The sequence below is a fragment of the Mizuhopecten yessoensis genome, unplaced genomic scaffold, assembly GCF_002113885.1.
Source record: "Mizuhopecten yessoensis strain PY_sf001 unplaced genomic scaffold, ASM211388v2 scaffold6383, whole genome shotgun sequence".
Classification (NCBI taxonomy): Eukaryota; Metazoa; Mollusca; class Bivalvia; order Pectinida; family Pectinidae; genus Mizuhopecten; species Mizuhopecten yessoensis.
In genome coordinates, this window is record NW_018406522.1 from 933852 (window position 1) to 996176 (window position 62325).

Sequence of the window (62325 nt, forward strand, 5' to 3'; positions counted from 1 at the left end):
GGTCGGGTATTAGATAGGTGTTTTTGATTTGACCTTGGGTTTTAAGGGGTATTTAAACTTAAACATTCTCAGTGCGTTATTTACCACAATCGTATTCGAATAAACTGTTTGCTCAGGTGATATCTGAGCTATTTCAAAAGTAAAACATATTTTATAGACGCAAACATGCATGAGTATGGCCTCTTAAATATTGTGTATTAATTCAATAAAAGAAACAATATGGCATTCACGCCTTGAGAAATTAAACAAAAGGTAAAAAGCGGACAACATCAGAAAAATGAGTTTTTATAATTCTACTGGATCCTGATGACATTTGAAACTTGCCTGGAGAATGAAAAACATCTTTGAGGATTAAGCTCAAGTGTGACCCTTTTAGCCTGTTCGTACCGATAGTCACGACTTTCTGATCAAGCGTGATTTCATGAAAGTGAAATTTGCTATCAAGGGGATAGATACCATTAACATCAGCTACATCCTACATCAAGAGTCCTTTTTCGCTAACATACCATCACTTTTCAGATAGAGACGTACACCATTAATTTCCTACAGTTATTCCAAAGCCAATGATTCCAAACTTTATCAGTACAAGCAAACACCTCAGCAGCTGAATTTAGAATATCTTCAGCATGTTCCTGGTCCATGTCTCTATACTGCTATGGTCCAGCTGGACATGTAGTCAGATGTGGTATAAATATGATCGACAATGCAAAGCTACTAGAGTTTTCATGAAGGGTCCTGAGTATCTGCAGACAAATCATCTATCAACTTAATCTTTGTTTGCAAATACTATATCAGTGCCTGCCTGCAGTTATGCAGTTGCTAATGAAAGTATGCGGAGGACGAAGCATCAGACTAGTCACAAAACTGTCATTCTACAACGCAGGCGTCATTTCGTTCCTGCTCTACGGCTGTGAGATATGGACCCTAAACCAAACACAGATCAGGGCACTGGATCAGTACCACCTCCGCTGCCTTCGTAAGTTCATGGACATAACATGGGAGGACAGCATCTGCAAAGATGCCTTGGCTCGTAACCCACATGATAAAGGCTCAGTTCCATTGGATCTGACACACGCATGCCGAATATGGTCTTCTTTTTGGAGCTAGCTTCTCGTAAAACAAAAGTCAGAAGACTGTTGAAACGGTATGAAGAGTGTATGAAAGCCTCTTTGGAAGACTGGAATTCCAGTCATTGGGTGAGAAATCATTGCCACTGCCGGCAGTTCTAGACACATGGCTTTCGAAGCGAGGCGGAACGAACCAAAAACGTCCTAAAAAGAGAATTCCCGACCCTTTAACTGATGTAGCCTGTCCAAAGTGTGGCCGCACCTGTGCATCAGCTCTGCGATCACATCTCCGGCATCGCATTCGTCGTCATTGCTAGCGAAGGACTTTCGTGATATAATATATGCTTGATAGATTACCAAGGAAGTTCAACCTTTGCTCTTTCCAATGTTTCGAAAGATAAAATACTAGCCTTTCTAATTTTTGGATTGCAACCTTTACGAATACCAAATAATGATAAAGATACGCGTTTGTATTGCATCCAAAATCTTTACAAGAATCCTTATAAGCAACGTTTTATCGATGTATCTTGCTTAACAAAACCATTATCCAGATTTCTCCGTATCATTTTCAGTAGCATTAAATCGGGATTGCAGTCGTATTGTGATACTTTACACTCAAAAAGTGGAATATACGATATGTAAAATTTGTATCGATCTTAAACATTCCCTCTTATTTCTCTTATCATTTCATCAATATAATGAGTTTTCGACTCGTTATACAACCATTTCTCGTATCAAACTGAAGGAACGTTCAAGAGGAATGTTAATTACATGTGCAAAGCTCAACAAGTGTCGAGGCTTATATGGTCCAACCCTGCGTTGTCAAAAACATCAGAACGCAAAGCAGAATCAGCGAATTATAAATGTCACACATTTGACAAAAACATACTGTCAAGAAACCTCTGACAGAATTCGTTACCTCAGTGTATTTGTACATGTCTGATATCGGCCATCGTTGTATTCTCTTATTGATATTTTTGCTTTTTCTTCGAATATTTTGCTGGATTTACAATGTTTGGACAGTTTTTGTTTTTCAATGTTAACGATGTTATTAAATGTATAAAACGAACCATAGCAACATACGAGTAAATCATACGCGTGTTATATTATATGGATTAATAAATATATGTGCAATGTCTATGTAAAAGTCTGTGTTTTCCATGTGACCAGGAAAATGCGTATTTAGTAATTGTTTATTTTCAATTTTGTTAAATACCTATTTCTTTTTTGTTTAATATAAAAAGGCAAAGCCTTAAAAGAGCTTAGCTTTTGTTGAGCTCTGATATTTACTGATTCAGAATACTGCTTTCAGAATGAGATAAGATAAACTTTTTTTAAAGTCGGCAAGTCGAGGAATAACAATAAAACACAAACTTTATGAGATTAAGACCGGCATAACAATAGGGGAGACCGGGGCAAGTTCGACCTTTTTTTTCATATTTAAGTCCGTGTTGGGAAGTATGACAGCGCGTCCGTTTTTGAACATTATTTAACGAGCCCGCCATGGGGTAAGTTCGGACAGGCATTAGGGTAAGTTCTGCCCCCATTAAGATCAGGTTAATTATGTGGTGATATTGCATGCAACGTCAGCTTTTACCGCTAATTTTACGCCTGTTTATGTGTTACATGGGCCGAATTTGCCACGGTATCATTGGCCGAACCTGTTCGGGCCCAAATTGATATTTCAATAAATTCTTATCGTTCTTCAATATGGTAGAGAGTGAGTGGCTTGACTTTCATGTATATCATTTGAAGCTGTCAGTGTGTAACACGTTTGACCGTAAAAAAGTAGCAAACCTGTTTCAAAAAGTTCGCATCACTAGAAGCGAGATCATGATTTTCTTTCTACCCTCTCAAACGTAATTTTCTTCTGTTTAGTGACCTTACATTATTTGAGTTTTCTTCATCATTTTTTCGTAGAATGCCCAGCCAACTAAACTGCTAAGATCCTTAAAGTTGTAAATATTAGCTCAAAAACAAAAATACAGGGGTGGCCGAACTTGCACCGGTCTCCCGTATGTAGATTTTTTTGTATCATTGATGATTGATAAAAATGTATTCACAATATAATATTTGCATCAATGACCCAATTATTTGTTCTTGTGCGTAACGTATATGATAGTGCGCTCATCTGCACCAAGATGGCCGGATTCAATTCTGGTCACCTGCCCGACCACGCGGGTTTTATCCGGATACTTCAACTTCCTCCGCTTTTAAGAATTAAATCCCCTGTGTGCTTCCGTCAGGGCACAAAAAGAATGATTGAGATTAGCTTGAGAAAAACTGTTTGGTAATTGCTATAGAAAAAGTGCGTATTTGACGATTAGTCCATGAAAATATACAGAGAAACATTGTAATACTTTGATGTAACTGGGATTGTCGTTATATCGATATGTAGTCTCAATTACTGTTCCATCCTAAAACACTGGATTGAACTTCAAATTTTGTAACTGTTACCGAGGTTTGAGAGGTAATACTGCCAAATAGAATTAAACAGTTTCTGTCTGTAACTAGTTAGATATCGGACACGTTGTGAAAAAGTGATACGTCGCTGAAAAAGGGCGTCGCACTTTGGTTGGTTGTCTGCAGAACTATTGTTGATTTCGACATAAATGCATTTTCCATTGTTTCCGTTTTTATGAGTGGTGATGCATAAATAAATAATGTAATGACTATAACCAGACTTTCATTTTCTTTTGATTATTTCGTACATATTCTCAACAAATTGAAATCAAAAGCTGATGAAATTTTAGATGATATGGAAAACAAATTTCCACGTTGATCTATTCGTTTAATGCCGGCTCTTTTTGAAGACATCTCCCAGTAAAAGTAGTAACAAAACCAGGTTGATAACAAAAAGGATCTTCAGAAAAAATCCGCATTTTTACTTTTTGTGCGTGTGGCAAAAACTGCAATAAAAAAGTCTTGAAGCACCGACAAAGAGGTATTTCCCGGTTATTTTTTATCCTTCCGGAAATAACCGATGAAGGCCGATGGGTTTTGACGTGCTTGTGACGTCTAAGTAGGACAATCACTGAACGACGTTTCATGCCTGCTAGTATCAAAATGTATGTGATAGATTTTTTTACTCAGAATGTATATTATTTTTTACCTAAATAAATAGGTAATAAAACATGGGTATTGTTTTCACTATATGAAGATGTTCATGTATGGGTTGAAACACAATTGTCTTTGCTTCAAGGATACACTTCCTGTTTCCCCACTGGACGTCTACTTTCAGACGATTTTTTAAAAGGCAAGGTGAAGAAAGGGGAAGCAACTCTGTTTACATACGCATGTGCTACCATTAAAGAGCTTCGCTCGGGCGCCTTTGGCTACGCTCTTGTTAATAACTGTTTTATTTCCGGAAATCGTAAAGAAATGTAAATATCAAGTAAATTATGGTCGAGATCACAAACCTAGCTTACTCGTTGGGGATTGTTTTATTGTATGCCAGGTATGATGTTGTATGATTGTTTACAACAATCATCCACCAAATTACATATATATATATATATATTTATCATAGGAATACCGTGTTATGCAGTTTCATATAGCCATTACATAAATTATGTTTATGTAACGTGTGATATATCACTCCGGAAATGACGTCCCAATCGAATAGGAACAATCAATGTGACGTCACGTCATTGTGAGGCGGACGCAATTTTCATCGTTTCAGAGGCGGCCAAGTGCAAAATATTCGTTTGAGATCACAAATATACAGTTTACTTTGTAATATATGATAAACAGAATCTGTCATTCGTTTCCTTCAGATAAGGCCATTATGAAGGGAAACGTTTGACAGATCCTCTATATATGAATACAGTATACATATCAGTTAGCGTCATTTGGACAACTAAATACATAGAGCAACACACACGACCATTAATATAAAATAGTGTTCTAGCATGGTCACTTGAATCAGTTATTGAAAAATAGTACACAAGTGTACAGATAGACTAACGGGCTGACACATTAAATGACAAATAGTGCTTTACCGTTTCCTTTCTACCGAAAAAAGGTAATATTTAGGTCATCATACGAGATGCAGTACGTACAATTTGGTATATAAGCAATTAACAAAAAATATGATGCAACAATACTCCTAAACAAAAGCAACAACTGTCGCCCTAAAGATGCAGGTAAAAAAGTGCGTCTTGCAGGATAAATGGTGCCGTGTACCTACTGATGATATCCATAGTGCTTGAGAACTACGAAATCACACAGTAATATTTTCATAGAATGAAATAAAACACGGTTCGACATATGGAAAGCGGCAACTAAATTAAGGAACACTCAGAGAAGGTATATAACGAGTCGGGTTATGATTCAGCACGGCATTAATATCCTTCTCACCAACGCATGGAATATCCTATCAAAAGGTTCTACTGTATAATATCAATGGGTTTATTAATCGACTCGTTTAATATCATTTCTTTTTGCCTTTTAATTATGAATACAATCTCATTAGGGAAATCGTTTTATTGGAGAACACAATCAACATTAACCCCGCTCAAGGAGGTCGGTAAGATGATTGTAGAGTTCTATACCATCGTAAAATGAACATATAAACAGTCAATCCGTTGCACTAGAGGCGCGTAAAAGGTGTATGTAGACAATTATCGCCCATTAGTGAAATAGTCTGCGTTACACGGATCTAGCAAGGGAAATACTTAGGTAATAATGACACACAGCTGGGAGATAGATATTTAATAACAATGTCGGTCAGGTTAACCTCCTTAAATATGCACTTCACAGTTTTTGTTGATTTAAACATCCACCCACTAGTTTATCTGTATGCAGAAAAGAACAAGTAAACAGCGAAATATAAACAAAACCGTCCTTCGATTAAAAAGCTATGAAACAAAAGCAAAATATCACTGTTTTCTTTATACAGAGACACTTCATTTACAATAAGAGTTAGACCAGGTGTTCTGGAGGGGCAAGCGTCTATACAGTAAAAATAATTTCTCATCAAATATGTGGAAAGAATATTCACACGAAAAATAAAGCTAATTGTTATTCTAGTTTTAAAGTTTAAATTCTTATTGATCTAATTTGATTATGACATAGGTCAGATGTAATTATATTTTTCTTTTTAAGACATTGTTGCATTTTGCCGTTCATCTTATTCAACTTCTGATAGTATTTCTTTTCTTGTTTTAAAAAGTGGCTATTGTTTTACAATCTTGAGAAGATACACCTCTTTTTTTATACTGACATTCATTTTAGCAATTTTGGTTCTTCATTATTTTTTTGTATATCACAACAAAATAATTTTAGGATAAAGAAATGTCTGAATATTAATTTTCAAAGATAAATAAAAAACAATTTACTGGCATTTTGACTTCAGGGAATCCTCTTTGCACGTTGATGTTGTTCTTTATGGTTTATTTTTGTAATAAACATTCCGAAAATAATATCTACTGCACTCATTATAAAGGATTACTTCAGCATTGCAGGACAACTTCTTTTAAACGGAAGTTAGGAATACCTGACTATGTACTCGATTCACAAATATAAAATGTCACGCCAACTTTTGGATCTAATTATATTCTTTTGCTACATGTAATCACATAATCATTGTTTATAGTGCTTTGTTTATTAAAATGATTGAAGTAATGATTAATTATGCGTGGGAACAATACAAGAATTAAAATGTATTGAAACAAATATTTGCGTAGGATATTTAATCTAAAACAATAACCAGATTTTTTTACGTGCCGATACCAACAAACAGGATAGTAATACCAGCTTTTACCACCTACATTAACAGAAGATTTATTTGTCATTTAAGACGATTTAACGATATTGATCTAGATTGATTAAGGAAACGGTGTGACTCATCTGTCAAAAAACCCCTACTATATCACTGTACATTTCAGATAAGACGATATTCAGACGGGCATAACACATGTATATATACACATATAATAATAGTATTAGAATAAGTTGTAGTCATATGTATGAATTGTATTCTTTATGTTTTAATTAATTCGTAGATGTGCACGTAGTACTAATCTGCCACTCGTTCCACTGGTCATATTGTAAAAAACTTCAAACGTCACACATCTGTTAATACAAGTCGAGATAGCTATTATATTTGCAATAAGCCTTAGCATTATCTATCTAGAACAACTATATATCTCTACCTATTATTTGATAGGTAGATAATTCGTTACCAGACCGCTTAACTGCAGAAAGGTAAATCTAGTTATGACAGCATTGTTAGATTACAAATTAAAAATATTGTAAATGTTCCCTGTACTTTTTCTACCAATATTACATGTGATACGTCAATCCAGAGGTTTAAACAAACCTGCGTTATATTTTGTATAATACTTAGATTATGAAATATCATTTAGATGCATAAATTTGAGGTAAGATATTCTACATATCGGGCAACAAAACAACCCTGAATAAATTACTTTTTTTCTGGTCGTTGAACATTTAAGTATATGCCCATTTTTGGTGCTGGTGCTCGTTATATGGGCTAGTACACCTGATCCGCTGATACGTAGGGGGCAATTAGCACGCTCCACTTAACACCATTGTACCTGTATTATGAGGAGGTAAACGACGCTTGGTATGGCGTGTTACAGGTGACTACGTCTCCGATAGAATGGTAAATACAGAATTTGAATTACGTATTTTAAGCGCAACAATTCAATAATAAAATAATCACGTTACAATTATCCAGGCGCTATTTTATATCAACATTCACCTTTCTTATTATTAAATTTTAAACATAAGTTCTTAAGATTTTAAAGAACCATCCTTATTTAAAATAAACATAGAAAAAGGTTTCAAACTTCGTGGTAGATATCCAATTATTTTAATGGTTTTAATAAGAATTACACGTTTGCTTTAGGAAACTATAGTTTGTTCGATTTTTTGTATGTTTTTCAAAACATTACTGTTTTTTCACTGCTAACATTAATGTTCAAAAAGCCAACTTATAGAAGATTTAGTCTCCCGAAATTTAAACTCCCTGGTAAGTCACACGCAAAGAACCTTATTAAAAGAAGGAATATCTATTTTGTTAATTTGAATATATTCATAAGCTAATAAAATGGTTCATAGTTAACGGAGTCAATAATAAGGCATTAAGGCTGACATCTTCCGGTGAATTTTCTATGAAGTTATCAGGCTTAATGCCTTATGAGTGAGTATCTTAACCTGGCTATGTTCCTTTTAAAGAGCTAATTTAAAGTTCAAAATATTCAAATTACAAATACATGTTCCGATTTTTAATTAAGGTTTTTGAATATGACTTACCACGGGGATAACATTTAGGGTAGCTACTGCCTCTTTTAGGGGGCTTGTGGAACTTTAATTTTAATATTTAACAATGCTAACAAAAGGACTCAATTGCATAAAGTGCAATAAATTAACTTCATGTTTGTTTAAACTGACTTTGAGGGTTATTATCTAAAATGATCAAAATAAGATATTATATTAAAAATGAATGTTTACTTTAAAGCTCGCTCAGCTTAACTTGTCGTTTATATAAATTTTTGGAAATTGTTTTTTGAGAATGTTCTCAAAATTCACCTATACATATGTATTTGTGTTTGCTCTCATGGTAGAATTATTTTAATTTCTGATACATATATCTTTATATGTAACTTTTTATTTAAGAAAGCATAAAGCTGAACAGGCATTGAATAATTTGACTCATGACGACAAAATCAGGTTGAATAAATGTCTTCTTGTGTTATAACTGTTATAAAGCTCCTTACAAAAGATCCAGTTCAGACGATTTTAATTGACTTCCAGCCTTGGTAGGTCAACACAAAATGACATAGATTACAACGTCTGGTAGATCGTATGTGGTGTATTTATAAACCTGATATAAATTGGAATGCTCATCTCAATAAAAAATGTTTGAACAACATTTCATTAAACATTATACATGCATATTAACATCATCTAAATTTCACAATTTTAAATACAAATTTAGTTAATTATTGTACCAATGCGTATTTTAGAATTTTATAATAGCACTTAATCTCATCGTCCTGGAATAAGGTTAAAAGTTTAATAAATAATACATTTGATAAATCGAGATAATTATTTGCATCATGCACATCTCTTTTCTTTATTTGTAACATTATCGTACTGTATTGATTCAACGCTATGTGATCAAAGGCAATTTGTTTTACCGTCTGTGTAATATGAATTGTGTTTACAACCGATCGTCACAACTCTACAATGCATCTGTATTTGTGTGTATAATTGTAGGTTACATATTTGCAATGTGAAACACTATCATGTGTAAATGCAGCTCCTGTGGTTAGTAGGTCTCCCTGTTTACATACACGTAAACAAAATTAAAGACGTCAGCTCTATTAGTAAATAAAACGCCATTTACCTTGATATTATAAGTGTTATAACAGAGTAGATATACATAAACAAAAAGAACACAAACATCAGAGTAGTAAATGTAGAATTGGTTGCAATTACAGCCGTAAATACCACAATTTACTTATCTTTTTTTTTCTCTTTTACTTTTTCCCCGTTTAAACACCCTCAGATAAACCAAATAACCAAAGACACTGTTTCATATCAATAAAGTGAGAGAAAAAATAATCAAAAATGTTTTCAAATAGGTACATCTATGGGTCGTCAGTCTTACTGTTAGAGTAACCCTGGTCAATTAGGACGTAGTGTTATTTGCCAATTGTGACAACAGTTCGTTAATTGTTTCCGTTAGATGTGTGTAGCCTTACAGAAATGGTGAACATTGCAAAATAAAACGACTTCGTTTCCATAAAAAAATGTCTTCCACCAATTGGTAAAATGTATAAATAAAAACAAAACGTAAAGATTCGACCAGAATGATTGAAAATGCAAATTTTACATTGAACCTTCACGCAAGGATTGAATTGCATCTTTTACTATTAACATTGATGATAAGCGCAACAACAGTTCCGTTTTAACATATTTTGCAAGATGCGCAACTGTGCAGCAAGGGAATTGTGTTTCAGTAACTGTGTTGCATACCATCGTAAATACTTCAATACATTTTACTGTAACTCATTATTTTTTTGTTCTTTCCAATTTTCGTTATGAAACTAATTAAGAGTGTCTAAATATGCATGTCAAGAAAAGAAAAGAAACGCATTCATGTTTTGTTCTAAAATGTTTAATTTCGTATAATGAATACAATGAAGCTGAATACCAACAATGATGTAACTGAGATCGCTGTCGTAATATACATGGGAAACATATGTCAAAATAGATGTGTTATGATTGAAAACAGCCCAAAAAATTAGGCACATGTATTTTTGTTGACAAAAGAAAAGTCTATAATAGTTTTCTAAGGGTGATTCTTACTTCTTGTTTCCGGAGCAGCAATATGTACGATATCTCGTATTCAAAACTTTAAATATACTTCCTAACCTGTATGTCCTCCAGTGTGTTGTTATGTTTTTTTTATGTTATCAACATCAAATTACTTCTTAAAAGTCACTAACTAAATGTAAAGGAAAACGCGTCGTAAAATGTTCATACATAAATGAGATAACATTTGATATGGAATATGGTTGTAATACTGTTTAGATGCACATTAAATTTTTTGTGCAAGCGGAGTGAATAATATTCCTTCGAGTAAAACTCTCCTTAATCTAGACAGTACCAGGCTCTTTTCATTTAGTCGTTCCTGCACTTTTAATGGTGTGACGTCATTGGCAAATCAGTGAGAAATATAAATTCAATATTGCAATCTTCTGCTGCAAACTACCACAGTCCAAATTAGCGAGGTTACATATTAAGATATTAAATATAATCAACTACCAGCGATCACTTTTAAAATATGGTGCCCTTTTCCCTGGATTATTAGAGTATTGGCATATACTTTACATGTTTTGCAGGGAATATTAAAGTCTTGTACATTTAATAGGCAATTTTTTGTTTAAAAGTCTATAAAGAAGATTCTTCCATCAAATGGAAACTGTAATAGAAAATTGAAGTGTTGCTTAACGTCTGAAATTTACTAAACTGATCTCGCACAATGCATTATCCAGTGATGCAATAAATTAACGTTTGTCTCCCCCACTTGTTCGTGGAGTAGATCCTCACGACAAGCATTAAACACACACCCTACTGCGTTAATGCAGTCAAGATGCTGTACCTATTTACATAACGCTAGGATAGAAAGGCACTGAGGAAAAGGCATTCAGCAGACACTCTTTCACAAACGCATTTAATAACGTAGAATTAGTCATACTATTTCCAACTCTACTAAATCATGTAAAAATAGTCTAACGAAATAGGTCGAACTGCGTCGGACGATGAACTGTAATTCTTTGCTTATCATTAGTCATAAAACGGCTTCCATCTTCAGTGAGATTGGGGAAAGCGAACACTATTCTATAGGTTCTGTTTTTGATTAACCAGGTCTATAAAAAGATAGAAACATTGTTCACCGTTGTTATATATAAGTTTTGGATTATCTCGCAGAATTGTGTTTCATGTATATTCACTTTATAAAGTAACTGAAACATGAATGCATTCTGAATAAATGAAATGCGAACATTCACTTGTTTTCAAATCGAACAAACCAGAATGAAAATGTTCTCATTACTATTTATGTATGTTATTAAGAATACAACACATGTATCTACATTATTTTTTACAATAGGGACCACAGAACCATTCAAAATAGATTTCGGCTTACCCTGTAAACAAATACAATAATATACTGCTATTGGGCAATTTTATGACACACCCTAATCTTTAAAACGACCCGGCCTATTAGGTACACTTGTAATTGTGTATGTCACGCCTCTTCAAAAGGGGTGGGACCTGACAAGCCGCTTAAAAGGGAATGGTATATTAAACACCATTATTGGGAAGGGACTAAGACTTTGATATTTTATGTAACAGGTTTAGTTTTTAAATTCTATTTTGTGCACTGAGAAAATATTGGTTATGGACGAATTGGGGTGTGGTAAGGTGATATGGGGCTGAGAAAGGTTGCGATGGGGCGGCGGAAGGGTCGGTGTGGGTAGTATTTGGTTATGTGGTCCCATTTAATATTGTTTTATATATGCACGACCAAACTAGCACTTCGTTTCGCACCAACCTAACCACACACACAAGCACACGTACATATGTACAAAAACCAACGGAGACAATTAGAAAACAAATAAAACTTTCTGAATAATATTACGATATATGTAATTGTATCACAGACAAAATCGTTCATTCATTGAAACAATCTGATATTACATTAATATCGCGGTGTAATAACTCTATAGAGTAAATTTATACTATTTGATATATTCTGAATTTATATGAAATAACTTTAATCAGTAAAATGATACTGAGGGAATGCAAAATAACGCAAATATTTGTATACTTGTTAAAATACAAATGTTAAGAAAATAAATGAAAAGGATATGTGGTTTTACAACAGTTTGATAACGAAATAGTAGGCGAGGGATTAAACGAGCTTTGAAACCGACGCTACAAATGTAGTGAGTTACGGATGGTAATTGATAAAATTCAAACATTCAGACAAATAATGCCAACTTTCCTATCCTTAAAAAAGCTACAAAACCATCCATAGGGTTGGTTAATTAGGAACGGCTATCATTATTTATACTTCCTCCGACAAAGTTACCATGAATAACAGTGACATAGCTTTTTCGTGTCGTTTCTGTAATCAGTCCAGATTCCCACATGCACATGTTCCACGTTTTTGATACCTCGTCCCTTCTTTCTGGTGTTTATCTCTCGTTGACTCACTTTATGTGATAGTGTATCTTGCGCAAGAATAGGTCCTTTACATCAGCGTTCCTTGTCCGCGATGCTCTTAGATTTAGGGGAGAGGACTATTGGTTTTATATAATAGCTATATTTTCAATTATAGTACAATGTATATCAGTTCTATCTTCTTGTAATATGACGTATATGTACATGTAATTGTTCTGTTTCACTGTGTCTTGATAAAGGAGCGGATCGCTCCGAAAATTTGACAACCTAAACTTATCCACACTGTTGGAATTACTTCTTTGCCCCATATTACTTGGTAACAGATACATGTATAACATTAACTTGTTTGAAGCTTTACACATGAAAGTTGTCTTGTCGGAAAAATAACTGCAGTATTAAAAGTAACATTTCACACCAAACAAAAATGGAAAACAAATCCTCTGCATAAACTATCATAGCTAAATTAACGCTAATAACATAAAATATAATATGATATAAATAAAAAATCAACATAATAAATAAAATTTGGCATCAATATATTAAAAACACTATAAACTCTGATAATTTAATCTATTGAATCCACGTTCACATACTGCAAATATAGTATGAACAAGTTAAATATTTGTTCCATTGTAAAGTATATACCCAGGTTTATAGATACCGTTATTATGGAGTTTTGCCATGTGAAAGTTATTTTAGAGCAGCAAGATTTAAAATATTATCATAAAATATGTATTTCTGGTTGGAAAAGATAAGGTATTTTATATTGTATAGGATTTCACTTAACATAAAAAAATGTTAGGCGTGTAACGTGTGAATCTACCCTAGGATTCGTAGAATCACTAAAGTGGCGAATTATTAAACTAAGCGATTGATTTAAATAAAAATGTACAATTTGCAATTTTACATTGAAAAATGAGGAAATTTGTTGAACACAAGTATAACTTTGGATGAATGGCAAGTACAGCCACTCCAAGCTGCTACCTGTGTCAGAAAGCATATAATCACGTGATGGACATACATATGAGGTTAAATATTAACCAATAAACAACCAAAGCTCGTTACCGTATTATACCGTTATCAAATTCATAACAGGACTTTCGACAGGAAAACAACATATTCATATGTTTAATTCTTTTTTTCTCTCTCCATAAATTAGAAACAAAATCATGAACTCAGTTGTATTTGCTAATATTATAAGTCGCGAATTGGCGAAAATGTTTACAGTTGCAAACATATTAAAAAGCAGATATTAGACATAAAAAAAAATCAAATTCAATGATGCACCAGGTTATGTAAGAAAAGTAAAACGATAATTGTTGGTTTGAGCATCTATAGTCGTTTAACGCGTTTTGGTTCGTAAACAAAGAGGAGTTGCTGCCAAGAAAGTGAAAGTTCAGCAGTAGGTAGGAGAGTCCAACCTTCACATATACAATTTCTAAAATATAAGGGGAATTCCGCACTCAACCAATGTAGGTCCTTCAACCCGTTTTCGCTAATTGTATTCTGGATAGGGATTATTAAATATATTTTTTATCAATTCAAGAATGCCACTGATGCTAGCTACTATCATTATTTATATTCTAAGTGTATGGGTTTTATCAGTTGTAATAATCTTCTCGAATGATATATACAGTGCTGGTTCAATTACGATATATACAATGAGGTCATAAAAATCAAAGATCACGTGTATTATTAAACGCCTGTCATACATTGCTATGCTCCTCTACTGAATTTCTCTGTTTTGCTATTTTTTCTTTGAAATTTATGTAAAGCAGTTTGATGAGTTCTGAAGCGATCACATCATTCGCATTGTTACTAACTGCGCGTAACACAAACACTCCGTCTTGTTGTAGATAGGATTCTACAAACTTCCTCACAACTTTCTTGTCCAGTTCTGATTTCTTGTACATGTCATTTAATCGGAGATATTTCCGTAGATAAGACCTTCGATGTTGAGGGAAGATGACAGCGTAAATGTTAATGACAAATGAAAATGCCGATAATGCGGCAACTAACACGATCCAAAACCACATGAAGATGAAGATTTTCTCGTTGAAGAGATTTATCGGCAGTACACACTGAACTGTCCAGCGTTGCAGATTGGTCATCTGTCGAATCTCAAAGTCACACAAGGTCACACGTGGAAAACGTGGAGAATAAGTCCAGTCATCCCCACTTACAAGATTGGTTAACACCTCAAACCCGTAAACGTTATAGCTCGTGCCCAAAAACGCGTTCAGCAGGAAAAGCTGTCCTACCGCATTACCGAGGTACAGCAGTTTTACCGCCATCACTGCGGTCACCAGGTAGTTACCATAGTGACGTCCACACAGGAAGCAACAGACCTGACCGACCCTCTGACGGAATCTGACACACATTCCTGCTCTGAACTGAGTGACCCCTTCCATCCACTGGTCAAGATATTTGACGATGTAAGATAACTTCTTTTCTCTATCCTCCGGGTTAGCATACTGTGTTTCTTTTGCCAGCGTACAAAGACGATCCAAACTGATACCGGAAGCGGCCGAAAATACTTTAAAGACCATCCGGGGGAGTTTGAAAAGAAGCGCCATGGTGAGTAAGATCATTGGAATCCACTGGTAATAAGTCAGCTCCTTCTGGCGGCGTCCCTCAAGTTCAACCGGGATCTGATGCTGCATCGGGATGTAATACGTATTTGAAACCCAGCAGACGAAATTAGTATACTCCACCCGATTTTCTGTGAAGTCTGCTGGGCACCAACACTCAATGGGGTCCCCCACGTATTGATTAGTACTCACTATAACAGTAAATATTATCAGTATTATCACTGTGTAATAGTGACTTAAGCGGTCGATAAAGTCGTCATCATACACTGACTTGAGTCCTATGGTATGTCCGACTGTCCCGAGTACATGGTCGAGCCTGGGAAAGAGAAATAATAACAAGGCATTAAAAATTTTAAAAAAATCCTAATATGATTTGAATTGAAAAGGAGTTATTTATGGAAATATATTATATCTTATTTTCTGTAAAACATGTACTCAAGTTTCTAAGATTTATTTTGTTAAATTTTGTTTATATTTTTCTCGTGTATCTTATTAAGAATTCTAATCCTTTAATTTCAGGGGACATTTCATTTAATGTTCTGTATTATACAATAGCAATGCAATATAATCAGTAGGAAGAACACAACCAGATTTTCATTATTACAACTTCATATTATTTATAGCATATTTTTCGTTAACAAATGCATATTAGCAAAATGAAAGTATAATTCCTAGGCCATGAAAATACAGATTAGTACGAAAGTAGCACTTCAATTTAGTATGAAAGGTTCCAGTACTGATAAGCTCATTTTGATACCATCTGTACTTTGAACGTTCCCTAATGCGACACACCTGCCTGGTCTAGAGTTAGCTTTCTCCCAACTTTCATATGTGTGTCTCCCGTTTTAGCCGGGAAATACCAGCTTGTCACCCCCTAAGGGGAGATAGCCTCGTGCCGATTAGCACGTGTTCAAATGGGACGTCATTAAAATGCGTCATCGGTAATTGTGACGTCATCAAAAGTGAATGACGATATCCATACAGTGTACCCAACACGTGTCTTTGTTTACTTACATGGCAGACTACTGTTGGTTGAGCTGTGACTAAACTAATAGGATAAGAGAAAAATAATCTTCCCCTACATGGAGGGAGTAACAGAGAAATCTCCAACCCTCGGGGTATTTTTTTTGGTTGTCTAACCCTCGGCAGAGCCTCGGGTTGGACAACCAACAAATTTCACCCCTCGGGTTGGAGATTTCTCTGTCACACCCTCAAAGTAGGGGAAGATTCTATTAATCTACTAAGTAACGTCAACTGGCTCGAATTGGACCTGACATCCCTGTTCATGTTTATTGCATCAAAGTTAAAGTCGGCAAACACATTTTGAGTATTATGTTGTAAGTATTAAGATATGCTTTAAAAATTGAAATGTAAGGAGTAACGGCTTAAACGCATTAACCCCTGAAGACACATTAAACTCTTCCAATTCAAATGTTGGAATAGTTCATTTTGAAATTACAGGGGTGAATGGGTTAAATGTTAATTCCATTGTTATTGAAATATAGGTGTAGGCGGGTTCGTTTGTAGTGAATTCATTAATGTAATGGGGATATATATAGCAATCTGCCTGCAAAGTACTGTTTCTAAAGAAAATGTTGATATTCACGTTTCCTGATATATACTTTTACATGTAGTATCATTGAAGATGAAGTCGACAAACATTGTCATTTGACATCATAATTCAAATATTGGAAGTAAGGTCCAGTGTGTTACCCAGCAGTGGGTTATAATAAGTCTGTATTAACCCCTGGATCTATCCAACGAGTATGGAGATGAGAAACATAAAGTGGCTGGGATTAAAAACAGGGATAAACTACGTACCAGTCCACCATCTTGTGTCCTACCACTGTGTAACAGGTGTGCTATCCATTCGACTCTACGATCAGATATGACCCTAATGTGGTCACTCTTGAAATGTTGACTGATAAAAGCTGATACATTATCATTTATATTTGCTGTTTGTTACAAAATAGTATCTCTTGCAATATACCTATACATATATGCGTTAATGTTTCATTTATAACGTATTGTATTGAATTACCTAATGCAATGTTAACGTGGGTAAATTGAAGATAATTGTAGGGTTGTGTATGATCAATTAGCACTGACTTTCTGGTATATACGAGTATTAAGTATTACAAAGAACAATTCACGTCGCCTATCCTTACTTACAGTTCTTACTGTTTATTCGAACGTATTTAATCACAAATTCAAACTCTTACTTAAAATATACTGTTTTAAGTACAATGTATCTGTATGGGATAGTTTGATTAACCCTTCAGAAAAACGAAAACGTATTTGAAAGGTATCTGGAGGAACGCCACAATCATCGATGCACGATGACCTGCTTTTCAAGGAGTATACAAACGATACATATTTCTTAGATCTCAATCGTCTCAGTTGGGCTCAATAAGAAAAACAAAGGATATATTCCTCTTTCAGTGATATTTACAAAACAACATACCTACAAAGATCTATTTATAGAATTGAGGTAGAAAAAAACAGTAATTAGTTTTATGCTTACAGTGAAGAACGTAATGTAACATATGGTATTACGTAGGTTGCGACCCCCTGTAGTTCCCTAGCCAGGTCTGAATTAGTTGTATAATGTTTTGGTGGTGTAACTCTGTTATCCCACTCTAAAGATCACGATATTATAAATGTACAAAGCTGATGGGAACTTACAGTAAATATGCTATCAGACATATTTCAACAAGATTTAAATATCTCTTTTTTGGTTCACTGGACAACTTCGAATATTTTGCGAAATTTACGACGAAAGTACTCACGACTATAAATAATTTATAATAGCGAATTGACTAAGATTATCTCATGGTAAGTACGTGTTCACAAGATCGTGAACAATATAAAAAAAATACTGGTATAGTTAATATTAAACATATTTTGAAGTAGTACAAAGGAATTTGGGCAAACAATGTGGTGCTATATTAAAACTAGTCTCTGTAGGCGGCCATATCTCATTAAAACCTCCGCCCAGTGCTTTAAGAGTGCCGCAGATCTACTGGCGCCTGTCTCAAGTGATGTAGTGCTTCATTATAACTTGTCAAAGTGATGGGTGGCTGTAATGGGGTACACAAAGTTTACTTAGACGGGGAAGAGTATAAAGGTTTAATGCTAGAAACAAGTATGGCGATGCTACTATATGATAGTGAGCTTTTAATATGACCACTTGGTATGGCTTGGGACAAAATGGCGACAAGTGTTATGATCAATTCATCACCTATGTGTAGTGCAGAAGTTAGGTAAGATGTGACAAAAACTTTAACCATGGGATTCGAACCAGATTAATTGTCCTTAGTTTGTGTATTGTCATCAATACACCAAAATTGATTTGTTTACACAATTTCATTAACATTTGAACTATTGGCTTTTCTATTCAGCCCTTTTTATTCAACCTTCACTCAGTTGTACAATGTGGTGTGACATTTTAAGATCTTAATGTATTGATTGGTTTTTGAAACTACCATGCGTTTCCTGTACCGTCGAGTTGTATTGACGAGCCTGTGTGACTACTGTGTGGTATTGTATAATATCTTTATACTGGTGGGCTGTTAAGATTACCGTGTAGACCCTGTATGACCCAATAGTGTTTAGCCGTTAATACTACCAGGTGATCCCTGTACGACCTATGTATGTTGATGGACTGTTAATACTACCGTGTGGACCCTGTATGACCAAATGTCGTTGAGCCGTTAATACTACCAGGTGATCCCTGTACGACCTATGTATGTTGATGGAGTGTTAAGACTAACATGTGGACCCTGTATGACCCAATAGTGTTGAGCCATTAATGATACCAGGTGGTCCCTGTACGACCTATGTATGTTGATGGAGTGTTAAGACTAACATGTGGACCCTGTATGACCCAATAGTGTTGAGCCGTTAATACTACCAGGTGATCCCTGTACGACCTATGTATGTTGATGGACTGTTAAGATTACCGTGTGGACCCTGTATGACCCAATAGTGTTGAGCCATTAATGATACCAGGTGATCCCTGTACGACCTATGTATGTTGATGGACTGTTAATACTACCGTGTGGACCCTGTATGACCAAATGTCGTTGAGCCGTTAATACTACCAGGTGATCCCTGTACGACCTATGTATGTTGATGGACTGTTAAGACTAACATGTGGATCCTGTATGACCCAAAAGTGTTGAGCCGTTAATACTACCAGGTGATCCCTTTACGACCCATGTATGTTGATAGACTGTTAAGACTAACATTTGGACCCTGTATGACCCAATAATGTTGAGCCGTTAATACTACCAGGTGATCACTTTACGACCCATGTATGTTGATAGACTGTTAAGACTACCGTGTGGACCCTGTATGACCCAATAGTGTTGAGCCGTTAATACTACCAGGTGATCCCTTTACGACCCATGTATGTTGATGGACTGTTAATACTACCGTGTGAACCCTGTATGACCCAATAGTGTTGAGCCGTTAATACTACCAGGTGATCCCTGTACGACCTATGTATGTTGATGGACTGTTAAGACTACCGTGTGGACCCTGTATGACCCAATAGTGTTGAGCCGTTAATTCTACCAGGTGATCCCTGTACGACCTATGCATGTTGATGGACTGTTAAGACTAACATGTGGACCCTGTATGACCCAATAGTGTTGACCCGTTAATACTACCAGGTGATCCTTGTACGACCTATGTATGTTGATGGACTGTTAAGACTACCGTGTAGACCCTGTATGACCCAATAGTGTTGAGCCGTTAATACTACCAGGTTGTCCCTGTACGACCTTTGTAGGTTTATGAACTGTTAAGACTACCGTGTAGACCCTGTATGACCCAATAGTGTTGAGCCGTTAATACTACCAGGTGGTCCCTGTACGACCTATGTATGTTGATGGACTTTTAAGACTAACATGTGGACCCTGTATGACCCAATAGTGTTGAGCCGTAAATACTACCAGGTGGTCCCTGTACGACCTATGTATGTTGATGGACTGTTAAGACTAACATGTAGACCCTGTATGACCCAATAGTGTTGAGCCGTAAATACTACCAGGTGGTCCCTGTACGACCTATGTATGTTGATGGACTGTTAAGACTAACATGTAGACCCTGTATGACCCAATAGTGTTGAGCCGTAAATACTACCAGGTGGTCCCTGTACGACCTATGTATGTTGATGGACTGTTAAGACTAACATGTAGACCCTGTATGACCCAATAGTGTTGAGCTGTTAAGACTAACACGTGAGCCCTGCACGACCTAAAGATGTGAATAAGCTGTTAGGACTATAGTGTGGTCTTGGTATGACTCAATTGTGTTGACGGTACATAAACACTGTCCTATGGTCCTTGTATGACCATACTGTGTCGATGGACTGTTCAGACTATCGTGTGGCGTATATGACCAAATTGTTTTGTTCAGTAGTAAACACTATACATTGTCTTTATTTTGCTGACGGTCCTTTAATACTTTCGTGGGGCCCTTTATGGTCATAGTCCGTTGACCGGCCGCTTAGACTACCTTGTATTGGCACATTATGTCAATTGTGCCATTAACATGGCTGTTTGGACCCGGAATTTCATAATTGTGTTGATGGGGCGTTAAGAATATTGTGAATCTGCCGATAAGACTACCGTATTGTCCCGCATCCCGTAATTGTTTAGATAGACAGTTAAAACTACCGTATGCCTATTCCGGCTTTGCGTATTGCAGAGTTATCTTCTCTTGGGGTCTGGTATTGATTGTTACGTCATTGGTTTGTGTGATAAAATGACATTGTTTTCTCAAAAATTGATGACGTAACTCTCACAAACAAGTGACGTAACAATCAATACCTGCTCCCAAGAGAAGATAACTCTGCAATACGCAAAGACGGAATATCATAGTATAGCATCTCACGACTAGTTACGGCACTGCAATGCTTCCCTTTATACAACACAGCAAAAATTTCGCTATGACAAAATTTTGGTGATGACGGCATCACTTTTCGGTAAACAGGATATTGAACAGTTCGCAATAAAGGCGATAACGTTGTGCATACACATAACACAAGGAGAATATGAATCACGAAGATCAATGGTAACAAACATGGTAAATGATACCGGTTTCTCTAAGTAGCACAAGTAAACGTCTGCCCGGTAGACATCTGTTATCATTGGTGTGTGGTAGAAGCGGCATTCCCACAGAAAGTGATAACACCTGGCTCCCGTGAGGACTGGTGTTTGTAAATGTATTTATAGCGTTCACAAACGTCGGACATCTTGTAACTATTTGTGTTTAACGTTACAATAGGTTCAACGAAAACGTTAAGGATGTCTCATATGTCCTTATTCCGATTTGTGTGTTATCCGTGTGTTAAATATCACTAGCAATGCTCAGCTAAAAAACAAACAAACAAACAAATATACAAAATAAAACTAAGCGTAAGCAACTCCTCTTTATTAGGGCGATATGCAACGTTAATTAATAATGCTACATGTTGACCATTTTATGTTGTTTATTATTATTATCTAGATATCGACTGATGTTACAAGCAGTTTGTAGTTTGTTATCCTTAGCATTAATCCTGATAACGCCCGTATTACATCAAACGCTGGCATATTGGGGATCCCAGCGTTATCTATAACAACATGTAACCTTACAAACGCGTCATCGGCTAAATATCATGTACTTACTTGTAGCTTAGTAACAAATCGATAATTAATATGAACTAATTAATGACGTTTCTGTTGTATAATATGTGATCGAGTAGGTATTCTATACACTTTTATGATGACTGCATATTTAAATTAATGTCATTGAGAAAATCTTATTGGAATGAATGCAATGATATCAACGCAGTGTCTTATTGTTAAAATTATGGCTGTTTTTGTTCATCAGCAGTAGTTCATGCAGTCTGTTTACTTATTTTCATTTTATAAAAGCAAGCAAAAAATATCAAAACAAAAATCAACGAAGGTAAGTGTTTTCTATTTTGTTATTCAAAAGTACTGGATTACTGGGGGAATGTTTTGAGGCTATTAAGTGCAAGTATAAAAATCAATACGGCCAAAGTTTAGTGTTATGTGTTAGTCATACATGTAACGCTGAAAAAGGATCCTCGATAACCCACTTTGAATCAAGATAGTAAGGTCATGAGGTGGCAAGGTTATATTGTAAATCTGTCCCTAAAGGCGCTGGTTGTGGGGGACAAACTGATAACTGATGTAAGAATGAACGATGATCAACTGTATTCCAGGAAAGTTCTACCTTATCCAGTTATTGACATCGAGTCATGTTTAAAACCTATGATTTTATGTTTGTTTATCGGTGTTATATAAATAAGCCATAAACTACACTGGTAAAGTTCCTAGAAACACGGCACCACCAAGCTCGTACTTTGTCACACCAAACATTTCGGAGTATTACAGATACCAGATATGTATTTCAAAAATAATAAAATAAAATACGTCCTTAAATTGCTGAATTCACCATCCTTCTAGAAAGAATTCTGATCATATCATCCAGATTATTTCATATTCACCTCATCACAAATGGGAAATCATTATAAAAACTCAGCAGGTTAAAACAAGTTTCGATTTAGGTAAAAAAAACACTTATGAACACTTATGTAATATAAAAAAGAACGCTACGTCTTAATATCCCCTCCCCATCCCCGAGAATTCAACCAATCCCCACCCTCCATAAGTATCGTGAATAAATCAGTCTTTAACGTTAAGATAGCTCATAGTACAACTTTTTTCACATAAACTACACTGTACATTATACCTGCACAAACATCGAAAATCAACAACACTGATATATATATATTATAACCTACAAGGTCAGGGTGGAATCGAACGCTATCTAAATGTATTGCTTGTTACAATGACCCCGTGTAGTTAGGCCGCCAAAAACAATATGTTACACAGGGAGCGCTATGTTCACTTAACAGAATGTAACCTCTGGTACAAGCCACCCTAGCGATGTAATCAATCTACCGGTTCTTGGCTGTGCCTCGTGCTCTTACTCCAGAGTAATTAAGGCATTTAGTATCACCTTGTTTTTTCCCCACAGTCGATGTTTCCTTTTCTAACATTTACATCAGAAATGGTCTACATATATCAATGGTTTACTGGGGTATAAGTTCAATGTGCTGGGAAAGTAAACGTTAAATACGCCAACCTGTAAAACCTATTTCATCGTCGAATAGAATACATGTGTAATATTTGGTTTAATGAATCAGTAATTATGTGAATAGAGATTATAGAGAACATGATTTTAAGAACATCTTGTTATATATTACGTAACGTTATATTTCCATCTGTCGTATCCATGGCAATGCCGACATGATGGTACACTTGATAAAATACTTCTGCCCAACTTCTTGTAGGTCAAGTAACGTTTCCATATTGCTTTAAGTTTATTCAACAGGAGAGAGAAAAATACAACTGGGAACAGACCAAGATTCGAACCAAGTGTTTTAATCTCTAGACAGACACTCTTTAATCATCTGGGCTACAAGTACCTGATCGCCGTTATTACTCGCTATTTTCACACTGTTCTATTATGTTAATATTTTATTGAAATTTTACTGGAGTTTAATCTCAAACTGTTCGGCCTCCCTTGGATAAATCTGCAACCTATATCTGAGACTAATATTGAAAAAATGTCAAAAGTTAAACTTAAAAATAACTACTTTTCAGGAACTGTATCAAGCAGAAAAGTGATGAGACCCCATCTTTACACGATGTAGGAATATTTATTGCATCAATTACAAGAACTGTAATATTTTGTAGCTAAGTGAAAATTTTAAGGGTCACCTCAATTACACTTCTCTAAATAGACCTTACTAAACGCATTCCATAAAGTTCCAGAAATGCTGAAGATAACAATTTCTTAAATTAGATACACGTCACCACTACATATAATATTACGATGAGCGTTTTATTTACGTCGCCACGTTTATCTACATGTATATAGATACTGTGCTATCCTACTCTCGTTTAAACAGAAACCTTATCATGTTACGATATCAAAACCAATAGTGTGACTAAGATAACACTGAAATGCCTTTGACATGAAGGTCGTGAAGTGTAATGATCCTCCAACTTTATGACTTGCACTGGGATTTCCTGTTTAGATTGTGTAGGGTGTCGTGTGCTAAAAATACGAACAGGTAATTTTCAATGCCGTTGCTATTTATAACGACACCTCAGCACACTTTTTTTACATCTTTTCTACAACAATGAGTCTGTCAGCATATTGGAATGCATATGTAACAAACGAGTTGTTTTATGACTGTGTTCTCTATTACACAGTCCGTGTAGTTCGCAGTGACATTAAAAATACATCTACGGCCAGCTTATACAGTGTTGCATTCGACAGTCAGTTGCTCAAAATACAGTGGTTTAAAATGTTGTTTCCATTCGTACAGTATAAACATGATTCATTAAAAATATACATTAACAAATAAACCAATGGAATTGACAAGAGAATGGCTAAAGCGTAGATGTCTTGCTACATTGAGATAATTTATTAGATGCCTGACATTCACATTTTTCAATAAAATGACAAGTAATTAAAAAATACACAAACCTTAAGTAAATTAAATTCATTTAGAAGCTTTAGTGTAGCAGCGCCCCCTATAGAATGTGTTTTGTGAAGTAGTATCGGAGATTTTGCCTAATATCAGATATAACCCAAGAAAGTGGTTCCGCTATAGGTTACATTAACCCTAAGTAAGTTGTAGCATTGTATATATATAGTATAGATAACAGTATCTGATTGGGTAGATTGTTCCGCAAAGGGGAGATAATTCACGGTAATTATTTGTTGCCTATTAACACTAATATATCTTTGTCACGGAACAAGTGTCACAGAAACCTTTGAACTCGCGATATTATCGCAGTATTTAAACATTTATTATTTAACCATTAAACTACACACGAGATTCAGCACTATCGTAGCAGAGACATCGCATACGTTTGTAAAATAGATTAATACACTTTAAGTAATTGATATATATGTATCAATGTATAATGTATATGTATAAGTGTTAAACGTTCCAGTTTATTGACAACACAATGGTTATTGAAGTGCGACGGTACAATGGTATCATTTGATTAAAATGTTGTGACATTTTTGGGAAAACCTCATGGTCATGTAATCTCATAAATCAAAGGGTGCTACGATCAATGTCTGTCCTAATTTAGATTCCCGACTTGTTTGGCCCCTAGAACTACCGATGAGTCCTGGAAGGACGAATCATGTGTGTGATGCAGCATCTATTACCAAATTTGAAAGGTGCAGTTACCTGTGTGTGAATCCTTCATTTTACAATACCATGGCAACCCTATGGCAATCTTAATTAGTTATATTGTTATCATAGCAAGTGACAAACAAGGACTTTTGACGTAATAGTTTCTGGATAACAAATAATAAAATTCGGTCACTAAATTCAATTAGAATATATTTATTATACTTTTGTGAAAAGTCTGTAATGTCGGGTTGAAGGTAAGGGTAGTAGAATGTACTATTTAATCAATGGTGCATGCGCCAGACAGGTATATCTGATAGTGTTAGATTTGACGCACAGTGTTCAAAGAGCCAACAGTTATTGACTAGGTTATCTCAAAGTGGCCTATATTCTGAATAAATCGACCCTGGATCAGGCTGTCGAGATCTCTATGTTACCCACTTTGTAGATATCTAAAAATAAACATTAGCTCAAGTATCTGGCATTTAGTAAGAAGAACAATACAGGTAAATGAATTCGTCAAAATAGAGTTTACTTTATTAAACTAGAATCAGATATTGCATTTGTATGTCTCCGTCTACTGTAAAGCCCTGGAAGCTATGCTATTAGCTATTTTTACATTAATGTTATGTAAAATATTGATTATAATTTGTTATAGAATAACATGTTAATTTTGTTTTGTGTTTTACGTCCTATAATAAACAGCTATGGTCATTTAAGGACGTGCCATGTATCCGTGTTGGAGGAAAGCCGGAGTTCATTGAGAAAAACCACACGACCTACGGCCAGTACCTTGCGACTCCCGCGACCCAGTGGTGGATGGCTTGCTGTACATAAATGTAACAGAATGTCAGACGCCTTAACCAATTGGCCACCGCGGGCCCTAACAGATTTATTAATACAACAAATAATATATCAGATCAAGCACTAATATTTATGATTACAATGTATCCTATGTTTGTTGTGCCAGTTATACTACTACACTAAGCTTAAATAGGAAACTGAACATGAATGGCATTTTTAAGTATTTTGTTTAAATAACATAAGGATAAATACCAGGTCATTAATCCAGATTAATCTACACTTACCTCAAATGTTTCCGTTCTCAATATCGTATGAGTAATATACCACTTGTATAATATAGAAAACGTTGGCTGTTAAACCAACCTGCCAAAAAAGCTACTTATCAACTTTAGGAGTGTCCATTTTTAGTTGAAGATGGCTACATTTGAGTCAAGAAGTGTTTAAGAATTATACATAAGCAATAATAGGTCGAGATATATATATTGCCATGTCATCTGCAAATAAAAATTGAATTATTTTCCCGTTTATTACAAGGACATTATTCAGTCACAAGTTTTAGTTCTCCTTCGGCCGTTAAATAAATTCTCACGAATAGTTGTGGGATCGCACAACGTTACACGATGTGCGATGTGCGCACGATGGAAACTGTGCGATAAAATATATGATGATCATTTTATGTTTCCATGGATAGTTTTCTATTTTGCCTTATTGACGACTATTCAAATATGCCTAGGAAACACTAACATAGCAATTTTGATGCATGAAAACGAGAGGTTTATGTTAGATTAATGTATTTGTATGAAACAGATGCATTTTCTATATTATTTATAAGGAGAAAAGCATGTGAAATGTTTCAGAGACAATCCTAGCAGTTCTACGCGGAAATATAAATCCCACAAAACATAAGTTAGTAACAGTATTTGCTTACACATACATATGCCAAGTCACTGAAGGTGACTCAGGATTTGACCCGCGGTAAGCTTGTGTTTACCTTAGAACTTACTGTCTTATGAATAGGGGGGTACGCTGCTATTGTGTCACAGTGAAACTTTTTATTATCATAAGGGTTATTCGAGGTTGAAAATTGTGTATTCAATTGATATCCTCGTAGGTTATGATTAAGTATAAATGAAAGCCATATTTAAAAGTAAGTTGTAAAGTAAATATAGTTTATAGAGAATGCCTGGCCTACTATTGTGTCAGAGGGGGGACTCAATGGGACCTGGCGTATTTCTTTACAAAACCTCACTGGGTTACTAAATGTCAACAGCCACTTGCTACCAGAATTGTCCTTTACCAGATTAGTGTTTCGAAATACTTGAAACTTGTCAAATCTGTGAATCTGTCACAAGTACTCATCAGGTAAGAAAACAACCAGATATACATGTGACATATAGACTGTAACCTCTTTTAATTTAGGTTTCATGCCAGTAACAATGCTTGTCTGAACTAAGAAAATCATTGGTCACTTATCAAATTTTGAATAGAATAGGGTTATCAAGCAAGACTCATCTTTTGGTAGAAGAAAATAGTCATAAAGAACAGGTTCAGACATCGTTAAAGGGACATTTTAAAGAGTTTATGATCTTTTCAATGTTAAGCAATTGGACTGTCAATCTTAACATAAATATCGAATAGTTCTAAAAAGGTACAAGCCATCCCGTGCAGGAAACAATTTATAGAAATACGAGGTAAGGGAGCATCTTTTTTCCAAAACTTAGTTTTTCGATGCAGAAAGTCGAATAAAGTAGGCGTTTTACTACACCGTTTGGCCACTAAAGTAAGCAACCTGGAAGGCTATTACATGTATTTAGTTAACCATTTCAGATGTTCCTTCAATTGTGGTCGTCTTTGTTTAAAAAACATGTTGTCAAATATCTTGGATGAAATAAGCGGAAATGAATAATTTTGTATGTCAAATAAACATTGTGTACAAATGGGTGTACAGGATGTATAGCATATACCTATATATCTATATAACCTACCGGTTTAAACTGTGTGATATATCATCAGAGCGAGGTAATAAACGGGTGTTTAATTGTGGCTCAGATGGTAGGTTGTTTCTACCCGGGGAACAATGTCCACTAAATGTGGCACAACGAATGATACTAGTTAAACAATAAATGCTAAATGTAGCGGTAAGACAACTAATGCTGGTCGTAACACCATGATCGTTAAACCATCAGGTGGAACAAGTTTTCAAAAACTCTTTAATTAAATGCTGTATATGGTTAACCACTATCAATTCTGAACATTGCGGGGGCTGTATTTGATTGTAACTTTTAAAAAGAGTTCTGAAAAAAAGTGATAGGTTATATAGAATAAAAAAAATATTAGTTGATATGTTTGATTGTGTCCTGTTGATCAAGATAAAATTGAATATTTTTGATCTGTCAAAATGCAAGAACATGTCGTACCCCCATACTATATCCCCATTTTCGTTTGAATTATAAATAGCCACTACGTGTTGTATCGAATTCATTTTAAAATTTGATAAAGCGTTTTATGATAAATTATGACTTAAGCTTAAGAAAAGTAAGAACAGAAAAAACAACCGAGAACCATAGAGCTAGGCCATAGTTTGGAGGAACTTGAATTCATCTGTAGTCAAAGTGACTATAACAAGCCTTATTATAAATATGAAGATAACAGTGAAGAGGTTTACCTTTTCATATCAAACAAAACAGTAGTCATTGTAGGTGTGTTTTCTTTAAATATAACCTGCAATAACCTTGGATCAACGATATCATGATGTGAGGAAATAAGATTTTAAAATAATCCTACATACATTTTATTTTGTAATAAATAATTTATACTTAACGTTTACACGTTCACGTTGCAGTGTTAATCATACTGAACGATTTGAGATGACAGTTTCCTGGGTCGGACGTGAAATATCATAGCGGGTACCACATGTGGTGTAAAATACACTTTCATTTCCGGTGCACGTGATGTCACTTCCGAATTATTGGCGAGGATTTATAATTTCTTTCAGTTTGCTTTAATGTAGCTAATGTGTTTGTGTTTTGGTAGTTTTATATCAACCTTTATATTTCAGTTCCAACACACTGTGGGGTTTATCATATTCACTCAATAACAGCATGCACGTGTCTATGTATTAGTGGTGGGTACCTTGTTATTTCTCGTTAGTATGCTCTTTTGTTCAAAACTGAAAGAATTATAACAAAGAACTAGTTTGAAAAAAAAGATAATTGGAAATGGTAATTGACTTAAACAAGAATTGGGACACACGTAATCTGTGATATTATCGCAATCCGGATTAATCAAGGCGACATTGTATAATACTATCAAACACGTTTCATTGAAACAAACAAAAACATTAATTCCAAACAGGACCTAAGTATGACATGATTTGTTTAGGGTTTCGAGCAGATGTTCACATGACAAAAAAATGTTAATGTCGCCCACGGGAGGATAAACTTTCCGCTTCAGAAATGCCATTGTGTCTGTTTATTTGAAATTATGTTTATCAAGAGGAAAACACAACAGATAACTGGTATACCTATCGACATTTTTGAAATTGTCCTTCTGAGATGTGAACCCATTGTTGATGGCAGTTTGCTAGGTGTTTCTTTGTCGCTGAAATTGTTTTTTTAGTTAGTGCGAGTTAGTTTATGATTCATGTATCTGTATCGGTAAACATATTTTCATTGTTTTGTAACAAAAGTAAAGCACAATGTCTCAACTGTTATTATCACTTTTATTTTTATTATCACCTTACCATAATATTGAAATTGGCCTTTGTTCGTGTTTGTTTATAACATATATGTCTGCATCGTTACATTTGTTTGGTAAATAAGGAAAACACAATAACAGGGACATGTGGTTAGTTGAACGTAAACAATGGCCAACATAGAATTTATGTTAAGACGTTTGTGCATTACATTGTAGGTATGAAATTCTAATTGTAAGCTGTTAGTTTGCAAATTTGTTTCGTTTAGATGATTTGTATGGTTTTACAATAGCTGGTATCATATGGAGCTGGTTATTTTACTGATGGCAGGACTGCAGAACATCATACGACAGTGTCCACTAGTGGTGGACTACAAATCAGCTAGGGTCATAGGGTGTCTGTATGTTCTATTGATGGAGCTATGCAACACCTAAGATCGTGTGAAGACGGTGTCCGATGATGATGGACTATATGAAAGCTAAGGGCGTGCAACGTTTGAGGTATACTGATTATGGGTTATAAAAAAGATAAGGTCGTACGACGATAGGGTCAAATGATGATGGGCCATACAACTGCTAGGATCATTTGACGAATGTGCCCACTGATTATGGCCTATACAAAGACAAGGGTCGTACGTCGATAGTGTCCAATGATTATGGACTATACAAAGACAAGGGTCGTACGTCGATAGTGTCCAATGAGTATGGCATATACAAAGACAAGGGTCGTACGTCGATAGTGTCCAATGATTATGGACTATACAAAGACAAGGGTCGTACGTCGATAGTGTCCAATGATTATGGACTATACAAAGACAAGGGTCGTACGTCGATAGTGTCCAATGAGTATGGCCTATACAAAGACAAGGGTCGTACGTCGATAGTGTCCAATGAGTATGGGCTATAAAAAGGCTAATATCATACGACGAAAGTGCCCAATGATTATTGATTATGCAAAGGCGAAGGTCGTACAACGAATAGGGCCAACTTACGATAGTGTTCCTTAATTTGTTTGTGATGATGCATCGTCTAAGTAAATGTTTTCCTCAGTTCCAAAGTATGTTTATATGTTTTAAGGTCGATGTGTTTTAGGATAATACTTTGTAATATGTCTGTATGTGAACAATGTAAACATATGTAACATGAATTGGTCCCTTTCCTTACCCGAGACTAGATCACAGAGCATGAGGTTGTTCAGGATTCAAGGAGAACATGTCAGTGCTTCATACAACATGTGTCAAAATGTTCGACTCTGAAAGTGTTTCCTATCATGTAGGAAGATGTTAATAGCTAAATGTAAAGACCATTTCGTACACTGACAGAGGGTTCACCTTCGGCTTAATTGTTAGTAGTCCTAACCAAAAGGAATCTCACCTCAACTTTCTGCGCGAATGAATAAGTGTTACTGTGGAGACGGGAAATGTGTTTTAAACCAAACAGTAGCAAAACAGTTTCTTAATTTTCAATTTAGCATCTTACCAACACAACCTGTAATGAATTGTTTTCATAATGTTGCTGAGCAACGGGATTGCTGGTGTAGTTTTGATTAGGCAGAGTCTATGTTCTTTAGGGCGAAAAGATAAGTTTGGGACGGTAGACTAACATAATTAATTCCATAATATATAGGAATGTATACCTGCAAGTTGTTTCGTTGTCGATTTTATTGATAATATTCGCCATTGTTAGGTTTTGGAAGTTTAATTATGTTTCTGTTTCCTGTGTTTGCTGTTAGTTCCTCTATTCATAATTACACTGATGCATAACACATGTGCATATGCGCGTGTATGTTGAACTTACATTCTGTTTCTTCTATGTGTGTTTCGGGAGCATCTATATCAACGTTACATCTCGCTGCACTAGGAGAAGATTTGACACACATTGTTTAGGAATTATGTCAGATTTGTTACCGGCCCTTGTTTATGAAGCGTTCCGTTACAAAGGGAATTCCTTGATTTAAGCTTTGTTTCAACATGAAAGCATAATTATAGTTATTAATCAAAACAAATTTTCCTTCCAGTTTCAGTAATGCCTCTCTAAAGCTGAGGAATATTCTGAAGGAAAGTTCATGATACAGGGCATGTTCATACAAAATCTAGATATTTACTGTAGACAAACATATAACATATTAACGCGGGAGCTATAAAGCTGTAATTTGTGGTCTGTACACTGACTGCTTCACAACCCGAGTTCATGTTAAGGGCGTATGCTACATTATTATGTTTTAAACTTGCTTTTCCTATCCATTTTATGTTGTATGCTGGTTTTAACTGAATTGTTTACCACACGAATGCCACACGCTGATGTTATTAATGACATATTTAATTTATTTATAATGGCATTTGAAGATTATTAGAAAGTGTTAACAGGGTGTCTGTTCAGGGGAGATAACTCTCACACAAGCCACATTTTAACATAGTTCACATATAAGGATATTTAAGGACGTATGCTACATTACATCGATATGTACAATGTATCTCTTTTCAAAAAGTGTTCTCAAACAAAGTATCTATACAAATATGATATAATATGGTTAACCACTATGAAATGTTGTCTTCGATTAATACAAATTGGTTATTAGAACAAGTTAAAATTAAGGGAGATGACTCTTACACAATACTACGTCAAGGTAACATACAACCTTAAGTGTTTTGACTATGAAATATTATTATAGCTATGCAAGTGAGGGGGGGGGGGGGGGGGNACATTACGGTTCGTTCTGATAGAAATGCTCCACAAATGTGTAGAGCTTATCTCAGGAGTGCGTGTTGTGGTGGAAATGGACGCATTATTTTTAGTAAAACCCCGTCTTTTTCCAGTTCTTGCATTCTGTGTGTTATTGGTAATTACATTATCGGCTGTGTCGGACTAATTAGTTCATACAGTATATAACTACTCCCTGTGCATGAGTGTCAGAGAATTTTTACATTCTCATCCGTGATATATGATATTGTCAGAAACATGCGGAGGAGAGACATCTGGCGGGGTCTGTGCTGGGGAAGACCCCAGGACTCGACGAGGGGGTCACACGACTCGAAGCATTGGCAGCTTCATGTGTACTTCTACTTTTAATTTCCATCTTTTATTATCATGATTTCTTTTTGTTTTAACAAATCCTACCCATGATAACATTCAAAAGGATCGTAGCACGACGATAAATAAAAAAACTATTTGTATGTTAGTGATAATTTTCTAGTAGGAATTATAAATTGTTTATAAACCTTGGTAGGAGAATATGAAGCATTGAGAATGCACTAAGGGTCTGAGAGTGGCTCTGTGTCTCCGGTATTACAACAATGTCGTAGCTATTCCTTTCTAGTCGTGTGTCCGTTCTTCGGTATATCATGCGCGTGCTATTTCTAAACATACCCCGAGTCGCGTGGCTCCAGTTGGATACGGCGTTGTTTTGTAAACGGGTTTGATAACGGGGACAGCTGTAGATTCAAGTGTAGGATTTTTAACATGACTCGACGAAAGAGAAAGTAAACGGGCGTTGTAACATGGCATTGTACTAATATTATATGTACCGCAATTTCACGGCAAACTAGGAAACTTAATAGTACATGTTCTGTATAAGTATGCTGCTAAATTGATTTTTATTTTTTATTAACTTAGTAACATACATGTGAGGTACAACATCACATATGTTTTGTAGACATGTTCAGTTATACGGTAGCAGTTTGTTTAAATTGTGTTTTTGAAGAAATGATTGTTGTGAAAAGTATAGAAACAATGTCCTTATTTGTAACATTATATGTTTTAAAGCTATATGTTAAAAATAACCATCGCCCTACTCTTTAGAATGTTGTTAGTTTAAACTTTAAATTGTATTGAAATTGACAATATATGAAGCATACAAAGGCGTTTAACGTTCGCATGATTGGACCCCGTACGTGCTGTAACGATAGTTGTACAAGCAGGTAAACAGCGGGTTAGGTTTTTGGGTTTTGTTAGTAAATACACACGTTTTGTTAGTGTCCAGTCTAGTCACTGCTGACCATATACGTACCAATCGAACACTGTCATAGAACTGCCAGTCTCCACACATAGTCCGTTTCCCATGTTGGCTGGTTTGGCTTGGAACCACCAACAAATCCAAAAATATTAAAACTCTCGTAGACTTTAAGTCTACTACTGACGCTCTGAAACGTTAGTAAGTGACGCTCAGATATTACTCTCCTTATGGGAAAGTATTCTTCAAAACACTCTTATCGAATAACTGATATTCAAACTTTCGTCAAAGAAATGTTTTTCTTTTTCCAGTAACAAATCCAAGAATACGTTCCAGGGCTAATCTGGAGCTGGTACCTGACCGGCCATGTTGGAAACGGTTCGTAAGTAGCTAGCTGAAACACCGGTATGGGCCTGTCTGTATAGTCGCTGTCACAGAACACACAGAGCAAAACCGTCCCTATACCAAGTATATACTTACGGTAATTTGGACTAAGGCCAACTTCTTTATAATTATTTTTTTTATAATTTTGTCAATTTAAATCCCTCACCGCTTGTACCTTTAAAAAGACTTAGAGATTTAATACGGTTCGGAGAGCTCACAGTGGAAACAATTGAACAGGCTACGTCGTATTTAACCACGTACACATACTCGAAATGTCAACCCCTACTTTGACTTCGAGGTCAGATCTCGTGAATAGATATATAATATACTTAGACGGCATGTGATCTAGAACTTAACGATATTAAAGACTTCTCGTATTTAAAGATCTCGCCCGTTTTCGATCACTGATCATGTCTGTGACGTAAGCGCCATGTAAACTGTGTTTACCCCTGTGTGTATTATAGAGAGACACCAGTGGGTCTGTGCACACACAGGAAATCTACAGGTATATATATGCATAAGGCAGCAAAGGGAAAACGCAACTTAACGAAAGTAACGCACACGATTCCCCTGGTGCTTAATGAAGTAAGCTCCTAAGATATGTTTAGTTACGTGTGTGAAGTAAAGTACTTCCGGTTGACATTGTGGAACCCTGGGGGGAAATCAACAGTGTCACCGCGCAATAAATCCATATGACATCAGATGTCTATATCAAAAGACGTAGGCGTAATGTCATATTGTGTGCTTTCATTATTTAAATGAGTGGGATAAATATGTCATCTAATCTATTTGTGATCTACGTGATCTCGGAATTCTTGAGTCATTCCTACAATCTATACTTTGTACAAGTGGGAAAAATAAAAAAACTATTAATTAAGTATACCCGGCGATATGATTGAATACGATTAAATATCTATGTCACTTGTGCAAATTTATGATCGTTGCCTTTTTAGCATTCCTCATTATATATCATTCGTATTAATTGGTCAGCGTGGAATTACTAGCATTTATCTCTGAAAATGAAATTTGATTTTGTAAATGATATCATTCATTCATAGATTGATTTCTACCACAATCATTTATTCATATACCATTTACATTTGTAGAATTGGATAGATTGTCAGTATTTTAAACCGACTGGTACATATTACACATTTTTTTCCATTAAAATGCGTTCACGCGAATTCTACTTGCGTTTGCGAAATACAAAGATTCAATGGAGCCGGTCAATGTGTGCTCTCGCCCTTTGTGACACCTTGAGGCGCTGGCGTTTTTCCTCCGGATACTGAGGTATATGTGTCGTTCGTATCATACACTAAGTTATTGAGCGACAGTTTTTTTCTTTAACTCATTTGGTAGATCGTCAGACTAGTAAACCAAAGGTCCCGGGTTCGAGCCTTAGCAGAGACGATAACAAATATTGACCTTTGTTTAATATAACTTGACCTCCGTTACTTTGGCGCACACTGGGCAGACATAAATGTACAGTACATAAAGTGGTTAACCGTGTTCTCATAAGCTTCTCTCTTGTACCCCCGAACACATTTTCTTAAGTTAATTCAGTAGAGCGTCGGACTGGAGAAAAAGGGGCACCGGGTTCGATCCTTAGCAGAGGTAATACAAATAACTGACCTTTGTTTAATATTAATTGACCTCTGTTACATTGGCGCTCACTGGGCAGGCATAATAACCTCTGTAACCTTTGGAAACATTATCTTTAAGTAGAGCGTCAAACTAGAGAAACAAAGGTACTGGATTCGATCCTTAGCTGAGGTCAGAAATATAGAGTAGCTAACTTCTGTTACTCTTTGAAACATTCTCTTAAGCTCGTTCGATAGAGCGTCGAACTAGAGAAACAGAGGTCCTGGGTTCGATCTCTTTCAGAAGAACTGAAAAAGTAATGACCTCTAGCTGTTTTGTATGGAAGTCTATTACATATAATCTATAGTGGGACGTAAGTGGTTCCGAAATGTTCAGGTTGAAGCCACTTTTTACATGAAAATGCGAATTTCTCTGACATGAATTTATCCAGTAAATGTTCTCATGAACACTGGTTATCCATGGCATGTAGAATCCATTTTTTTTATAAACTCGTTCTGAATGTTTTAGCAACACATAAAAGATTTCCTAAAAGTTGGAAAAAAATGCGGAAAAGTCGCTTTGATAGAGTTGTCCTGATATAGATAAGTAAAATGTGGAATTTGATATCGTAGTTTACAACGAAAAGTTTACGCTTGGCTGGGATTTCCTTGTCCTCCTTTAAGGCATGTTACACATCCCGCTACAGTCTCCCAGACTCGGGTTTCTGTTTAAGTATTTTTTTAGTTTAAAGGTGACCATTGTACATGTAACTCTGTCAATACAGAGCACGTGCACAGTGACATATACCACAGACAGTGATATCATTGTTTACTCGGCGATAACGATGGAAAAATACAAACAGGAAGCTGGTTTTTAGCAATCACCAATGGAGAACTCAAAAGTGAAAGTGGGATTATACATAGCGCCACTATCTTTTATTTCATTTATCTTTGTGATAAGTAAAGGGTCCTTAAAAGAGCATTAAGAACACTATTGCGTGGAAAGAGGAGGGGCGATTTACCGAACGTTTGGTTGTCGTAAAAAACTGTCGTTATATGAGGGAAGAAGAATTTTGAATTTTATTGACTTTTGAGCAGTTGAGCCTCGATGTCTTTTTTTATTATAAAACAGTTATGCAGCAAAACCCATTGATACATTTATATTTCAATTTCAAACAACTAATTGGTTGCAAATTAACATATCGAAATTGATATCAAGTAAATTTGGTTTTCATATCATTACATTTACCAATCAAAAATGGCGAACTCAAAAGTGAAAGTAGGACTATTAATAGTGTCACTCAATTTACTTTCAATTTTATGAGTTATTTATCTTTGTGATAAACAAATGGTCGTTTAAATGGCAACAAGGACGAGGATGGGGGAGGGGCGGAATGTTTAGAATAAACACATGTAATCGATCAAGCTCATGTGTTCACCAACACTAACATGTTGTCTTGTTTACACACTTAGTCAATCTGTTATTTATCTCCTTTCCTCTTCCCCCAATATATGTCGTTCTATTTCACAGTGTTATATACTGTACATAGATGTAACCCCATAAACACTACACACGTGCGCCTAGCACGCGCTTCCATACGCACACACATAAATACAGCCATCTGGTCGGTAACGCAGCTGAACAAACCCCGTGGTATATGTATCATTTGATGCAAGGCATCACGCCCAAGTCTTCATTATGTCTGCTTGACGAGTTTACTATGACGCATGTAGGAAACAAATTCAAAACTATGAATTAATGTCAATTCACTAAACAAATCTTGGTAATTTTTTCATTTCATAGGTGGAGACATCTAACAAAAATGAAACCGTTGCTACAGTTTATACCGATCAAGTAGTTGGCGTTGCCGATAGGCTGGAAAAAAATATTTGTACAGAGTTTTACTGATGTACGGAAATAGGAACACGTTAACACAGTGCATGTGTGCTACAAATACACCTGTCACAAACACGTTTGTGACAGGTGTATATATGTCGCACACATGCACTGTGCGTGTATTGTTACAGACAAGTTATGTTACAACTTACAAAAAATCTTTCAGCTAGTACCCCAAACTTATATCCAATGAAGAGCTCAGGTTTTGCATTTTGCAATTCTCAAACTCAATAGCGAAAATAGAGAAAAACTGAAATAAGGATTTCAGGAAAATACATCATTCTAGGGGGAAAACCTTAGATTGCATCTAAAAGTAAGCACTTTTTATAGGAAAAACACGGAGGAGGGAGGCTCAGGGAACCCCTCCAATCCCTACTCCCCACTTGGTACATTTGTGTACTCCGTACTCCCCACTTGGTACATTTGTGTACTCTATGCGTCAGAAGCTGCACGTGACAATTTGAGGTTGGATCCAGCACACCTACATGTACCACGCTGTAATGTGCTGGAGTAATGTCATACGAAATGTGATATCAAACTCGTGTTCTGGTGTCCAAGGACAATACTATTCTGACACACGTTTAGAAGAACTATACGAAGGTGATAACTCGTGCCTGGTGTTCACGGACATATACTATTCTGACACACTCAGAAGTATTATACGAAGGGGAGTAACTCGTGTTACTTTAGGAACTCTCCGGGAACTCTGTTTCGGTTATACATTATGTACCTGATAAACTGCACAGATTTATACAGTTTGAACTTGTCAGATTCATGTCATTTCTATTTTATATATCTATACTGACATATTTGTAGTTCAGATGTATTGATTATTCTCGGTACGGTGATGACAATATTTATATATCTTCTTTTTAACATAAAGTACATGTACAACCGAAACCGTGGAAAACAAATGGTGTAGGTAATAAAGACCCACATCGAAAGGACTTGCAGTTGAAGCTGATAGCCCACGGAAAGCAATGATTTCCTCTCACAGTGTGTACTCCGGATATGTCCATGATACATGTGTGTCCTATTCGTATAAAAGGAAAACTTTATGTTATAGGGACTCAGATTACGAACTTTTCAACAATTTACTTGTAGCAACAGACTGGACCGAACCATTTTTGAGTGTGCATTCCCTGGCCGATATATGTGACTCCTTTACATCTTGATATTTAGAAATAGCGGACGAATGTATTCCTTCAAATTATTTACAATAATACCTTTATTTAACCCCGACATGAGACGTAAAATAAGGCAAAAAAGGAAGATTACTTAAAAAAAAAAAAAGCAATTCTAAAAGTGTTAACAATTTAGGAAACTATATATGTAAACAATCTTTTAAAAAAAGACAAAACGAACCTTGTATGCGGAAATAAAAGACATTTTTGATAATTCTAGCGATACAAATCCTAGAAACGTTTGGAAACCTGTCCGCGGGTGAATTAAATCAACTGACACATCTAGTATTATACCACATTTAAGGAGTGCGACTGGAAATAAAGAAATAAATGACGACATTCAGCTTTCATATCCAATATTGACGATACTGACATTGGCGTACCTGTTAGAGAATCCAGAACTGAATAGCATCTCAGATATACCTTTTAATATTAATGACATTATCGACTTTCTTAAAAATCTAAAAATTAGTAAAGTTGAAGTAAAATATACCATTAGTCAAACCATGCTGAAGAATACTGCTAATACAGTTGCTTATCATGTTATCAATTTTTCGTTCCACTTTGGAAACTGGAGATATTCCCCCAGACAGTGGAAACAGGCTCTAGTGCTCTAGTAATGGGAGAGAGACAAACAAGACCCCTTCAATATCAAACCTTTACTTTGTTCACAGACGATATACGCATTAAACGTGTCGCAACGTTTCAACACCGACTGATCCCTTTGCCAAGCTATGACTGATTGACTGAGTGAGCAATTTGTAATTTTTACCTGTACAACGATGTGACGAAATTGCATATTTTTATGTCAATCGAGCCGGGACGTTTCGCCTATTGATACAGAGCGTTTACACACTTCACCGAACAGGTTACAGGTAGGGCGTAGATCTATTTCCTACTCAGTTTTGTCAGTATCGGGTCATACAGATAACTCAGCTGGTGTCCCCCTCGTCTCTGTTCATGTTTTGAGTTTTCCTGTTTTTGATGCTTCTTTGATTTGTCTCTTTTTTTTGCATGGCGTTTCCCTTTCCACTATTTTGGCAATCGACGATGTGATCCGGTGTTAGCGTGATCTGTAAATTATTGTACTTGGTGGCGGATGTTTTTGGTGTGTTTTCTCTACGTTCTTTTGGTTGTTTTTTCAAACGTGTACCAAAGTACCTACCAGTTTCTTCTATATATGACTGCTGACATTTTTTTGCATGGAATTTGATATATTTCACTCCCGATTTTCCCTCAAAATGTCAGTCTTGTTTTGTCTTGTCAGTAACTGTCGAAGTGTTTCTAATCACCCATACCGTTCTTGGACACGCTCATCGTCCGCATAGAAAACGGCACCATCAAACTATAAGTGTACTGCAAACCGACACGCACTTATAAATCTTTCGTTTTCAATTCGCACCATCCACTTCACTAAACAGTTGGAGTCGTACATACACTCCTTGACAGATGCAACAACATCATCACAGAGCAGGACGGTAGACAAAGGGCAGAGCAGCACATTAAAGATGCACTCAGTCGTTGTGACTATCCCGACCGGTCAATTAACAAAGTGGAAAGAGATGTAAATGAAAAGACATAACATAGAAAACCGAGACACAAAAAAAAAACAACGGGAGCCAAACCAAATACAAAAGCTTGGTCAAGATACCCTTCATGAAGGGTACATTTGAGGCGTTCGCCGGGATGACTGACAATGTGTGTAAAAAGAAGTTAAACAAGTATGTGTCGTCCGTAAACTGAAATTTGTTGTGAACCGACATATTTTGAACAAGATACAATGTATATAGCTCATTTATACGTCCTATTCCATAATATTGCTATGCAACTTAAGATGGATGTTCTCTTACCAATACCGATACATTGGATAAGTACGTATTGTCACGGGTCTACCTTCGTATACTAGTAGACAATCTTTATATGATGAGGCCGGCTAGGATTCTCTAGCCCACCGGAGATCTTCTAGATAAATACAGTTATTTTTTCAAATTTCATTAAATAAGAGCTCCTAGCTATCCCAACACTCTACTCCCTCCCCTTGTCAATACCGCTCACTATAAACTTAGAAACGCTAAAATCTATAACTTACCTAACAACTGACTCCAATTATCTAACGTACCCTTTCTCTTTAATAAGTAGACTGGGGAGACAGTTACACGTGCCTATTGGTATTGGGTTCCCTTAGTTGGGGGCCTTCAGGGCACCCCAGAGACCAGTGGAGGAGGCGGTTGAGGCATCCGCGCCGGTGCCTTTCCAGGGGCCCCCTTTTCCTCTCAATTCGGAGGAGAAGGAGGCACCGGGAAAGGACCGGAAGCGCAGAAGGAGGAGGTCCGGAAGACGAAGGCGGTCAGCTGCCTCTACGTCTCCCTTCACCTCCGGTCAACCTTCAGGACCCAGGCTGAACCTGCAGCTGGGTCCGGAGGTAAGCGGTCAACCTCCGGAGCAGTTTTCTGCTCGGAGGCAAGTTTGGGAAGAGCCTCCCTACCAGTTAGCTGGTAGGGGGCTAGCTTCCCTTACAGGGGAAAGGGGGTCTAGGGCCTAGTCCCTGGGGCCCATCCCCTACATTCCTGCTGGGGCCGAGGGAGGGTTTGCACCTTTAGAGCGGTTCTCTGTTCGAGGCACAGCCTCCTCCGCCGAGAGGCGTCGTGTCCCTCAGCTGGCAAGCGAGCAAGGGGCATCGTCGTTCTCCGGCGAGCCGGCTAGGAACAAGGGGTCAGGTACCGGAACTGTGACCTGTGCCAGGATGTTGACCGCAACCTTAGGCGTCACAACCTCTCGGTTCACCTCAATTTGTTGGTGAACGTGGAGGGCGGATTCCTAGTTTGTGGGGTGGGCGAGAACAACCGGGAGCAGTTGACACAGCGACACCCTGATCATGAGGGCAGCCCCGAGGATGGCTGGGACCAATGGATCAGGGGCCTGGTGCGCATGCTCTGTGCACAGGCCCATGACTGCGGGGTTCCGGACGTCCTGGGTCTTCTTGCCCTTATAGTGGAGGGTAGACATTACCCAGCGCGGGCTATTGATGCTCCTCGTCCCTTCTCCCCCAAAGTGACCTTGGTGGCAGAGGCCATCAACGACTTCCTGGGGGATGATGGGCTGGTGTCCCTCAGTCCGTCCCGGTCCGTTGGCAGCCTTCTTCACTGGAGGCTGCAAGTGGCGATCATGAGGCTTATCCCCAGAGAGCGGCGCCAGGGGTACCTCGAGCCGAGGCGGTTTTTGGTCCCTGGCTCGGGGGCTGCCCCAAGGACCGGCTCCGATCGGCCAACTTGTTCCTCGAAGGGCGGTGTTACTGCCCCAAGACCATCCGGCCGATCGGAGAAGGTAGGTTCTGCGCCGGCTATGTGCTCCTCTGTCGATGGCAGTGACTCTGCCTCCAGAGGACCAACTCCGCCTGTGCGCCCCCACCGGTGGCAGTCTATGACTGCCACTTCCACCTGGATGCTATGTTAGCGAGAGGCAAGGCAACCTCCTTCGCTGACTTAGTAGCTCAGGAGGAAGGTGGGGACATAGTCCTTCTGGGCGGGATGGCCAATTATGCCTACCCCGACAGCTGGTCTAGGCGTCAGGGCCTGGTGGCTGGTGACCCTAGGGTCAAGGTGGCCATTGGCCTGCACCCTCATAAAGTGGGGAGGGGACGCCACCTGATTGCTTTCCTGCAGCAGCTGAGGGACCCGGCCTGTACAGCTATAGGAGAGGTAGGCATCGACCTGACCTCCAATTGTAGCTGTGCGGGTCAGTGCCCAAAACCTGCAGAATGCCGGCAGCAGGTCACCAGGGATCAGGTCACCACATTGACCACTGTCCTACAAGGGGCTGTGGTTGAGGGTGGTGACCGACCGGTGATTATTAACTGCAAAGATGGGGGCAGTGGCCGGGCAGCGCAAGAGGCCCTCGGATGTTTCCAAAGGGTGCCAGGGGCCTCTACGCTGGCGTTGCATTGGCACTGTTTCACTGGGTCTGTGGAGGATATAGAGGCTTGGCGGCAGCTGCTGCCGAACCTCCATATCGGGGTAACGGCTCTATCCCTAAGAGCCCCCTCCACGCGACTGGCCCTGGGGGGGGGGGGGGGGGCATTGACCCTAGCAAATTACTGCTAGAGTCGGGTGCCCCCTACCTGGTGCCTACGGAAGCCGGGGGCGGAATTAACGGCCCCTGGCACCTAAGGCACACACTGGAGGAGTTGGCCTCGCTCAGGGGAGATAACTTGTACCTCCGGGCGAGCAAACTCAATGCCAATGCCAGGGGGTTCTACTCTTTCCAGTAAGGGACCTCCTGGCATAGCCAACTGTGGTCGCCAGTAGTGTGGCACACCTGAAGTGTGGGGAGGGATTATTTCCCCACCAGCTTACTCCGGAACTCCGTGCAAGTAACCTCTCAGCACGTCAGATGTACGGTTGTAGTAAGGGGAGTGGGATACTCTCCTCCTTAACTCCAAACTCAAAGTGGGGGGCACTGAAGTAGCCCCCAGATTCGTCTGTTGCATCCACAGGCAGGGGAGGTTAAGCTTCCCTATTATGTTCCAAAACCAAGTCATCCTACATCTTTATACAAATTGGGAGGGCATTCTTTCCTTGAACATTTTATTGACTCCCTGGGTCCCTATTGTGATAAGACAGCTCCCTTTACCAGTAATTGGTAGGATAACAGCTTAAATGGGGCCGCCTACAGGCAGCATGCCCATCAATGCAATTTGCAAAGGAGCACCCTGTCGGATTGACCAACAGTGTTACCACATACCCCATAGCTGATATTGGGCCCTGTCACGGGGAGACTATTCTCATAATTATCAAGGCACGGGATGACTGTGCCTATTGTGTGGATTATATCCATAGCCGTGGTGTTCCTTGGGGAGATAAGCCCAGCAAGACTAGAAGCTGTGGTTATTGAGGCCTAAATCAAACACTGGCCTCCACCACTAACCTCATCTCCAAATGGGTACGGTAGGACTGTACTTAACATATTGTTACTTAAGGAGTTACTAAACAACTTGTCGCTCAATTCTAGAAGGCGACAATGTGTTATCTACTTAATGGGGGTTCCGACCTTCACAAAATACTGTTCACTTAAGGGGGATCTGACTTTCACAAAACACTGTTCATTTAAGAGGGGGTTTGACCTCTGGAGGGCCGACATCCGTCTGGCCGACTTCAAGCGCCAACACCTAGGCGGTTTCCCATCAACGGACTTCTTCCTGGCCATAACCAGGCCTCAGGAGGGGCCTTCATAAAACGGGGAGGAGTGTGGTGAATTTCGGGAGAGCTATCTCTCTTGGACCGTGGACCGCGCCGACACGAGATCTCGTGAGCTACACGACAACATCGCTGTGACGCGTTGGCGCGGTCTCTTATACATCTTGAACTTGAACACGTGAGTGATTTTCCTCCACCTTGTCTTTGATTTCAGGAGCTGAGAGCATTTACAACTACTTGTTGTGACGGAGTGTGAATAACACACACCGAATTCACGACATTATGAATATAAATATCTAAAACTATTAAGCACGCTAGTATCTTTGTCTGAGTTTGAACACAGATGAACTTAGTTTAATATGTTAATGGGCATGTATTGGAGATAGTTTACTGTGTTTCTATAATTATACAGTGGTTTATGCGAAAGGAAGGGATAAGTGACTGGTTAGTTTGATTTTGCCATGAGGCCCTCCAAGGGATAACTGTTATGATGGTCCACGGCGTATTTTCTGGGTCACCGCGATGCGTGTTATCTAAGTCCGTGGATTTACATAATTTATAATATTACCGGGTTCAATAAAATGGTATGATTTAATTATATTGCTCAATTAAACGATTATTTTTGTTTTTACATGCAAGATTTAAATTAGTTTTAATATGAATACCCGGCCTCCTCTCTCTCTCTCTCTCCCCCCNTTAGCCCGTATCATCTGTACCGGCCACATTCCGGTACTAAATTCAATATTTATTTACATATATCTACTTTATGTGTATGCCTATTATCATTGTTGACATTTAATTGTAAATGTATGACGGAAGAAGGCTGTGATAAATTGTTAAAACTTGTGCCCCATCCCTTGTTTAATTTTATTGGCAACAAATTTATGTTTAAAGCTAAATAAATTTAAATTCTGAATACTGGCAAGTGTGCAGTTAACTTCTAATGATGAAGAATTACTGTTCAATAAGTTTGAATACGGACTTAGAAATCATATAACTTGGTTTTATAGTGCGGTAAGAAGTTGCAGTTGCATGACGGCCCCTCTCTGGGGGCCCATTTGGAAACCGTTTCATCTCGCTCGCACCACTTGTGTTTACTGCCTAGTCAGGTGACGTTATCGGCGCTATTTTTAGCAGGGCTTTCCCGAACAATTCAAGTGGTCACACTGGACATTTGGAACGGACTATGAATATGGGGATAGCGTGGTAACATAAGTGGAAGTGCATACAATACATACATTCATTAAAAAAAAAAACGCCTTTTCACGTGATGTTTCTTTAATAGGAAATATCACCGGCATGTGAATATTTTATATATAAAGTTTCCACTTTTTACACCATTTATTTAAAACATATAGAATCCTTTGCATAGAATTTGCATCGGGAGCAATGAGTGTAATAACACCAGCATACAGAAATATGCAGATAATACACGATTCAATATCTATACCGCATTTCAAATCATACATATATTTTGCTACATCCTTTATGTACATAGAAAAAAATGTTGGCGAGGCATTACATCCATGGGTGGCGTTAACACATGATTTACTCTAATTCTACATTCATAGTTAAAATATAATAATTTGATAGCATTTAAAAAAACATCCATTTATACCAAAATGTTCTAGATTAGCCCAGACAAGATCTCTGTTCACACAATCAAATGCTTTCTTCATATCAACAAAACATACAATAGTGGATTTGTTTCTTTATCTCTGTGTTATTCAAAACAGAGTACAACATATACTGGTGGTCTAAGCAACTTCTGTTATCTATAAAACCGTTCTGTTCATCTTCTAGTAATTCACTTGTTTCCAACCATTTTGATAACCGATTATTTAAAACGTCGGCATACATTTTACATGGGGTTGATATAAATGCAATTCCTCTATAACTAATTGGATCTAGTGGATCCTTTCCTGCTTTCAGAGTAGGATTGATAATACTTGGAGTCCGGAACTCTACCATTATCAAAATAATTAACAATTATAGTATGTAAAAGGTCAATACAAGCTGGGTTTCTGAGGACATAGCTCTGTATATTGTCAATACCAGCCACTTTGTTTAACTTGGCATGATAAACCGAATCTTCAACATCTTGATGTGATATCGGTAAATTCAATAGACTGCTGTCATATCAAGTTTGGGTCCCAACAACTTATTAACGTCTTCTCTTTTCCGAGAGTAACGTCTTTCGTGTCAGAGCTTTGAAGGTTCTGAAAGGAGTCGTTCCATACCTTTAGAGATTCACTAGAGTTTTTCGTAATATTACCATTTGCAGCTCTCATTGTATTTGATATGGTATTCAGTCTGTCTTCTTGCATACCTAGCTGGCCTATCTTATTCCAGAAATCGTTTGGGGAATTATTACACATGTCGAGCAGTTCGTCTTGTTTGATTTTTTGATATCGCCGTTTATCACGTCTGAGTATTTTATTAAACAGTTTACGATTGTTTATGTATTGAGACCCTAGTGCAAGCTTTAAACTTGCATGACCGTTACACTTTAACCATAACTGATCACTCTCACTACGCTAGTGTACTAGATTCTGTAACTCATCATTCCAATACGGTTTACGTCGAAGTGTTGAATTTATACTCCCCGTGTTATATATAGCATATATTATTGTGAACCATCCAATTGTGTGATTAATTAATATTACATAAGTACTATAGTTACATTTATATGTTTTTGGTGTAAGGGAAGTAACTCCAATTAGGATTATATCATTTGCCAATTGTAACGTCAGGCATGTTCTCCCTTGAAGGGATCTCTTTAATTTGGAAGGGAATAAAAGTGAAGATCACGAAAAGGAACGGTGGTGTGTTGTTAATATTCTGCCAAGCGAGTCCCCACTAGAGACAATTAACTCAACCCGTTACACCCGTACCAGTTTTAACGTTCGATTTGGGTTCACTTCGATTAACTTTCTAAAGCGACTGTATGCCTGGTTAACATCTGAGGAGACCTCTAAGTCATGTTCTTTTTCGTCAATAGTCGTTAAAATATTTCTTATTGCTTTAGCGTCTTTCATAAAAATTTCTGGGATAATTTTAGTAATGAACCGTTGAGGTCCGTTACACCTAGTCTCTGTGACGTCAATTTGATTTTCTCCATTACATAATTTAATATTAAATTCTAATAAGGAATGATCAGGAATACGGTCGATTTGATTTAACGACAGATTTTCACTTATCTTCGACACGAGTTTAACATTAAAATCATTAACACTGTTTAGTTCTTCATGAGGTACAAGTAAGTAATCAACTAAAGACTTTCCTTTTGTTGAAACTTGGGTAAAGTTTTGATGAAACTTGGGTAAAGTTTTGGTTACCTGTTCTACCGTTAGCAATACAAAAGTTGGAATCAGAGAGGAAATCAATTAGCTGATACACTGTAACCGTGTTCGTATATCGCGTTGTCGATAACAGCGCGATCTGCTGTATCATCGACACCTTCCACATACTCAGTAAGGTCACCACATATTGCGTTAAAGTCCCCCATAATGTAAATCCCAAGCTTTGGTACATGAAGACTTTTTCGATCAGGTAACTGAAAAAAGTCTTCGCGTCAGATGCTCGTGAGGAATCTTTAGGGGGTAGATAACATGCACATATATAACAAATAACAAATACTTCGCCGTCGTCATTATTAAATTTTACCAATATACAATCTTCACAGGAGTCATCAAGGATTACGCATTTATATTGTTGGTAAAAATAAGCTTTCATAAAAATGCATACACCAGAACTGCCTCTTCTGGCATTATAACTGGTTTTTCTGTTTCTGTATAGATATGTCTCTCCACCGAATCATTAGAATATGTTGTGACCGAATCGAAGACTTACGATAAGCTTTTTAATTGGTTTCTAGAATACTGTAACTACCTGACCAATCACAAGGCCGATAGCTGTCCTTTGAAGTTTACAGAGGAGCTATACAATCCAATTATATGGCATGATGATTTTACCGTCAAGCTGTCGCGCAATTTCTTTGATCGTCATCAAAAGCATTGAACTAGACTACATTTTTTCATCTGTAAGATACGTAGGACTTCAATTTTGTCATGGTAAAGAAAAGATATGTGTATCGAGATGTTTACCTTTGGATATAAAAAATGCATCGCATCATAATGTCGGTTTTCTATGAGATTTGAACACAACACGTACTAAGCTTCACTATGAGATCCAGGCTGGCGAAGCTTTCTGCTATCGCGTATGAGAATGTAAATTACTGAAATACATTTTATATTTTTTTTTTTTAATTTTTACTGAAAAATTAATTAACGTGATATAACGCGAAATACGTATGTAGTGAGAGAAAGTAACCCCGTAATAACAAGAGAAAATAAATATAATGCAACCTGTCTAATCCGACACAATGGCGGATTGAATGTTTTGGTCGGATAGACAGCAGGTGTCGGGCAAATAAGGTTTTTGAGTGGCAAGTCAGTTTGGTAGTTGAGTTGACGTTCATACGATCATTCTTTTAAATTTAGATATAAATGGGCACACTAAGATACTGAAATGAAACAAAAACAAATACATGTAATCAAATTAACTTTTTAATTTGTTAAATTGCATGAGCGTTAAAATTGTTACCATTGCCGGCATTGGTGATTTCAATCGATGTACGATATTGCAGACCTTGGGATTGTTTTTGTTGTAATAAAAGTGTTTTTAATTTAATTTTATATTTTCACATAAATTTACAATGACATTGTCAAGTCTCACAATGCCCAGCGATATTTCAGCAGCCGTCATGTTTATTTACATTGGATATTGTAGTTCCGGTCAGTGTTGTATTAATACGCTAATAAATGTGTCTCGCGCTGCATGGTGATTAAAGTCCCATCAACGACACAGCTTTCAAAGAGGCTATATAGCGACAATGCCATGCAAATGTAAATACATTGTAGTATACGAGTACCTATGAAGTCAGGCATCTCCTATTTACTAAATATGTCCTTTGTCCTTTGTTTCCATGTTGATTTACTTATGGATTGAAGCTTGCTTTGGTCGATTTCATGGGGTGATGAATTGAGTTGGCCTTGAAACAAATTTAATGAACTGCAAATTTAATGAACAATAAAAATGTGAAACCTTATCAAGTGGTATCTTTGTTTAAAGAGATGTCAATAGTTATCTCCCTTCGCAAAATCATACGCATTGGCAATGCTAATCTGGTCAAATTCATCGGCAAATGAAAAAGGTTACATTTGGTAGTTGCATTGAGTCCAACATGAGTAGGAATTGAAATATTTCTTGTTACAGTGACCTCTGTCAGATATTTAAAGTGCTCAGTCCCCGTTAACTATCTATCATCATTCATTGCCAGTGCAAACTCTAACCGTATGTTATAACGTGTAACACACGTTTTAATGTATAGCTAAGTGAATAATCCAATGAATATAACGTTAAATAAACACGTTCTAACGGAAAATAAACACGTTATAATGGGAATACATGTACATGTACATAATATTGGAATATGTTTTGGAACATTTGTTGGCATGTTAAATATATTTTGCTGTTTGGGAGTACTTTCAGAGAGTAGATGTTGAATCTTGATGTTTTCGTTGTGTGTATACAATTAAAAGCTGTTGTTTTGAGAAATGGACTAAAACGGAGGTCATACACAACAATTTATGAGGAAGTAGAGCCCTTAACACCGATACACTGCGAGCTCGAGATGCTGTTCCGGCTAGTGTGTCATAGGACTAAAAACGGACAAAACAGCTGTGTACTGACAGGGCGAACATCACATGCAACGTCCGAGAACGTTCGGCACTCATTGTCCCAGTAGCAGAACACTGATCATTGACGACAACATTCGGCAATCATCGTCACTTTCGTAGCAGAACACTGATCACTGTAAATGGTAAACCATTGCGTCTAATGCACGACATCATTCGGGACTCATCGTCTTTTTCGTAGCAATAGACTGAACGCAGTAGATGGTTAACTAGTTTGTCTAATGTACCAGCACATTCATCGTCTCATTAGCAGCAAAAGACTGAGCACTAAAAATGGTCAACCATTGTGTCTAGCGTACGAGAACATTCGGCACTCATCGTCTCTTTAGTAGCAGAAGACTGAACACAGTAGATGGTCAACCATTTTGTCTAATGTACCTGAACATTCGGCACTCATCGTCTCTTTAGTAGCAGTATATTTAGCACTATAAATGATCAACCATTGCGTCTAGCGTACGAGAACATTCGGCACTCATCGTCTCTTTAGTAGCAGAAGACTGAACACAGTAGATGGTCAACCATTGCGTCTAGCGTACTATGTACCAGAGCACTCGACACTCATCACTTCGTTCATTCATGTATCGGAACACTCAGTACTCATCGTCTCTAACTGTAGCAGTACACTAGCTCAGTAGAGATCAAGAAGCAAGTCTACATTGATACAATAACATTTAAAAGGTCATCCAGCAGAGCACAGGGACTGGATAATTGTCTCTACAAACTATACAATACTTGGCTCTCTAGCGCACAGGAACCGGATAAATTTCTCTTCTTACCATACGACACTCGGCTCTCTAGTGCACAGGGAGTGAATAATTGTCTTTACAAACTATACAATACTTGGCTCTCTAGCGCACAGGAACCGGATAAATTTCTCTTCTTGCCATACGACACTCGGCTCTCTAGCGCACAGGGAACGGATAATTTTCGTGTACTTACCGTACAACACTCAGCTCTCTACAAGGTCTTCCAGCAAAATCCAGCTCTCCAGCACGTCATCCTGTGTACCTTTTCTTTGGGTCTGGGTTGAACATTCTAAGGTAACAACAGTGCGCTTTTAAGGTTAGTAAAATCAACAATATTATTTACCTTTTTTTTCTGTTTCCCATCTGATCATCCATCTATTCTTCGCTTTTATTTGTATTGAGTTTTATTTCTAACTTGTTTAAAATATTTCCTTTTTTACTTAAGATGTATCAATTCACTTGTACTGAGCCATAGGTTCTACTGTAGAAATAAACAAAAAGCTTATGAAAAGTCCTTTTACACAACCTATTTTCTACGTGACGTTTGGATGACTACTTATAGTACGATATGTACACTGTCACCTTCATCAGACAAAAATTTATTGGTTGTGTAAAAAGAACTTTTCATAATCAATACTTACCATCCTGAAGAAAATGTTCAGAATTAAACGAAAAGGTTAATTATCAACAATCAACTTTTAGTGATAACATTCCGATAATGTTAACATTTGTTGCTGTTCGAAAAAAAAAATGTGGTAACACTAGTTAGATGGATTGTAAGGTTTTACTTATTTCGCCAATTAACCACAAGCTTGGTAAAAAGCATTGTTGCATTTTTTATTTTGACAATATAAACAAATACAAGCATGTTATCCCAGATGGTTGAATCGCCTATTACACATAATACACACGTGTGGTTATTGTTGCTAAATGCAATGACCTACACAGTCAAACGACTTATACATACGTAGATATAAAACTAACCCAGTACGGTCAAAACACAACTATAAACCGACATACTCAAATGAAGTTTAAGTTTATACTGTTGAATATTTAAAGAAAAAACTAGTGTACATGTAGCACTGCGATACATGTGTTTAGTAAATCGATACCAAACATAAAAACCGTTAAATTATTCATGACGAATACATTACAATTTATGTTTGTGTATATCTACCAAGGCCATCAGGAACCGGACACAAAGCCATGATTCACAAAATACAGAAAAATCTCATTGTGTATCACTGTAAGTTCATTTAATGGTATACAACGAAACTTTTATCAAACCATTGCATTGTTTGTTTTTGTGCTGATACAACGACTGAAAAGAACGTATTTTTCATTCCTTTGTGTACCACGGTACGCTTTTAAGTGGTACACACATATATGAAAAATAAAAACATTTTGTCCGGCTCTTGTCGGCCATAGTTGGTATCACTGATATATATAATGTGTACACAGTGCAGTAGGAGACTAGGGTATTATGCACAAGCCTGATCGTACGCATTGTCATGAACTATCGTTAACTCCGCATTCTAAATAGATCTTGATATGTCAATGACATCACAGGGACCTAAGAAATTGTAACAGCTATACTTGGACCTTAACTAACACAGGGACCTGATAATTTGTTACAGCTATACTTGGACCTTAACTAACACAGGGACCTGATAATTTGTTACAGCTATACTTGGACCTTAACTAACACAGGGACCTGATAATTTGTTACAGCTATACTTGGACCTTAACTAACACAGGGACCTGATAATTTGTTACAGCTATACTTGGACCTTAACTAACACAGGGACCTGATAATTTGTTACAGCTATACTTGGACCTTAACTAACACAGGGACCTGATAATTTGTTACAGCTATACTTGGACCTTAACTAACACAGGGACCTGATAATTTGTTACAGCTATACTTGGACCTTAACTAACACAGGGACCTGATAATTTGTTACAGCTATACTTGGACCTTAACTAATGTGTAATTTTACACGTTTTAGGGGTTTAGATCAACTTATGGTAAAAACGCCACCCTAAATGATGAATTAGTTGAATAGATCAACCCCAACTAACTTTTTTACTTCAAATTAAAAAAACCCACATTTCCAGTTGTTGTAAAAAAAAGCTTAGTACCGCTGGAAAGAAGGACATGTTTTCCTTCAAAATTCCTTCGCTCCTTCCGCAGACATAATTTCCGTTTTCTCCAATAACACACGCCATTTTTCGAGTTTCTTTTCAATATTCATGAGGTTGACGTCAGTCACGTGTCGGAACATGTGTTGTAGATTTGCTGGTTATTTAAGGAGACAATGGCTGCGCTTTCTGGCCAATCACACCACGTGTTTCGGCACGTGGCTGACGTCAAAATATAGCTGTAACTCGGTGATTGCCATCAGTTGAATCCTAAATTAAAGGTCTTACGAAGCAATCTTATCACAGTAACTCAGACACAAAAGTAAAAAAACCTCCTACAGTTATTCTAAACCTATCGGTTCGGGGCTTTTCAACTTCAAGTGTTCAATTATAAGCGGATTCTGAGAATATCGAGAGATATTTTATTAATCCAGCAGGTCACTGTGGTATAATACTCAAATCAAGTCATTCCTCTGCCCCACTGTTATAAATCAAATTCATGATTCACAAGGGAAATTATTTTTACAAATGTATGTTTTGAGTTTGTTTGTTCAACTGGTACTGTATATACATTGGACGATCAGACGATGATTTTGAGAAATATTACATCACAAGGTATTTGCATCGTTTTTGTTATTTTTCACAATGAAATCTATACTGTTATGTGTAAACTATGAAAACAAATTAATGATTATACCCAGAATTGCATACCAACACATTCAAATATCTGTTATTTTACCGAAAGATGGTCTAGGTTGTAACATCATTTCGGAGCATAGCGAAAAGTCTGTCCGACTTGGACACAAAAAAGTCACGATACATGTATATCGTCTTACAAAAAGTAAAACAACATGAAAATACATCATTTAAAAATATCTCATACTCAGTTTTTCATTTAAAGTCCCTTGGTTGGAAACTATAACGGATAGATTATTTATATTTCAAATCCATCACTACCGTATTCGGACCCCAGTCATCTCGTTTCACGGCTTATTCAATCGACTGTATTTTCAACAAATGGCTAATAAATTGCCAATGATTTGACTTACCTGCACATTTGTCCTGTAAAGATTGTCTCCAACATTTTGGATGATTGTGAAAAATAAATATTGTAAAAACATTTTCTTGTCATTACATTATATAATTGTTCGTCAAGCCTGCCAGTTTATTGCAAACAGCTTCGTTTGAGAGCTTTAGTTCAAACTTAGGTCTGCTCTTGGGCAGTCTCAGCTTTTTGGCCTCAGCTTGAGGCGCTGAGCGGAGTTTTTCGTTTGTGATAACGAAATACGGTCGCTGAGGTTGAGATCGTGGAGTTCGGACACAAATCTCAGCTTGACGCGGCCTCAAGTACGTTTGTGAAATTGAAACCGGAAGAATATATAATGAGGATGAAATATTGAGAATTCTGGAGTTCCAAGATGGCGTTATTTTTGTTGAGGTCGCTGCTAGGTTTTTCCAGCATGTAGTTTGTATTCCAATGGAAACAAGCTGTGATTCTCTTCGGGCTGAATTTGTTTACAGTTTGTCAATTAGTAGCCTAAAAGGATGGATTAATTAAGGGTTTATGAAATGAAATAATCAAAAAAAAAAAAAGAAAAAAAAAGAATGGAAGCTGCTAACAAAACCCTTGGTAGGGTATTCAATTTCGCTTTCAGAAATGTAGACTACTTCGATCACTTTATAATAAGCTATACGATTTCTTGTTTCCTATCGTGGACTTTTCTTTTCTTGACAGCAACTTCCCTGCTTTCCCAAGTTGTTAACACGTCGTATTTGATTTCATATTCATGGTCTTGCATCGAACATCACGATTTCTCTAGTAGCTGTAAACATCTGGCACACAAATAACAACTCAAGGTTCGAGAGATGCATTCTGATGGAGATTATGGACAAGTGTTAAGGTTGTCACCAGGATATCGTCGGGAGGGTTAAAAGTTTTACTTTTATTTACAAGTGTGCGTTGATGATAGCTGTCACTGCCATTGTTCCTATTTTAAAAGCGGTAACATTTATTTGACTTATACATTTACATTGCCTGTGTCGTCGATTAAGCAGAAGTCGCTTACCATTGCGTTATACTTGGTTTTATTCTCGTTTTCGTCTCCTATGGTCCTTGTAGAAATATTCCCTTTGTTGATATTTCCCCTTGTTTTATCGATTTTGAGTTCGAATAACGGCTTTTTCAAACTTCAATATTATTTGAATGATTGTTACGTGCATTCTTATTGATGTCATAAATAAGAATGTTATGAATGTTTTAAAAAAAAATAACATGTAATTTCAATTAAACTTCTACTTTTGATGTTTCTGAACTTCCTATATATATATATTTTTTTCACCTTTTAATTTTCGCTATTTCTTATTGATTTTATTTAAGGAGACAATTTTATTTCTTTTATTACAAATTTCTCTTTGTATTTCACAGTCACAACGGCGTGATGAAGCTGCAGCTGGCATTTTATCTCCTCATCCTTTTTGTGCTCCGCTATTTCGCCTACTTCTTTATATGCCAGCTAGAGGAAAGCAAGCACGTGTATACTGAAGAAAAATATGTACCAATGGATGGCAACCCTCGTTATTCAAATCCTACTAGAAACTGCCAGAGTAATCAATCGTTTGTGGACTTTGGGAGCGGAAGTCTGACATGTGAACAAAGGACGAGAGTCGAGCAGTGTATACAAACATACCAGGAGGAATACATACGGGCACTAAAGGAGGAAATTGCGGACAGGGATATTCGCTACACCAGCCACTCCTACCTCGACAGGAATAGCTTCATGATCGAGGCGGGAGGACATCGCGGAAATGACACATATGAATTCAACTCCCGTTATCATCCCGGTTTTTATATTGTATTAGAACCAGTTCCTGTATTTTATGACATATTGGTGAAAAAATTCCAGCAATCACCAAACATAGCGGTCTATAACTTTGGAATCGATGTAAAAGATGGAAATTTTAATATAAGTGAGTCGAGTGACAATGCAGTTTCCATATTTATGACCGACAATCAAAAGGGTAGGAGGATACAAATTGTCAATACTACAAGATTCTTTGAGAAATTGTCTGTGAGGAGTCGGGAAGTGGACCTGATAACGCTGAACTGCGAGGGTTGCGAGTATGCTGTACTGGACCTCCTCCTGTCTACAGACTACATACGTCACTTCCGGAACATTCAGTTCCAGTCTCATAGAATTCCAGGAATATGTTATCCAGTCAGGCGATTCTGCTGGTATCAGGAATTACTTGGAAAAACACATAAACTTATATTTCAGTTCAAGTTTGTGTGGGAGAGTTGGGCAAGAATATGAATGTGCGTTTTCTTTATAAAAGCATACCCGTTTGTTGGGGTCGGTACATAGATTTATAAACCAAAGAAAACAGATTGACCGAGGACGCAGTCCAAGCTGGTATACAATTTACATATAATTTTGTGTTTATAGCTCCATGTAAAACTGGAAAATACAGATGTTGTTTAGTTAAATACTGATTGGATGGGTCGAATTGGTTTTTGATTCCAAAATAAAATATTTATTCAAACACAATGTGAATAAAACAAGCATTTATTTGGACGACGTGTTTCAAATTCATTTTTGTTAACCATCTTTTGAACGATAACAAAAATGCAAAATTTTGAATAGTGATATTGTAAAAGAAATGTTTTCCAATAATTAGATCCATCAAGTTCTCTATTTTGCTCGACTAAGGTCAAATGTCTTTTTTCTTCTGACGAACATAAAAATCCATTAAAATATTCTCCGTTAGTGTTGTTATTTCTTTTAGAGAGTATTCACAGTGTTGATTTCTTTTAGAGAGTATTCACAGTGTTGTTATTTCTTTTAGAGAGTATTCACAGTGTTTCGTCGGCAAGTATAGACCAATGGGTGTTAACGGTATGTTTTAATACTGATTAGGGGAGGGGGAGGATTATCAAAACTGGTTAGATAAATATAAATACTTTTTTCGTAGCAAAAGGCTATATAGATTGCTATAGGTATTTCCCTCTTTTTCTGTAATTATTCACATATTTCGAAATATTTAAGATATACATTCTTTTGACCTTTAGCACCAATGATGCTGTCTACGTGGCCATATGATGCAATTGATGTTTTTGAGTTTTCGAGGATAAGATGGTTCATAAAAGGTTTAAAAAGGTCTTATTTCATATTTCTTTTTCATGGACATATAAATGTTACGAACATGCTGCTCTTACGATTTGTATAACACGCTGAGGAAGTACACACCAGGAGTTGGCCCCGACTGTTTCGGCACGATTCTTACCCTTGCACGATTTCTCACCCTGACACGATTTCTTACCCAGGTGAGAAATTGTGCTAAAATTGCTGAGTTCGCAACACGATTTCTGACCTCTGCAATCGTGTTAGGAGTAGGCATATTGCGCGTTGCCATGAGTACGAACACTGACTTTTATTTTAGAAATTTGAGGTTTAATTCTTTAAAATACTTCTTCTTCTGTACCATTTGAGGGGTTGTTTGTAATAATAATAATTTCCCATGGTTGCTTTATTATCCAGGTGAGCGATTCATGCCCTCTGGACCTCTTGTTTTATTTCATCTCAACATCTTTGACTTACGATAGTATACAGATATATGTAACATACACAGATTTAGTGTATAAGCATGCGTGGTTGTACAGGGGATACACGTATCATAGTAATAGAAGTGTACTGCAGTTACATGTAATACATGTAGTAACTAATGATATTCGATGTTAAGTTTCCGAACATATCCAAATCAGTGCCTATCATTTGCTGAGTCATTTCAATCTGGAACAACTTCTGTTCTGGTTTATGGACCGTAATACAAGTTGTTTAATTGTATATTGGAATCATGATCTTGAAGATGCGAAAAAACGACCAACATCTTCCTCAAATTGGCTGCTGCAGATTGGCTTCAAATATCCCTATGTAAAAGTGTGCAGTGACACTACAAACACTACTGCGATCTGTGTTGATTTTTTTATTTGACAAAAAGTGTGTTAGGTCGGGTCCTGATTGGTCGACATTTAGATATTGACCGATGCTATAGATTTGGTATGTAGATAATTATGTAGGGTTGTCAAAGGTTAACCGGTTGACCGATTACTCGGGCGGTAGACCACGAACCGGTTACCAAAATCCCTAACCGAAAAGTCGGACATTTACTTACCCCTTTTGGGAGACCCATGTTTCCCTTGCTTAGACCTGCGACCAAAATTCGATAGTTTTGTAATTAAAACGGTGTTCTGGGATTACATGTTAGTGTTAATTTTATACTCCAATTCAAATACTGACAGAGATGTCGCCAACACCATACAAAAATCTGAACAGATTTTAAAAGAAACCAGAATACAAAGTTGGGAAATATAAACTTTCTGAGATAGAAGGCGCCTTTACTGTATATACGAGATGTAAAGATATTCTGAAGAGTACACACTTGAATGAGCAAGCATGTCTTAAAACGTTTGTCACGCAAACTTTGATCTAAAAAACAATATTACCCCATAGCATTTCGAGTACAGATAACTGTAATTGAATCCGTCTTACTGCATTCCGACATTCGTTGTCCATGAAATATACTTACTGAGGTTACATGCAGCTATTTACTGTGTTAACCTTGAAATACACGAGTAAACTATCATGCTAGTTGATATATACATGTATGTCTGTGGTGTAAATACGTTTTAGATAGAACATTTTCCAAACATGTAATTCATTTTTTTGATTTTTTTTTTGGATTCAAAATGCATTTGTTGCTATTTATTATTCGACTACCAAATTGACCGATTAATCGGTTACTCGATCGGTAGAAGAGTAACCGGTTTATAAAATAAGACCGGTTTGACAACCCTAGTATTATGGCATTGCGATCATTTTCTGATGCATCACTTGTGACTACTGGGTTAGTTTCGGCACCTTATAGTGTAACGGTTCCTGTAACGAGTAGATATTGTTATACTTTATAATAAAAAAAAGAAATGTATGTACCCTTCCAGAGCAATAATTTCACATCTGCTTTAGTTAGCTCATGTTGTGTCCTTTCTTCTTTTCGCCATAGAAAGTTGTCCTCTGTTATATATGACTTGCATATTATGTTATATACGGCATATCTCGCGCAAATTGTCTTTTGAAAATGTCTATGTTTAGGATATTCAGTGGAATGAAAAGTAAATGAATAATAAATAAATAGATAAATACCGGTACTGCAATCAAAAGAAGAGGTAGCATATGTGTTAATTCTCTCACAATTAAGGTGAACCGGATTGCGTTTGACTGTGTTTGAGAAGGTCCGCGCACATGCATTGTAAGAATCGGGCAACATTATTTTTCTTTCATCGTCTAATGCAAGACTTCTGTTGCGTATTTCAAAAGTAAATGAAAAACAAGATTGATAGTTAAATCAATCAATAACTATTTAGCATGTTGTACATTTAGCTACTGCTCATTTGATATCATGTCAGCTCATCTATTACATGTTCACTTAGGCAAGTTTAAAGACACCACGAACAAAATCCATCCCTAATTGAGATAGAGAGTTGGGTTTAGAAATAGTGCCGGGTGAGAAATCGTGTCATCTTTGCCCATACGTTTTGCACGATTTCTCACCCGGGTGAGAACTCGTACAGGGGTGAGAAATCGTGTTGCGAACGCATCAATTTTAGCACGATTTCTCACCCGGGGTGAGAAATCGTGTCAGGGTGAGAAATTCTGGCGTAACACCTGACGTAAACACATATATATTGGGGGAGTATTACGGCTTTTGTATATGTTGGTATATTTGCCTCTTTGCTTTGTGATAGCGCGGATTTGAAGCAGACTTTATAGTGCTATCTCACTGAAATACCACGCCGAAGGCACCTAGCACAGCATTGCGTCTGTTCACATTATACTGACAACGGGTGAACACCCGAGACGTAGAATTGATAGAATGTGGACTTTTAAGAGTTTTGAAAATAATTTATCAATCTCGAACATCGTGTCACTATTTTTCAGTATACAGTATACACATTCGTCAGAAATATATGCCACATTTATCTCGGCTCAAGGGAATTTAGTCTTAAAGGAAGGTGTTTTTCTGAATATTTTTTTCGAATAAACCTTTATGCTTCCTTGTATTCGTTATATATTACAGTTATATTGAAAGCCCAAAAGAAATTGTTTCACAAGTGGATAATTGTTAAGGACACTTAAAAGGCGAATAAAAAAATGACATTAGTTCGGATTGTCTGGAAAGTTTCCATTTATATCTATTTTCTCTTACAATATTTATTAATTGATAAGCTATCATGTGACTAAATATTATTTAAGGAATGATATTTATTTTTTCAACATTTATGACCTCTTAAATGTTGAAAAAATAAATATCATTCCTTATATTTACATTGACGAATCCTTTCAGTGGATCGATATAACAACGAATAAAACAAATAAACAGGGTTTGTTCCTGCTTATACACGGGTGCAACGCAGTGGCGAGACCAGTGTTTTTTCGCGGGGAAATGTGACACTATCGTGAGAGATCTTAGCAACCGTCAACAACAATAACACAACAAAATGTAGTTCCATATTCAATGTTTATTTGTAGCACAGGACACGTGAATACGTGGATATTTCACAAAGCACAGTTCAATAATATTTTAAGATGTAAGAATTAAGCATCTAGGTCGGTCGTTCCGAGTGAGTAGTTTTTGTAGTGTATTACTACGCAGTGTGATCAGGTTACTATCAGTTCCCGCGTGCTGAGATTCTATGAACACCTGTGTTATGGATTTATGAATGTAATTTTTGTCAATGGGTCTAAGCATACAGAATGTAAATATTTATACATGTCCTTGCAGTCCTCAAACTGAAATTAAAATTATTTAATTACGGATGTTTTATACACAATAATGTTAAAGAAGTGTGATATATATTCGATGACTAATTTATAAACGTCTGTATATTGAGCCTGATATTTTTAGTACATCACATGATAATTTTCTAGGATAGCTATTGGATAACTACCCTTGTTCTATTTGGTATAGTGAGCATCCGCCCTTGACAACGGGAACTATACCTGGAGACGGGCACTACACCTTTTTTTTGGACCGCTGAGACTGCGGGAAAAGTAGCGTGACGCTAAGAGTTGCGCCCCTTCTCCTAGAGGGCGCTGTACATATTCTACTTTCACTTCATTGTTGTCGTCTGCCAAAATTGCTTCGAATTTCGGGACCAGGAATGCCGATTGCTTCGCAGAAGCTCAGCAATGCATAACGACGAAGCAGACGACACCATTTGACGTCGCAGTCCTTAAAGACTTCCTACTGGAAAGGGGAACCGTATGTGACCTAGCGGTGATTCAATCCAGTGAATTGAATATGCACAAAAAGGAGAGATCTACTCAAAAAATTATATTATTGCCATTTATTGTTAATTATTTAAAAATATGTTACTTTTATTGTCAAGTGACAGTCATGCGATATATTAAATCTATTATGACCCTTTCCCTCGGGAACAGTACTCTTATAGTGTTGTCTGGAGAGGTATAGTGCCCTCGCCTTACGGCTCGGGCACTATACCTCACCAGACATCACTATAAGAGAATTCCGTCTTTGCGTATTGCAGAGTTATCTTCTCTTGGGAGCAGGTATTGATTGTTACGTCATTGGTCTGTGTGAGAAAATTCCGTCGTTTTCTCACAAATTGATGACGTTACTCTCACAAACAAGTGACGTAACAATCAATACCTGCTCCCATGAGAAGATAACTCTGCAATACGCAAAGACGGAATAGTTCCCTCGGGAAAGGGCCTTACTAGAGTAATTGTCATTTCAAGCTAGTAAGATGTTGCTGAAATAATTTGACGGATTTTTTTTTTTTTTTTTTTTTTTTTGCAAATAAATTATGTTGACCTTGAATATAAATAAAGCAGTTATCGTATATAGAATCAAGTTTGTGAACAACACGATTATCGCTGTCGAAAAGTTATGTTGTACTCAGTAAAATATTTGTCAGCTATCAAGATCTATAGAGTGGTAGTGCTCAGTATCCTATACAGTAATCGGGGAATACATCACCGGATGGAAATTGCTGAGTTGGGGTCAGTGATATGGAAGGGGATCACCGCCATAATTATTTTTTTATAGAATTAGTTACTTCTGGTTTGGAATCTTAATTCTATGTACATTTGTATTATTTCCCTAGTTGATAAGTTATAGAATTAGTTACTTCTGGTTTTGAATCTAATTCTATGTTCATTTGTAATATTTCCCTAGTTGATAAGTTATAGAATTAGTCACTTCTGGTTTTGAATCTAATTCTATGTACATTTGTATTATTTCTCTAGTTGATAAGTTATAGAATTAGTTACTTCTGGTTTTGAATCTAATTCTATGT

The 62325-nt window shown here is 37.0% G+C and overlaps 2 protein-coding genes across 2 annotated transcripts; one reads left to right on the forward strand and one right to left on the reverse strand.

The window, feature by feature from the left end:
• Window positions 1-13060: 13060 nt before the first annotated feature.
• On the reverse strand, window positions 13061-35004 carry LOC110452098 (innexin unc-9-like). Its single transcript, XM_021500421.1, has 2 exons — window positions 34126-35004; window positions 13061-15698 (listed from the first exon to the last, which is right to left on the reverse strand). Exons 1-2 carry the CDS (start codon window positions 34176-34178, stop codon window positions 14498-14500), a joined length of 1254 nt encoding a protein of 417 aa, XP_021356096.1. The 5' UTR covers window positions 34179-35004; the 3' UTR covers window positions 13061-14497.
• Window positions 35005-44432: 9428 nt separating this feature from the next.
• On the forward strand, window positions 44433-56689 carry LOC110452079. The gene is made up of 2 exons (XM_021500361.1): window positions 44433-44483; window positions 55378-56689. Exon 2 carries the CDS (start codon window positions 55391-55393, stop codon window positions 56261-56263), a length of 873 nt encoding a protein of 290 aa, XP_021356036.1. The 5' UTR covers window positions 44433-44483; window positions 55378-55390; the 3' UTR covers window positions 56264-56689.
• The last annotated feature ends 5636 nt before the right edge of the window (window positions 56690-62325 follow it).

Excerpts from the sequence above, each read along its gene's own strand:
- LOC110452079 (XM_021500361.1), top strand. The coding sequence starts at position 55,391 with ATGAAGCTGCAGCTGGCATTTTATCTCCTCATCCTTTTTGTGCTCCGC.
- LOC110452098 (XM_021500421.1), bottom strand. The coding sequence starts at position 34,178 with ATGGGAAACGGACTATGTGTGGAGACTGGCAGTTCTATGACAGTGTTC. Across the intron at positions 15,699-34,125 it reads TCTATGACAGTGTTCGATTG|GCTCGACCATGTACTCGGGA; the intron begins GTACGTATATGG and ends TCTCTTTCCCAG.